The 71,706-nt window shown below is 39.7% G+C and overlaps 5 protein-coding genes across 7 annotated transcripts in view; 4 read left to right on the top strand and 1 right to left on the bottom strand.

Moving 5' to 3' along the window:
* The window catches only part of LOC115739749 (probable hexosyltransferase MUCI70), a 6,800-nt gene extending 1,664 nt beyond the window's left edge, over positions 1 to 5,136 (bottom strand). Inside the window, exons 1-6 of one of the 2 annotated variants that reach the window (XM_030672980.2) lie at positions 4,357 to 5,136; positions 3,155 to 3,436; positions 2,749 to 2,962; positions 2,461 to 2,570; positions 2,172 to 2,371; positions 1,403 to 1,506 (exon numbers count right to left, since the gene is read on the bottom strand). In XM_030672980.2, the coding sequence (XP_030528840.1) occupies positions 1,403 to 1,506; positions 2,172 to 2,371; positions 2,461 to 2,570; positions 2,749 to 2,962; positions 3,155 to 3,436; positions 4,357 to 4,624 (1,178 nt within the window). In that variant the 5' untranslated portion in view covers positions 4,625 to 5,136. The remainder of the gene's footprint in view (positions 1 to 1,402; positions 1,507 to 2,171; positions 2,372 to 2,460; positions 2,571 to 2,748; positions 2,963 to 3,154; positions 3,437 to 4,356) is intronic. The other variant, XM_030672981.2, reaches the window with a different exon arrangement.
* A 33,207-nt stretch (positions 5,137 to 38,343) lies between these two features.
* LOC115739748 lies at positions 38,344 to 39,558 on the top strand. Its single transcript, XM_030672979.2, has 2 exons — positions 38,344 to 38,722; positions 38,819 to 39,558. Exons 1-2 carry the CDS (start codon positions 38,453 to 38,455, stop codon positions 39,485 to 39,487), a joined length of 939 nt encoding a protein of 312 aa, XP_030528839.2. The 5' UTR covers positions 38,344 to 38,452; the 3' UTR covers positions 39,488 to 39,558.
* Positions 39,559 to 47,277: 7,719 nt separating this feature from the next.
* On the top strand, positions 47,278 to 49,175 carry LOC115739758 (transcription factor bHLH162-like). 2 transcript variants are annotated; one of them, XR_007199726.1, is made up of 4 exons: positions 47,278 to 47,509; positions 47,947 to 48,282; positions 48,371 to 48,524; positions 48,992 to 49,175. XR_007199726.1 is itself a non-coding variant. In XM_030672995.2 (3 exons), the coding sequence occupies exons 1-3, from the start codon at positions 47,336 to 47,338 to the stop codon at positions 48,452 to 48,454; spliced, it is 594 nt and encodes a 197-aa protein (XP_030528855.1). In that variant the 5' UTR covers positions 47,278 to 47,335; the 3' UTR covers positions 48,455 to 48,698. The 2 variants fall into 2 exon arrangements, 1 of the variants encoding a protein (XP_030528855.1); XM_030672995.2 differs by lacking the exon at positions 48,992 to 49,175 and having other exon boundaries at positions 48,371 to 48,698.
* An 8,616-nt stretch (positions 49,176 to 57,791) lies between these two features.
* Positions 57,792 to 60,488, top strand: LOC115739711. Its single transcript, XM_048284954.1, has 3 exons — positions 57,792 to 57,959; positions 59,241 to 59,574; positions 59,674 to 60,488. Exons 2-3 carry the CDS (start codon positions 59,530 to 59,532, stop codon positions 60,265 to 60,267), a joined length of 639 nt encoding a protein of 212 aa, XP_048140911.1. The 5' UTR covers positions 57,792 to 57,959; positions 59,241 to 59,529; the 3' UTR covers positions 60,268 to 60,488.
* Positions 60,489 to 66,911: 6,423 nt separating this feature from the next.
* LOC115739709 (eukaryotic translation initiation factor 3 subunit D-like) lies at positions 66,912 to 71,443 on the top strand. The gene is made up of 3 exons (XM_030672932.2): positions 66,912 to 67,707; positions 68,153 to 69,202; positions 71,333 to 71,443. The coding sequence occupies exons 1-2, from the start codon at positions 67,055 to 67,057 to the stop codon at positions 69,198 to 69,200; spliced, it is 1,701 nt and encodes a 566-aa protein (XP_030528792.1). The 5' UTR covers positions 66,912 to 67,054; the 3' UTR covers positions 69,201 to 69,202; positions 71,333 to 71,443.
* Positions 71,444 to 71,706: the final 263 nt, after the last annotated feature.

Raw genomic sequence — 71,706 nt, 5'->3', positions numbered from 1 at the left:
ACACGGGAGAAGGTCACAACTAGGCTTGTCACATGAACTTTTCAGGACACCTTTAACTTGAGAAAACAGTTGACCAACTTCAAAACTGTTCCTAACTGGTATGCAAAACTTGGTCTAGCAAAATAAGATCACTGACATGTTAACTGAAGATTATTCTACCAACATATTACAAATAAAACCCGGACAGCATCCTGCAGCTGTATTGGCAACAATATGACACAGCTCTGAATGCAGCTAATCACAAACTTAAGTTAAGCAGAAAGGAAAACTGATAGTGTCTTTTACATCCTAAGCCAGGAATGAATATCTAAAGTTATAAACTAAATAATTTGCAGAAACCAAATATGACTAGATTCCATACCCGACCTGAAGCACCCAAGCAAACCATTTTCTCAAGAGTATATACAGAACAAGGAAGTGCCAGGAGTGACGTAAACATAATGATTGAAGGCTCTACCAGGCATTCAGATAAAAAAATTGAAAATCAAGTAAAGTAAATTGTAATACTCGATTTTTAGTGCTGAACTTTCTAAAGCACTGAAATGCAAATGAAAGTTTCTTTGGTAACGGTTTTCTTTAAAGCTCTGAACATAGCTCATGTTTAGTGAAATTATAATATCATCATTTTGTTCCCTTATATACATTTATCACTAAAAATATGCATTACTTATTTATCACACAGATCATCAAAAGCACAGTGCATATAATTCCTTTGTTGCCATTTGTGGATTCCGTTCTTCCACATGACCATTAGCCTCAAGTCCGATTTGACTTATGATCCAAAAATACATCCCATGAGAAACCCATCAACTTTCTCAATGTCATCAAATTCCAACAGAGTAACCAAGGCAAATCCATCACAGCAATTAAGATCAATTTTCTCATCATTACCATGAAAAAAGGATGGGAGGTGAGCAAAGAGAGCAGGGGTATTGGCTTTATAGTTACTGTAAGTAGAAAAAATGAATCGCCATGAAAACACTTGTACTAAAATTTTGCAGAAGAAAAGAATGCTGTAAAGGTGATAGGGGCAGATATTTCAGTGGAATCCGATACTTTTATATTGACAATTGACTGGGTGCATTCTATCTTCAGCAATAAGAAGGGAGTCAGTTAATAATCAGTGGTTTTGTACTTATTTTTTTTAATGACACTATGTTCATTTTATCCAAGAAGCTGAATTCCATTTGGTGTTGAAAGTTCTCACATTCAGAACTTGTTAGTGTAAAACACACAAGACGCCATTTGTTAGTGCAGAGACTACTTTGTCTCTCGTTCCGGACATTATCTAATTCCCTACCCACAGGAGAAATATAAATAGAGCGTAACTGCCTACTACTCTTAGATGTCTCTAGGCATGAATTCCCCATATGAAGTGAAAGTAAAAGAAAATCATTCTTGCCTTTCAAGTATTTGATAAGGATCCACCACAAGTTCAAGTTTTCCATCAATCCAAACAGAATAGCGAGCATTTGGGAACATCCTGTGCACAAGAAGCTTTGGGATCTGCAATCAGAATAGCAGAAGGTGAGAACCAGCATACAGCTTTGAGGGCACAAAGATTCATACATAATGAATGATAGTCCCAAAGGTAAGAACCAAAACCTGTTTTCCATTTCTACAACATATTAACAGCTATTGCATAGTAAGAATGACAACGGCTGCAAAAGTAAATATCTCCCATTGATTGGTATCGATCAAACGAAAAGGTAAAGATTAATAAGCCTACAGGTAAGGTGTCAGACCATATCTTGCACTCTACTAGCAAAAGGTATATTTCAATAAGTCATACCATGTCGGAGAGTTGGTTGGGTGTGAATTGCAAGCATTGATAATGGCCAGTCAGACCACGTCAAGCGTGTAACAATATACAAAATATTTTCTCCTGAGAAATCCCATCTAAGCATTCTGATATTAGCATGATTTAACCCAGAAAAATTAGGCTGTTAGTTTGCACTATTGCAGTAATAATAATCACGCGATCACTATAAAATCCAAACCGCCTATCATGCAACAACTCCCTTTTCAGACCAACATAATCTCTACCCAGTATATTCACCAATCGATCCCTCCCACCCATAAGGAAAGCAACATATTATCAAACGGCTAGCTGCCAGGAATCAAAAGTCCATTTCAACCCCTCAAACTGTTGTTACTTAATCAAATATTACCTTGCCAGTGCGTCTTGGATCCGCATAAGGAAGATTACGGACAACGACAATTCTCCACAACCCACTCCTCTTGTTCTCATCAATAGCACTGACATTCTTCAAAAATGCCTCCGTTTCTTCATCAATAAACATATAGAAGCATACGTTCTTCTTGGCATATTCACTAATGTTTTTTGGTTGTTGTATCTCATCAAAATTTCCTGATGAAAATTTGTTCGTAAATAGGAAGTTCTCTGGTGTATGAGGGAAAAAGACAAAGCTCAGTGTAAAGCTAGACAAGGGACAATACCAAATATTGCTGATGCAACAACCACACCACGACACTGCTCCATCTCAAGAAGGTCAGATTCATCCATATCGTATCCAGTCTGTCTACCAGGTTTACTTCCTCTAACAAACCTGGCAGACAACCGAATGGTAAATCATAAGGCACAATGGACAAGCAATACAAGAGAAACTAAATTAATATTTCCAATCTATTGCAAGAATATATTGAGAGTGAAAGAAACAGCACTTGGCAAAGGAAGGATTTTATAAATACATGCACAAGTCTGACAGTAAATGTAAATGTACATACCCGCAATGCACGCTCATAGACTCCCTTATGTCATATGAATCATTCCTCTGTCTCAAAGTGGGATAACCACCAAAATCCGATCCTCCAAACTCCCCATCTCTACTTAAATTTTCCTCATATACATACGTCAAATCCTTAAGCACTGGTGATGGTGAGGGGTCTTTTGGCATTAAGGCAATGGCTTCTTCAACAGGAAGATAACAGACAGGACAAGCTGAAACCCGCACAAACAAAAGAGAGTAACATTACATCAAAGATTGTGCCAAAAATTTGCATTCACATCCTAGCACCTACACATCCACCGTATTCCAAGGTATGCAAGTTGATCTCATATAATCAGATCCATACTTTGCAAATTCAACCAATATTAATTGATCATTAAAAAACATGAAAGATCAACACTTACACCGAGGTCCAGTTCTTTTCCTGTCTGCTGGAGGGGGAGGTAAGGTGAAACTATTACACGGATGGCCTGGAGGGAGTGTGTAGCCCAGAAAAAATCTCAGGGGAGGCGGTGGCAGAGACATGATTTTATTTGCATCTCTTCCATCTGTGTCAACTAATGAAACATTATTACTACTTTGTCCCACATTTGTTGGAGAAGACACAGGATTGCTTGTAGTCAAGCTATTATTGGTGAAACTAACAAAGCTGACCGCATCCTGTGCATCTTCACCTGAAAACAAAGCTAATCTCATATTTAATTATCGACCATGAACCAGCGGGAAAACTGAGATTTACAACATGCACTTCTAAATCTACAATTTCTGCCAGTAGCATTTCCAGTAAAATAAGCAAGTGCAAAGCGGCTCAGACTCAACTAAATCATGGATCCCCAGTAACGCAGTCCACAGCATGTATCTTAATGTCTAGATCATCAATCTTAGAATACAAGTAAAGGGAGAATCACAATTTCTCAAATGCAGAACCAAAAAGAACTTTAGTGCGAGTGAAATTACCGAAAGACGAGGCCAGAAGAGCATCACATGCCTAACTAATCCAAACTGGGTATTATATATGAATCCGATACAACAATTCCCAGTCATTAATTTGGCTAGCTTCTTCCTCACACTACAGATGTGTTACCATTAACATCTTGAAATCCAGATCAAATTGTTCAAGTGAATGTAGCTTTTCCAGAAAAATAAGCAAGTGCAAAGCAGCTCAGACTCAATTAAATCCGATCCCCAGGAATGGAGTCCATAGCACGTATCTTTACGTCTAGATCGTCAATCTTAGAATATAAGAAAAGGCAGAATCACAATTTCTCGAATGCAGAACCAAAAAGGACTTTAGTGCAAGTGGAAATTACCCAAAAAACAAGAGGCGAGAAAAGCATCACGCCAAGCTAATCCAAACTGGGTATTATTATATATGAATACCATATCACGATTCCCAGTCATTAATTTGGCTAGCTTCTTCCTCACACTATAGATGTGTTAATATTAACATCTTGAAATCCAGACAAGGAGATAAAAAAAAAAAAATTCCAGATCAAACTGGTCAACTGAATGTGACAATCAGACATCATTTCTATCGTCACAAGCGATCGGGTACGATGCGAGCATCTGAAAACAGAGGACAACATGAACCCAGAAAAAATCTAACCTTTGCCATTGCCCACATACATAACCCAACCAAAAACTGCCGCGGATATCAAGCACAGGAAAAGCATGCCCACTTTCTTCCTGCCGGCGAATTTGACGATCCAGTGAAACAGCCTCTCCTTCTCCTTTGGCATCTTGCTCGGCTTCCGTGGCAGCGACGGAGGCGGCGGCGTAGTTTGGATTGGCAACGCACTGTTCTGGAGGAGCAGCTGCTGTTGTTGCAGAGAGCCATAACTACCGGAGCGGATCCCCAATGACCCTCCAGTCATTGTTCCTCCAAACCCACATGTGGTCTTATCATCTCTCTCCTCGCTCTCTCATTCAACAAATCAAACACAGAACTTCGCTAGATTCTCTGAAATCTGAGCAGTAAGAACCGATACCCACTTCGCCAAATCCAGCCAAAAACCCAATGGGCGCCTCCGAATTGCACAGAGTGCTTGTTGTTGCAATCCCAGTCACAAATCACCAATTACAAATCCAGTTAAATCAAACACTTGAGTTTATATGCTGAATTCGACAGAACAAACGCAAGTAGGAAAAGGGAATGGGCAAATCCGAACAAGACTCTTGCATTAGAAATAGAAACGAATAACGAAAGATGGAGTGAAACAGTGCAGAGACGCCGATCAAAGTGAGTGAATGTGATATGGACAACTACAACAGCGCGGAAATATTGGGAAATAAAAAAAAAATACAAATCTGTAGGAATCAGCAGGAGCAGATTAGGCCCCGTTTCGATTGGTCTCGTGGGTTTTTTTTTTCTATTTTGCAACGAATCAAAATGGCATTTTTATTTTCGAGGAAATCGAGGGCCTCTCAGAACAAATCTGGGGATTAACACACGTTCGCGTGTTATTTCATGTCCTGCTGTTTTGAGGCGGGAGGAGAGCAGGATTATTAAAAAAATGTAAAAACAAAAATAAAACATTTACATTTAAGAAAATCCAAGCAATTTTCAATGATATGGCCCATGTGGGGTGACGCACACCATTCAAGGACCGCTATACTTAACGCAAAATCAATTGTATTATTGCTGTACTTACCACTTATCAGCAGACATTTCTAAAATTTGGAGGTCTTTTTAAATCAAATTGAATTGGATCGCCCCCTAAGAAGCACGGACACTCTCCGAGAGTCTCCGTGTCCTATTGAATGCGTGTCGGACACTCTGATACTATTCGACATACAATCAACACGTAATCGGTATTCCGGACACGCCAACAACATATGAGTCCGGCATCCCGACATGCACGAGATCAATTTTAAGGATTTTCAATAAATAACGAGTCAAAATGTAAATCTAAGTCAAATACCCAGCCACCCCAAAATTAATATACCTAGACAAAAAAAAAAAAAAAAAAATCTAATCACAAATCCCTAATATAAGAAAAGGAAGAATAAACTCATCGCTGATATTTTCATATATAAATAATAATCTATTATGTATATTTTAAACGTACGGTTAACATACAACGTGTCAAAATTCTCTTTTTTTTAATAAATGATATATTGGCGTGTCGTGTTGTGTGTCAATGTCGGTGCTATTCGGATCGCTCCGGGTCGTAATTTCTGCTGATTTCATCTTTGCCAGGAGAATCTTCTCGAAAAGTCATGCGAAATAATAAAAAAATATCCTTTGGCGATGTAATATTCTCTTTCGAAGTTTTGCCGCCAAATTTTTAATGATTGCTTGATTAATTAAAATTTGAAAAGGTGAAAATCATATTTTATCTGAAAATGAGAATCTCACCTAAATACATTGCACGATGGTTTGCAAAAAGGCCATTCAATTGGCAGTCACATGATTTGGTAGCAAGGCCAATGGGATCTTAAAGAGAATTAAATTCACGCAGCTGAATAGACACATTCATTGTCGAAGTACAAAAGGGCGGAAAAAAAAGAAGAAGGCCAATTCAATGAATCGGGTAAAGCTAAAAATCGAAGGATGACTCTTTTCACAATCCAATTTGAAAACACAATCTTGGAATTTCAAATTCTTTTTGGATTTAATTGGACAAGGCCGTGCCCTTCGAAAATTCGTTTTGAAAAATGTTGAATGCAAGGCGGAAATCGAGACGTCGCGAGACGAATGGATGTGGTATTTCCTAGTGATGCAGGAAATTTTTTTTTTTTTTTTTTGCTTTTTTTACATATACGTTGTTTGGAGATGAGTTTCTAAACTATAAAAGTTAGGAAATCCATCTACGACTAAATCATTAGGCCACAAAGTGTTGACATTATACATATTCCTAAAATTGTAATTATATTATTTAAAATTAAGATCGGTTCTTGGATTGATCCCGGGATCGCCTAGTTTTGTTTCGGGCTAAATCCTAATGTAATCGGCAACCGATTCTGACAAGGTAGGTTCCAGATTCTTTGTTTAGAACCTACCCATCCCGAATCGATCTTTATTTATACACATATAAAACATTAGAACTTGATGAACCGCGTAAATGGCCAAAAGAAATTAGAGGGACACCCTAGAGATCCGCCAAATCTAAGAGCTCAAAGAGATTAAAATTATTTTTAATCGATTTTTTTTTAATTCTCTTTTGAGTGGTAACTTTAAAAGTTGTCGATGAGGATGAAAAGCCAGTGACAAATATTTAAAAAGTGAAGGGATTTATCTAAAAAATAATAATAACTTTGTAGAATGTTGAGGAAATAGTTTAACCTTCTAATAGTGAAGATTTAAATTAGATGAAAGTTAATTACTTAGAATATTTTGACCAAAAAAAATTACTTAGAATATGTGAAAAATTTTCTCACTTGTACTATGTTTAGGCAGCGATCTTTCACCTCGTAGAAGTGCCCCCACAACTCACAAATCAATAGCTGGCCAAAATAATCGTTTATATTGCTTACAAAAATGAATAAATAAAAATCATTTTCATTATTCTCGAAAATATTTAGACATAAATTATTATCATAATGAATTTTTTTTACTAACTAATTACTTTCAGTCAGTGACATAAGCAATTATTTATAGGAAAATATTTTTTTAATAATGCATTCTTTGCTAAACAAATGAAGCCTACATTTTAAAAAAAATTCCCGTTATCGATCATCAGATATACTTATACCATCCAACTCAACATTTTAACAGGATACTTAGAGGAACGAGAAATTGATAGAACGGTAGCAACAACGATCGTCGGAAGATTGACATGGATTGTCGATCTCGAAATGTTGACCCGACTCCGATACCCCGTTGGGTGAATAATTTTTTCATAAAAGTTTAAACCTTTAGGAAATATATATGAATTTATATGAACAATACTCGTTTCTTTTTCTAAACTCTTTCATTCCCATTCGGTTTAACCCCTATGTTGGTGAGAGAAATGTCCAATTATTCACTACCATCTAATAGCTTGTATGGTTATTTTGACATTTTCAAATATCTTACCAAATTTGTTGGCGTAAAACAAAACAATCTTTATAGCTTGCATGAATATAGAAAAAGGGGTTTTTCGGAAAAGTCTACTTCAAATAGATAAGTCTTACCACGAGGAGATTCGATTGAGACAGCCCCGGAAATCGAGTCGGTCACCTTACGAGTAAAGCATTATTCGATGTCCATAAATCCGATTATTCGCATACATTCATAGCATCAACCATGTTAAATTAATATACATACCTTGTTTCAAAATGAATATGAAAATGTTGTGAGCGTGACGTCACAACTTGAAGTGAAAGCTGAATTCTTTTTCTTTTTTTTGGTCGAAAGTGAAAGCTGAATTCAAATCCGTGTTGCTTGACAAAATGGCAGCCGGCGGCCAATTATCTGCGCGTACGGTGTGGACAAATTCAACGGGAACCAGACAGGTCTATTGAAGCGGTCGTTGACTTGGTGGGTTGAATTCCCTGTCTAAATTATTTTTATTTATGAAGAGGAAACTGTAATTTGCATCCTTTAATTTCTAAATTGTGCTTCACACTTCATATTAATTTTGAATTCACGCACTTACAATTGTATAATCTGCAAGATGAGAATGTGTAAAAGTCTATTTATGTTATTTTCCCTTACTCTTTAAATTTGGCTTACCCTTTTTTTCTTACAACTTTCGATAGTATCAAATACTTGAATGTTACTATTCACATGTGTCATTTTGAACTTTTCAAAAAGAAAATTAAAATACACACGCAAGTTCATGCGACCTTGCACGCTTAAGTATGATGGTGACTGTCCAATCCCACTCCTTCTTAGAATTCACCACACAACCACAACGAAATAGAGTTTAAAAGCAAGAAAGAGAAATTGAAACACAAGATTTATCCTAATTCATCCTTAAACTAGGATACATCCAGCAAATGATTCCACTGTAATTAGCATATCACACATCTCTATTACAACACTCAATTACTAGCTAAAAATAATACATATAGCAGTAGATATTCATAGACCCAAGCTCAAGCTCGGAATTATTTCCTATCGATATGGAGCATGAACCACACCTTAATACTCTTACCATGTGAGAGATGGCTAGCAGCCATCGAACATCATCGAGGACATGTCCACCTAGCACTATATCAACATTATCATGTTTAGCAATTCGACAGAGTTAATAATTACGATGATTGGGTAAAAAGACTTGATTGCACGAATCCAAAGTGTTGGAATAATTGACGATACAAATAGAAAAATGAGCGAAACACACCACATAATTTGAAACTTTTTGCATTTTGAAGTCTGTCCAAACTTTGGACCAAAAAAAAAAAAAAGAAGTCGGTCCAAACAAACATTCTTGATTAGGACAAAATAATTCAACCAAAAACGTGTAGCATTTTTCTGATAGCTGTGGTTAAAAAAAAAAAAGATTCTTATGCAGAAGAAAGAGGGAAGTGCCTTTCAAGAAAGAACAATAAGAATTACGAACTAAATAATTGTGGCATCCTTTGATTTTAGCTAAATCACAACAACTCCGCTTTGACGAAGTTACTATAACAAACTCGTCTTCATGTTCCAATTTCTTGTCCCATTTCCCCTGTTCACACTCTCTCCACAAGTTTCATCTACTGAGTTTTTCTTCAATGGCCTCAACTCTTCTGCTGATCTGCTGACCAACGACACCATCGAATCTCGATTCCTCACAATTAACCAACGACACGCCTTTCCCGATCGGCGGCGCTTTGTGCTGGCAAAACAAGATACCTGCGTGAGCTCTGAATTCTTTGAATGTGTTGCCATTCTATACTTCCTTCATTTTCGCCATGACTACTTACCGGAACTTTCAAACGGGCCACGGACTGGTGTTCATCTAGGTGTCGTGCTGTGCGGCAGCATCAATGGCACGACACGACCGAGTCTCAGAATCTCGAGCTACAGAATTGGACGCTCGATGGGAATCCCGGCACTCTTGTTGGGAATTGAGTTTGATGTGTGGATTGACAAATTTGAAATCAGTATTGAATGTCACGATGGCGCCGGTGCTGTGAAGCGGCCGAAGCGACCTTCTTGAACATCACAGCGAATCTTTCTCAAGTTTTTTGAAGATGAAATGAAACGTACATTGATTTAACCCCGCGACAGGGCAAAATGTTCAGTCTCACAAGATTCTAGCATGGAGCTTCAGTTACACTTGACTTTTCATTGAGTGATAGGTTGATCAAAACTAATTTTCCAGTCTTTCATTCTTCCGGAGCAACCGATTCTTCGGTCGCAATGGTTTACAGCCGCGATCACGATCGCGGTTTTCGCTTTTCTAAGCTCGGAAGTCCTGATTTTTGTGCTTGCCGGGAGGCAGAGAAAAGACGGGGATAAAGCCGGGATGGAGTTGGACAATGGGAATTCGAGTACTGGCCATATAGGCAGAGAAAAGACGGGGATAAAGCCCGCATGATCAGCACCGTTAGTAGTGAGCATCGTTCCATGATAGAATTGGGAATCGAAGAATCGAATTAGTGGAAACCGATCGGGTTTCAAGTTTTAAAAATTGGGGAATTGGTTCCGACTGGCGGGTTCTAGGAACCTGGAACAAGTTTTTGTGTTTTTTTCTCTTGTTTTATGTCTTTGTGCGATCCTACGGCATTCCATGGTGTCCGATGATAAATGTGTAATTCGGAACCTCTAGTTTGAGCGTCCATTTCCGACGATATCCATGATCGAGACTGCTATTTTATTTACGTTTCATATTCTTCGTCTATCTAATTTGGCCAAATTTACTTTGTACATACAACCGCTCATCCCTAGAACTTGAAACCGACCTCGGAACCTGTGACAAAATAGGTTTCATATTTCAGGGTTCCAGGTTATGGGTTTCAAAACTTGAAGAATCGGTTGCAACGGGTGGGTCTCAAATTTCAAGTGGAACCCGAATCGATCTTGAAACTGCTCACTCTTAAGCGCCGAAGGATCCCTTGCACCATAACTGGTCAGGGCGGGGGCGGGCCTCGGTTCAGACCGACATGTTCGGACACGGTGTTTTGGTCCTGGAGGTCATGTGCAGTGTTCACGGAGGCGGCCTGTGAAGGATGGCAAGCACATGCACATGTGCCTGCCCAAAAAGGACAGCAACGAAGGAGACGTTGCCGAGGTTCCCTGACAACGTTGGGCACGGTTCACATGGAGGTCTTCACTCTTGAGGAGATAAGGCAATCAATGTCCTCTTTTACATGTCGTTGCCTTAGCCCAATAATCATAGTGGAAGGCTGCTAAATATAGAAAATGATAAATATACTTGTAATTGTACACGGAAAATGATAAATATATAGACGAGCAAGATGGAAATTGAGTTGGGAAAGGGAGATAATGCACGTGGTTGGATCAAGTAGCCACCTTTTCTTTCACACCCTTTATTTATGCAATTTTTTCCATGTTTTTCATATGTTGCTTTATGCAGAGAAAAGTACACAAAAAAGTTCTAAACTTATTATATTGATACTGATTTAGTCCTAAACTTTTTTAAATTGGTATCAATTGAGTCCATCCGGCCAATTTTGACTTGAAATCGCGAACATGGACGCTAACCATCCTACATGGCACGATCGGCATTGACATAAATATTTTTAACAATTTCTCTTTTTTAGTGTTTTTTCCTTTCTTTTAATGTTACTTTTCTTTTTACTTAAGATTGAGGGTTGTTAAGGCCCGGACGCCCTCACCCGATCCGAGGGAGGGTATTACGATTTGAGCGTCGCGGCCCTCGCTAGGTTTGGGCGAGGGACGGCGTGAGCCCTCACCCTAGTGGCCGGCAAGGGTCGCCTAGAGGCTATTGCCTATCCATAGCCATAAGGGATAAAAAAAGGAAAAAAAGGAAAAAATTAAAATATTATTAAAATATGTTCATGTCAAGACTGGCCGCCGTCTAATTGAGTGTTTTTTTTTATATCAAAATTGGCCGGGATGGACTCAATTGGTACTAATACAAAAATGTTTAGGACTAAATTGGTTCAATTAAAAGATTTAGAACTGAATTTGTACAAATACAATAGGTTTAGGACTTTTTTTGGTACTTTTCCCACTTTAGGGTTTTCATAGTGGTTTATTCTATTAAATTGCACAAAGATGGCTTTAAATAAGAGAGAGAGAGAGAGAGAGAGAGCGAGAGAGAGACTTGGCCAATGCAATAATATTAGCTTGAACCCGTCATTGCTTTAGAAAACAAGGAGATGGTTCGGGAATGGTAGTTGGGTATAGAAGATGACAGAAGCTGCAAGCTGAAAGCAAGCAGAGAAATCAAAGCAAACTGTTTAAGAGATGAACGGTAGGAAAGAATTGCCTTCATCTCATGTTAGAGTATTAATCCGCCATTGACTACTACTCGACAACGATCGATTTCCTCGTCGAAGTTGGTCATATGTCGACGTTGAAATCGACAGATTGAGATGTTCGCTACTTCTTCAACTCAGAATAGGACTTCTAGATCATCGCATGTCACCGACAAAAGAAGTTAATCTCTGGTTGAGATGTGTTCACAGATGATCTACTATCCCATATCCATAGGCGAAATGTGCCAGAGATCCGCAACGCAGCCGATCGCAACTCAAAAGAAAATCCAACTCTGCAATCTAAACAAAACCAGCAACAGGTCAAATCTTTTTCATGCCAATCGGTAATCCTTCAGCATGTTCCACGCCAGACATGGAAACCAAACAGAACTAAGCGGTTTAGCTTCACCTTTTTACTCAAATTTTCTATAGTTTTGGTTGCAATGGCAACTTGCATTGGTTTGTCGAGTAATCCTCTTAGCTTACGTGACCTCACATATTTTGTTGCTATACATCGCACCCGATGTGTCAAGTTTATGTTCTTGTTAGTGATTTTTCGTCCCGTGTTGCGTCACGTTGAATTTCATCGTCCGGAACAGCATGTCCTATGTAAGCAAACATGTTGGTTCTGCTTCTGAATTTTTTGGGACAAGACCCAACTGATTTTCTAATTATGGCTTAAGAATGTCTTAAGATGGTAGATTTTTCATTTTTTTGGCAAGAAATTGAGGTGGGACTCGCCTACCATATGCAAGGATGAGGTTCTTGAAGATCATAAGTGAGCCACTCTGATGGACATGGATTGGGCTAAAGAAGCCCAGTTCCTAGACCACATTACCTGTCATTGCCTCTCCTGTTCACTATCAACTATGTACCTAATTCAAGTTTTTGCAGATTTGTAGTTCTTACAATTTTTTTTGTCAAATAGTTCTTGCAGTTTACCTGGCAAGAATAGCGTTATTTCCACCCCTATTTTGGCTAGAGAAAACCACCAAAAATAATTAAATAAGCCTAACTTGACGCATTTATCCCAAACTAGGCTCGAGCTATTTTCACTACTTTATTGGGTCCTGACACCCTCTATCGCATTAATTTGACTATATTATCCCTTGTGAGTCCCACTCTTAATTTAAGATTATTTCTTCCCTTTTTTTCTTCACTTTCTTTTGTTTCAAATTTGATAAAAGCGAAACTACCCATGCTCCTCTACATTTGCTAAGGTTAAATGTGGGGTTCTCTCTTGATTTTAGATTATTTATTGCCTTTTTTCTTCTTTTTTTGATTTTATCCTTTTCTTCTTCACTTGGAACAAAATCGGTGTTCCCATCTTCGAAAATAAATAGTTTATTTAGTAGATAGCTAACGGATTATTTTGCTAATGAGTTGATATTACTCTCTTTTTTTTGTACTAGCAAACTATTATTCAAAAAATAACTAAGCAAAAGTAATAGTGAAAAGAACTATTTACCAGTTTTTTTACGCATTTCGTTCAATTATGACATTAATATGTGTCATTACGTTGTAATCCACGTATTTTAACAGCTCAAGCTTCCTTTTATTTGGTGAATGCAGTAGTATAACCATTATTTTTCATGCCATCATTGCATGATGTTTTAAAAGATACTTTCAAAAAAATAAAAAATATGACAAAGTTAAGCACACAAAAAATTTTAAACATCCATTATTATCATACGAATGCATAGAAGAGTGCTCCCTGAACCATTATTACATAGAATACTATCTTGGCATTGATTATAGGTATAATTAGCTATTGACAAGAAATTATGGCAATTTTAATCGCATTATAAGACAGCTCATTCAAACCATTTACAAACACAGAAGTTTTTTCAATTCTAAATGCAGCAGAATTTTATAGAATCATCTGTGAAAAGAAAATTATCCTCAAAGTACAAATGTACTGCAATAATGACTTGCATAAGCAACTTAATAAAAGATATTTTCTATTCAGCTGCTTAGCTCTCCTCGAAAATGCTGCTCTCTTGAAAATAAAATATTGTACCTGAATCAGACAAAAAAGTTTTCAATTACTTTAATGAGAGAGTAATTATTTGATTAAAACAAATATATATCAAAGAATAATTTGAATGTTATAGTGTGAGAAACTCCAACCTTAGAATACGTCTTTCAAGTTGAATTGTTGCATACTTGAGTCATTTGGGCCTAGTGCATATCACCACCATGAATTCCAATGGTCTTTGAATGTGAGTTTGATCTGAGATCTTTGCCTTTCGACTTACATGCCCGGCTAAAATGACCACAAACCTTACAAGTACCGCATCTCTTCCCCTTTTCAACAATCTCAAATGCAGAAGGATTGCGTTGTGTAGAAGTTGCTACCACTTTAGTTTTAAAAAAGAAAGGGCGACCTTTATAAGATGTAGCTGAGGGCTCATATAAGAAAGCATCACTTGCTCGTACAAATTGTTCAATTTGCTTTCTAACAACTTCCTTTTTGGAAAGTGGCCATTCTTGATACCTCCTTTCCAACTCATGAAGCTGTTGTGGAAATGAATCTTCTTGATTATTTTTCAATCCAAAAAAGACCTTATATCAAGCCTCCATTGGTGATTAATTCTATCAACAGGTAAACCATTGGAAAACCTAAATCTTATTTCATGCGCACATGGAAGTCCCATGGATTTTATAAAATGCCTGGTATAAGCACGTAGCTCATCTCTACTTTTAGCAATCTCATATTGGTTGTAGAGCTTATCTAAAGCAAATACTAACACCTGAGTTAAGTTCCTGAAAAGAAGAATATGAAGATGATAAGGAACTCTTACATTTTCATTTGACAATTTGGTTTTGATTTCTTGAATCTGATTCTCAATTGCAAGGCATATTTTCTTTTCACCTCAACTAAGTTGCCTGTTGAAACTTATAGTGATTTCAAAGTCGAATGTGCCCCTTCAGCTCGTGAAGTAACACGATTCCCAAAATGCATGTTTATGTTTGTCCAAGCAGGCACAAAAACCTCTTTGAAAGGGAGCCATGTACTTTTAATGTAATTAAGAACGAATGACTTCTCCTTATAACGATCTTCAAATTGCCGATTCCACTTCACTCTTGGAGTTTAGAGCCTTGGAACAGACATAAAAAAAGAATCCCAATATATTCCTTGTTCAAACTGAGATTTACATTTTACGATAATATTCTTCTCAATGTGCCAAACGTACAACAAGTTCATATTTTTAGGAAAAATGTGTTGAATTGCATTCATCAATGCTAACTCTCTATCGGTGACGATAGCTGAAGGTTGACAATGAACACCCAATTTGTTACTGAAAATTGTCAATGCCCAAACATAATCTTTCTCTTCTTCCTTTCTCAAAAATGCAAAACATGAGTAGAAACAAGTATTGAAGCTGGAAATTCCAATAATATCCAACAAAGGCATATTGTATCTATTAGTCTTATAAGTACAAACCATTACAAAGACACTTGAGAAGCTCTTCGTTAGTGCCTTGGAGAAAAATAAATGCGTCAAGTGACCCTCTGCATCATGTTTAAAATTGTAGATGAATCCTCCTACACTAAGCTCCTCCAATAAAGCTTGGCCAATAGTGCGAACATTCAAATATTCCTGCAAGAATTTCTCTTTCATGTTGTAAACGGTTTTAGCAATAGCTTGAACTTTGGGATTACTTTGTCTCAAGGGGGAACGAATTTGGCCAGGACATATACCGACTTTAGTCATCTCTTTCACAAGCAAGCTTTATGTAGGATGTACATATTACTCGAAAGATCATGATTGTGTGATGCATTCAATATTTTGAGAGACCATGATCTGTTCTTCTTTTCATAGCAATGAACTTCAAAAGGGCAATCAATCAAGCGAGTTCTTCTCTAATGTGCAATAGAAATATTATATCAATCACGATAATTACCTCTCCTATTGCAACCAAGAAGAACATATTTATCTCTCTTTGACCTTTTTATAAAGACAACAAAACTTGAGCAAGAAGATGCTTCTGCACACTACTCAAAAGATCCTCTCTCGTTAGAAACTTACCTAGTAAAGTTTCAAACAAACTTCTTGACACGATTAATTGATGTTCTCCTTTCGTTGTTTCATCATCAATGGATACATTTAAGCAATTTAGCTCCTCTTCAACATTGTCTTCCATAGTGACTAAATTACGAAAAAGAATACAATCAAAGATGGAATAATTGCATATAACGCATACATCAACCACAATATTCAATTTTTGAGTAAATTCTCATAAATTAGTATTGAAAATCAAAATAAAAAAATTCATGATCATGAGGATAGCCTATGGAAATAAAGTAAACAATTTACAAATAAAACTAACATTTCTTTACTCTGATATATGACTGGTGCTCGCTCAAATCACAACAATGGAGAATAAGTTCATAAGAAAACAAACATGGAGGAAACATTGAAATGTTATGAGTGTGGGATAAGCGGCTAGGGTGAAAAAAGGTTATTTGAAAGAGATGTGGGTAGTTTTGTCTTTTAGTAAATTGAAGCAGAAGAAAACGAAGAGAAAAAAAGGAAAAAAATAATATTAAATTAAAAGTGAGACCCACACACAAGGGATAATTTAGTCAAATCAGTACGATAAGTGGTGTCAGGAGCCAATGAAGGGGTGGAAATAGCGAGAGCCTTTTTTTATGACACCAAAAACATCAAACTTGTATGACATATTTACCCCCATTTTTTTATGCAACACCAAAAATTCCAAACTTGTACCCATGTGACACTTTTTTTTTCTTGCAACACGAAAAGCCCTAAACTTATACATGTGTGACATATTTACTCCAAATTATTTTTTGTGACGCAAAAAACGACAAACCCGTAGGCATGTGACAGGTTTACTTCTATATGTCGACAAAAATAAAAACACATTTACAATGTGTTACATGGATACAAGTTTAGGATTTTGGTATCACAAAAAAAAAAAATTAAGGTAAATGTGTCGCACTAGTATAAGTTTTGGGTAGATGTGTCACATGGTTATAAATTTAGAGTTTTTTGTGTTGCAAAACAAGAATTATGATAAATATGTCACGATGGGCATAGTTTAAATTTTTGGTGACTTTTCCTCTTTTCCTTAAGAGATGTATATATTCCGTAGAGAGGCTTCGTGGATAATTTCTTCTTTCATGTGGGCGCAAAGCTTCGTGATATGATTTGGCCGATCGAGAAACTTAATGCTTAATGCGGTTGTTAAATCCATTTGTCATAACTGCAAATTAACTACAGAAAATTTAAGTGCTGACCATTTTAAGGTTGAAATTAAACTGATGGTTCATAATAAATAAGTAATCACATCCTTGCTTAGCGAATCAAGTGATTTTTTTTTTTTTTACTTAACCGAATCATTTAATCCAAGGCTGGTTATGGCTATCGAAACGTCCTTAATTCTATTAAGTGCTACTATGTTAAACATTCCCTCGGGAGGATTTCGGTTAGGTGTTGTTGACGCCTAAATTTTGATTAATCTATTTTTTGCATAAAAATTATAAAAAATCATCTCACATATTTATTTTTAGCGTACATTGCATTGGCATATAATCGGGCAAGCAGAACACTTAATTTAGCATGCGTCTAGACTAGGCACGGGATGGAAAAATACACCGAGAAGATTTGAAACTTCAAGGACTGTATTGCAAATACTTAAAATTTCAGGGACCGTATTGCAAATACCAAAAGAAGATGAAGAAGGGAAGATGATGAAGGGAAGATAATGAAAAGAAGATGAAGAAGGGAAGATGATGAAGGGAAGATAATGAAGGGAAGATGAAAATGGAAGGTGAAGAAATGAAGATGAAGAAGGGAAGATGAAAATGGAAGGTGAAGAAATGAAGATGAAGAAGAGAAGATGAAAATGGAAGGTGAAGAAATGAAGGTGAAGAATGAAGGATGAAGAACTTTGCCTATAAAAGAGAGAGCTCTTGAGAAGAGTTTTAGAAGGGGAAGTGGAAGAGAAGAGAGAGAGAGAGTAGAAGAGAATTGAGAGAGTTTTTTAGGGAGGAGAATTTTGGTGATAGAGAATTGAGAGAGTTTTGAGGGGGGGAGTGGATAGAGAATTTAGAGAGCTCTTGAGGGGAATGGAAGAGAATTGAGAGAGTTTTGAGAGAGTTTTTGAGAGGAATTTTTAGAGAGGAAAAAGAGAGTTCTTGAGAAAAATTAGAAGAGAAAATTCGAGAGTGAAGAAAAGAGTTTTAGTCGAGCATCATCTTCGACGAGTCCCGACACATATTTCGCCTCTCGCCACCCAACAACGCCATTGCTTGCCATTTTCGACGACAGCCGCGTTCTTCTAGCTCCCGAGATCTTGAAGGGAACTATAACGTGTATGTGAGTAAGATTTTGTGTAATAGAAGGTAATCATTTCCATCTCGATCTACAAAAATGTAATCGTTTGGTTTGAATATTTGTTTGTCTATTTTAGACATGTCACGTGTTCCAAAGTTTAACATTAGTACATGTTAATTTATTTTTGTAAATACTCGTGATTGGCTGCGTTTTCTTTCTTTCTAAATCATCCATGGTGTATATCGCACAAAGTTCCATGTTTTACATTCTCATAAAAAAGAAAAAAAGACCAAAAAAATTGCATCTTTGAATTTCAAGTAAAATCCATCAAAATTGCCAAATCAAATATTTTTCATGAAAATGGTACCGAAAGGGCGTTAGAGAAATCCGACGTAACCAAATCCCCGAATTCAAAATCTCTGGTTCGCGGAAATAAGATAGTTTTCTCCCGCTATTTTATTTAGGTTTCTAATCAACCTACCGAAAATGATTAGTGGCGACTCCAAATTCAAAACACGTTGCATGTTAATTATTTGAACCTTAAGTTGCGATTTGGTATGGACTTGGGAGAGTCCGAGTTAGGTTAGTTAATTAATTAACCTGATAATCCATTAGCCCGAAAATTAACCCGTTTATTTTTTTTAGGTCGCGACAGCTTGGCGACTCATCTGGGGATTTAAAGAGGACTTAGGCCAGATAATTTCATGAAAAAGAAAATCACTTGTTTTGGCAATATTGATTGAATTTTAATCCCTAGGTGTTAAATGTTTTTACGGATTGGGAGTTATAAGGGGAGGAGTGATTGGCTAACCCTTTGTTTTGCAGGCTTGGTGAATTGGAATTGTGATTTGACTTTTGAATCATTGAAGCGGTGTTTGCTTTTAATTGTTGTGCATGATTTATCGCCTTTGCACTACACTGCACACAACCCGTGACCGGACTCGAGTCACACTAATAGTTTTAAGATGGTATTTAGATGGTCCTTTAACCTTGGCGGTAAGGCTTCGCTAAAGGTTATCCCACCTGGATCCCGAAAATTTTTTCAAAAAAATGGCTCAAGGGTCGTTCTTATGCACGTGAGGCTACGATGCATGAGAATTACCCTTGTCGACCGAACCAAGCCGAAGTGATTGGACCTGACTAGTCATGACTATTGTACGCGAGGTTGCGACTAGTCATGATGATTGCGCGTGAGGCTGCGACATGTCATTTCGTTCATCATTTCACTTTGCAAAAGCCTTTTGGATAGATAGAATAAGATTTAAATTCACAATTCATGCGCATGTCTTTGTGATTGGCATTTTCTTCGTATGAGAGGTAATTTCTTGTCTCTTGTACCCTGTTATCTCATTTTTATTTTGGGCCGGTCCATGGTTTAGGTTGATTGTTTAGAAGTTTCATTGTCTTATTTTCAATTTCGCACTTTGCTTCCGTAGCTTTTACAATTTCATCGGTTGTCCTCAATTTTGATTTGGCTTATTCCTGTTGTGCGATTTTTACTAAATTCTACGATCGAGCTTTGAGTAAGTGCCAAACACGAAAGTTGTAGACCTATGTTTCAACTAATATCTTGCAAAATTTCAGAATTAAATTCATAATTTAAGATGGCCCTTCGTTTTTTCAACAACATGCGGTTATAACAGTTTTCTGAACGTGATTTTTTTGGAAAGACACATTAAACTGATTTGATCTGGGCATTTCTAGTCTGATTGGCCAACATAAAAGTTGTTCATCATCTTCTCAACTACAAGCTCGTAAAATTTGGACATGTTTTGATCAACGTACGAATTAATACGAATTTTTTCGTAAAAGCGGACAAACTGAAAATTACATGTTTCAATCCTTTGGTCATAATCACTTTGTTCATTTGAGTCTAGAGGGATGCCATGGGCCGGCTCGCTATTCTTGCTCCCTGTACTAATTTTGGGTTTGTTACGTGTACAGGTAATTTATCACGGATCCTCCACATATTACTCGATCGAGTCGCAAAGAGGATGGCCGACATTAACGATGCCGTTAGTGCTGCCCTAGACGAGAAACTTGGCTCCTTGACCGAGCGCTTTGAAGGGATGATGTCCCGAAAGATGAAAGAAATGATGGCCGCCTTCACCGCCAAATTTCAATCATCCGCCGCCAGCCCGCCGCTTCCTGCTCTAGTTCCCCCTACGGACAACTTCGGTCACAAGTCTTGGGAGAAGTTCAAGATGCCCGACTTCGAGAAGTATGATGGGACTTCCAACCCGGTTCAACATGTCCGGTGTCACAAATGTCGATTCATGGTAACAAGATTAATGTCCCTCCAAACGAGTTGCATCGATTATCCGAACCATGGCCGTTTTCTATGTGGGGCATTGATGTTATCGGCCCTATCAACCCTAAAGCATCCAATGGCCATCGATTCATCTTGGTGGCGATTGACTATTTCTCCAAATGGATCGAAGCCGCATCCTATTTAGCGGTCACGGCACGAAATATCGTGAATTTTATCCGTCGAGATATCATCGCTCGATATGGTTCACCTGAAGCCATAATCACCGACAATGGCTCAAACTTGAACAACAAGCTAATGGACGAATTGTTCAAAGAATTCAAGATCAAGCATCCGAACTCTTCCCCATATCGTCCTCAGATGAATGGAGCAAGAGAAGCCGCCAATAAGAACATCAAGAAAATCTTAGCGAATACGGCTGAAAATTATCGCGATTGGCATGAGAGGTTGCCATTTGCACTTATGGCGTATCGGACCTCGATCCGGACATCTACGGGGGCAACCCCGTATTCTCTTGTATATGGAATGGAGGCTGTTCTACCGGTTGAAGTGGAAATTCCTTCCTTACGTATATCTTGTCTCAAGCTAAGGCGACGGAAACCGAATGAATCCAGAGAGGGCAAGCCAATTGAATCGATCGACGAAAAGAGACTTAAGGCTGTATGTCATGGCCGGTGTTATCAGCAGAGAGTTGCTAAATCATTCAACAAAAAGTTCGGCCTCGATATTTTCGGATCAATGACCTGGTCTTGAGAAAATTATTGCCAATAGTCCCACTCCCGGAAGGGAAATTCGCTCCAAACTATGGTGGTCCATATATAGTAAAGAAGGTGCTCCCTGGTGGTGCTTTGATTATGGCCGAGATGGACGGTCATGTATTTACCAACCCGATTAGTTCGACTCAGTAAAGAAATATTATACTTGATTCACTCGATGTTTTCATAATCGAGTTATAATATTAATACTGATTCACGAGTTGTTCACATTTGGGCATTCGTTTGTTTCCTCGCTACTAATCTTTCTTTGAGAGATTGTTTCAAATGGGGGAGTCTCTCCGGCCCAATTGAAATGACCATCGCAGCGTGAGATTTACATATTCACGAGTAAAAGGCTTATCTTGCAAAAAAGATATGACGACCAAGATGAAATGAGTAAAATGAAGAGCCCCTTCAATCTGTCGAGCATATGGAAGATCGAATAATGCGAAAGCGAAATGTAAATGAGTAAAAACTTGCATTTATTTCATCCATCGGAGAGCCTTACAAACGGATCATCGGGGTGGGAACGTAAAGCCAAACCGAGCCCTAATGAGCATCACAAAGGAGTTTAACCGACTCTCCATACGGTTGATGCTCCGCCTACACCGATCGCTTCGAGAATCGAGATCCGCCAGCTTAAAGAGGAGGAGCTCACATTTCTCTTTAAGCTTGGCCACCCTGTCCTCGTGATACTCGGCAGCAGATTCCAAGTCATGGATCAGCATTCTCCCGCGGGCTATATCCAGGGTCGAGTCGTCCAGCCTTTCTTCCAGCCATGAGCATTGAAATTTCAAAACAATATCGAGCGGATCGCGCTCGAAGATGGTCTGGGACATGGCCAAGCGTTCTACCAAGTTCCCCCTCTCACGAATCAGCGGTGAGACTTGATCATTACCGTAGTCAAGGGCCTTCTTATAATTGTCGGCTACAAGATCGGCCAACATCAAGTTATCCGACCGATCCCGATAGCGAGCTCTCACAAGATGAGCCAAAGTAACATCTTGATGAGTAAGATGGTAAGCCTCCGGGAAGTTAGTGAAGAGGGTAGGGAAGATCCTATATTCCTTTTCTAACTCGGTACCTTGAATAGAAACGGTGTCCATATCCGTAAACATGAGACGGATTTCGGTTTCGACCTCCGGATGGTTGGCTATATAAGAGTAGCCCTGGCCTAAGAGATTATAAAGTTTCTCCCATTTGGCCAAAACTTCAGCCGAGAAGACGCGTGCGGGGAGGGAGGTCATTGTTCTTGAAGCCGCTAAAAAAGAGTGGATGCGAAAGAGTGCTTAGAAGGTTGGAGATGAGGATATGGAAGCGATAATCGTCTCGGCGTTAAATCCTAATTTAAAGGGCAGAAAAAGTCATAGCAATAATTATTGTGGGGGCCGAGTTAATTATCCGGGTAAAACTACGGACGTTTCGTCCGTGAATCACGGATCTACCATCTCGAGGCTCACGAAATTCGAAAAGTTGCGAAATGACTTAAAGGTTCCGCCATATTAAAAGAGGGACAAGCATACTGCGAAAAAGATTTGAGGGTCCCACCATGTTAGAAGGAAATGAAGAAGACAGAGCGGGAAACACGAAATCTTGGGAGAAGTACCGGCTTAGTGGTTTTCATCCACGTTAAAAGGGAGGCTACGGAACATGCATGTTTACTCGGAAGAATTTGGAGAGAGTAAGCATACGGCGGAGAGTAGAGTGAACAAAAGGCGAGTAAGAAGTATTTCAATCCAACATGTTTGGAGGCTACCAAGACTTACTTGGAGGCAACCAACCTAGACATCCCCGAGAATGAACTTGGCTGAATTTCGAGGCCGGATCCAGCCAGAAGCCGTAAAACCCAACTCCCTTGGCGGTGAAGTTCAAGATCTCGATAACAAGCAACAACAATAGCAGCGCGGCAGCCGTAGTCAACCCCGAAAAAGAAAACATCAAATCAAAGAGCTCGAAGCTGCCTTTAAGGAGTGCCCTTACGTGAACGGGAAACGAAAAAATGAGTTGAGCCGGAAGCTAGGAATGGAGCCCTTGAAGGTCGGGTTTTGGTTTCAAAACAAGCGGGCCCGAGTGAAGGTTCGAAGTGAAAGTCATGAACTTGCGTCTCTAAAGGAAGAAAATGAAGAGCTTCGAGCAGAGATCAAGAGGTATAGGGATGCTCTTAACATCGCTATTTGCCATGTCTGCAGCAACCCCATCACCTTTGGTGGCATGTTCCTTGATGAGCCACATCCGAGCATTGAAAATGCTCATTTATCGATTCATCCTCCCGAGCAAGTTCTCGCACAATCGGATTTCGTTGGGGATACATCCCGGAAAGTCGGCCTTGCGGAGGCGGAACCGATGCCCTTCGAGGGAAGTGACATGCATCACTACAATTGGAGTTTCCCTGATGTCACAATCGGCCAATTCAACACCGATGAAACTCCGAATCTGTAGCCTACATGAAGCTTGAGTTTTTATTATGGGCTCTCAAAATGTCGCTCTTTTGAGCATTACTAGCCAGCCCTTACGAATCCTCAAGAAGAGTAGAGACATGCGTGAATGAATGTACTGTTTGTTACAAAGTCCCCATGCGAGACATTCTTCCTTTTACGCCTAGAGATAATCAAGGGGCAAAGAACAGTACTATCCGCAAATATCGTCATGCTTAAATGCGTGAATTCTTTGTCAGATTTGACTGAACGCCGAAAGAAAAAGCATTAAAAGCCTTCACATAGGTAGATGCAAAAAGATTTGAGGAGGGAAATAAGCGCCTCGTTCGTAGGAGAAAGCGGAAAGATTTGAAGAGGGAAATAACTGCCTCGCTCGTAGGAGGGAGCGAAAAGATTTGAGGAGGGAAGTAAGCGCCTCGTTTGTAGAGAAAGTGAAAAGATTTGAGGGCTCCTCCATATCGGAAAAGGAAGAAGATGATAGATGGAGTGAGAGATGAGAGTTATTACGAAACGGATCCAAGGCACTAAGACCGAAAAGGAGAGAAAAAGCTGTCCTCTTTCGTAGAGAAAGCGAAAACCTGTCTGCAAGATTAATAAAAAAAAGAGAGAGGAAGTTTATAAAGAACTTGAAGTCTCCATACACCTAGCGACCTTGAGAATCCGTCACGAAAGGCCATCATCGCTTTTGTGATTTTCGGGCAATTTGTTTTTGCAAGTCCAAGAACATCTAAAGCTCATTCTCTAGTCGAAACAGCCATTTTCGGTCTACATATGGAAGGTTTTAAAAGAAAAACACGTTCATTCCAAGCGGAAGTATGGGAACCTTCCTATCCCGAGGATCTGCAGAGTCATGGCCATTGATGGCAACCCCGTTTCCCTCTCAATCCTCGTTGCTATCTTTGAGAAGTTGCATGTACGGGGTTTTTGCTTATGCGAAGGCAACGGATGCCTTAGAAGTGCTGAGGCGAGTACAAAGAAGAGTTTGACATCGTCGTCACGGCCGTGGTAGGGATCAATATGGACGGTTTCGGTCTCTTAAAGATCATTGATTCCGAGTTAGACATACGGGTCATCGTAGTATCGGCAAGTAATGATCGGCAGTTCATAACGAGGGCCACATTGCATGGTGCTCGAGACGTCCTACGTGAAGCCGATCTGCGTTCGAATGCTCCAAAACATTTGGCAGCATGCTGTAAGGAAGCAATTACTCGAACAAAAAAACTACGACCAAGCCGATGACGACGATTTTGTCCAAAAGAAAAGGCCCCTTTGGTCCGCCAAGCTTCATTCTATATTCATTGAGGCGGTTCGACGGCTAGGAATCAATTCAAGACGACCAATGGCTGTACACGAGAATAATGAATATAGACGGACTCACCATGCAAAGTGTCACGAATCACCTTCAAAGGGTTAGAGATAAGGCGAGGAAGCACGATGCGAGGTTGGGACCAACACGATAGGACCAAAGTTGATTGGAAGATCAATACCGGGAAAATCTACCGAGCAAAAGGTACTCGGCCACTTCCCAATCAAGAATACATGTCATACCAACCTTCCGCTGGTGGTTCTAGCAGCGAGACCGAGTTGATCATCCCTACAAGTTTCCGAGCAACGGCGGAAGTTCAAGCTCAAAGGGTCGGATCGCTCACGGTGAAAACAAAGTGGGAAATCCGTCGCTAGTGTTAGCAAGTAACACTACCCAATTCGAGTATCAATCGAAGATTACTTTGATGATGAGCTCACCACATTGATCGCCCGGTTCGGAGGCGAAGGACCTCCCGAGTTGTGATCCGAAGCAAGTGATTATGGATCCTTGAACAACGATCGTTGGTGTATAATCCAAGACAAAATCAGTCGATCATTGGAATGGCCAGCAAGAGAGGTGGAACCAATCTCGCATGAATACTTCTTTGATTCCATGTATAGTTCCCCTGCGTGGGATATTTTTTTTTACTTTCTAGCTGTCTAGAATTTGCCTAGAGTTAAAGGGCGAATTTTCTCCTCCCTTATCAAATGCGTGAGTTCCTTGTTAAGCTAGGCACGTAGAAAATCAATTTGTGGACGACGCCCCGAACGCCCGTAAAAGAGATTCCGAATAGCCTTACTTGGGAGAATACGAGTAAAAGGCCAAGCGGACTCAAAGATGGGTAACTCCGTATCGTCCCAATTGGCTCTCAATCATTTCAAACTCTGATTTAAGCTTATTTCATTCTCGACAGGAGATTGCCAACTGTTTTGAGAACAATATAGCAAAAAGCGAACCAACCGTGGACGCCAACATCACCACGACCTAGTGGTTGGGGGAATGACATGTGGTCCGAGGTGTTCCGGGTTCGATCCCGGGATTTGGCATCAATGTACAAAGATTAATAAAAACCTTTTTGCTTCGCGAGTTCAATGACCGATTGAAGCTCAGATTTCGGATGGTTACAAAACCGGAGAGATAACATCCCGGCCATACAATCCGATCCAGATGAGTTGATCTTTTCAATTCAAAGTTCACAAGAAATTCGTACAAGGGTAAAGCGGTATCGTTTCAACTCGTTTAGGACATGAGAACGTACATTGATGCTTTCCCTTTTGATTTTTACGGGGTCACTTGCCTTTCCGGATAGGGAAGTATCCATTCTCCCGAAAAATTAATGAAATAAGAAATTCCCGAAGCCTTTGACAATCTCATGTCTCGAACCGGATAATGAAGTTTTTGCAACTCATTTGCATGAGCGGGGGCAACTCGCGATCCACGCCCCTAAGAAGTTTCTTATGTGCTTACGAATTCTGTCCACCAAGATAAAAAGTTGTTGCATTTTATATGCTCAAAAACACTCATACATTGCAAAGTTTGCGCATGACTGTTCCTCATGTTTAATTTACCAACTCGAATAAGGAATATGAACTACATAAGATACATCGAATGTATGGAATGGGGCGAGGCGGAGGATGATGAAAGGCAATCCTTTCCCAAACACGTCCAATTTTTTCAGGCGAGATGAACGGTGGCAAAATTCCGTATTCCCCGAGGTAAAGAGTTTTCTCGCGAAAGGTACGATAGCCGAAATGACAGAGGCATTCAGTTCTCTATCCCAAACACTACAGGTGATCCATTGATTACCCCTTTTGAGCGGTGGTTTCATTTCTTTACCCCTGTCAAGAACCACCCCACATCGGGGTCCGGACGATTTAATTCTAGCAAAGAACACGAGGTAAATGGTTAGAAATTTTCTTGCTCGGACTAACATTAATCTTCGGGTGTTTCTTTGCATTTATACTCGAATTTTAATTCAAGTGCCTTAGGATGATGAAGAGCATTCACTTCTCTATCCTATACACTTCATTCTTTGCATAGCCCACTTGAGCCCGCAAATTCATTTCTTAAACCCCTGTTGGTGATCATTTGCTCATTCCAAAGGCGAAGATAGCATTTTCCCAAGGATTAGAATTGGAGATGGTCGAGTCAACAGAGAATTCCCGAATGATCATTATGCTTGTTGTAATTCCTGGTTCAAAGTCATGGGATTGTAAAAAAAAGGAGAGGCAAACTCGGCTTAAAGGAGAAGGGCCCGCTCTCAAAAAAAAAAAAAAAAAAAAAAACAAAAAAAGCAAAATAAAGAGATGTCGAAGGGCTCTCAAAGAAAAAGGAAAAGAAATCTTTTCTCGAAAAAAAGAAGAAAAAAAGAAAAATGAGAGTCGGGAGTAAGAAAAGCAAAGGCCGATCTCATAAGAAAATTTCAAGCATAGGAAAAGCAAAGTGCCTACCAAAAGTAAGGCCAATGCACATTCATTTGTAAAGTACTTCTGAATTTTGAATGTACATTTTTGCATGTTAAGTTGTAAATTCCATGTACATGTTTGCATTGTGTCTCTTGCAAATCCTTGACGGACACTTGTTATGAAGAAAACTCCCCAAGAAATCGGTTTGTAAAGTGCAATTTTCAGTAGAAAACTACCATCCCTCATTCAATGATGGTATTCTTTACGAAGACATTTCAGAAGACCAAGATCGGTGACTAGTCGGCGATGATCACCAACGTCAAGCCCCTTCTCATTTAATTTCGAGCCAAAACGAGCCTTTTCGTTCCTCGGTCCCCAATCCTAGCCTACGTTATAACCCTCCAAAGTCTCTTCCGATTAGGGCACTTGAGTTAACGTAGAGTTAAATGATTTTAAGCATCACTCGAAAAAGTTCGAGCAAGATTATTTCTCTCTCATTTTTGCAGGATTCTTGACTTGTAAATCCGGAGCAAATGATGAAGAAATTCATTTCAAGACCTTGACTCAACCGGAGTCCCCTTTGTAAACCTTTGACCTAGCTCTCATTACGGTCCTAATCAAGACCTCCAGATCGACTCGGTCGTATCAATTGCGAGATTACTTGGATCCTTATCGAATGCGATGATGGAAAGATTGAGTGATTTCTCTTGAATCCCGCGAGACAGGATAAATAGCTTTTCTCGAGAGTGAGAGAAAGCCCTTTCGGATCAAAGTCCCCCATTCAGCTCACATTCGAGGTATTCGTAATGTGAGAACCTCCCTGGACAAAATTGGTAATGCAAACTTGACGGAATGGTTATGCATGAACCATAGTATGAGTGATTGCATTATACTCATTGTTGAATATGTTTGTGTGTGTTACCTCGACATTCTATGATAGGTAATACATTCCCGATGTTCGAGTTCCCTCCCAAGGTCTCGAAATTCATCCAAGGATTATTGAATGAGCAAGTTTTGCTGGCAAATGCCTACCGGGTGCGATACAAGCAATCGCTTCGTTCCTTGATTAATCGTTTGGAGAACCCGGGTAAGTTTTCTGAACCCCTTTTCAAATTAATAACTCTTCTCATGATAGTTGTTATGATTCAATTCGAGCAATATGCCCCTTTTGTACTTATCGATTCCATTCGATGGTGCTCCTATCAAATATTGTTCAATTCGGGCAATATGCCTCTTCCGTCAAGTCGTGTAGACATATGCACCGGCGATCTTGACATCTTATCAAATCATAACGACGTAGCTCTTATGGTTTCAATCTCGGGACGTGAAGACATATGCACCGGCGATCTTGACATCTTATCAAATCATAACGACGTAGCTCTTATGGTTTCAATCTCGGGACGTGAAGACATATGCACTGGCGATCTTGACATCTTATCAAATCATAACGACGTAGCTCTTATGGTTTTAATCTCGGGACGTGTAGACATATGCACCGGCGATCTTGACATCTTATCAAATCATAACGACGTAGCTCTTATGGTTTCAATCTCGGGGACGTGAAGACATATGCACTGGCGATCTTGACATCTTATCAAATCATAACGACGTAACTCTTATGGTTTCAATCTCGGGACGTGAAGACATATGCACTGGCGATCTTGACATCTTATCAAATCATAACGACGTAGCTCTTATGGTTTCAATCTCGGGACGTGAAGACATATGCACTGGCGATCTTGACATCTCTTCAAATCATAACGACGTAGCTCTTATGATTTCGATGTCGAATCACGAAGACGTATGCACTGGTGATCTTGACCTTTAGTCGGCTCATAATGACATAGCTCTTATGATTTTCGGCTCCTTTATCAAATCATGAAGACATAAGCACCCATATTTTTTATCCAAACCAAATCATAACGACGTAGCTCTTATGATTTTGGTTCCCCTTTATCGAATCGTGAAGACATATGCACTGGCGATTTCGACATTTAATCAACTCACAACGACGTAGCTCTTGTGAACTTGATCCCACTTCTTTCGACTCACAACGACGTAGCTCTTGTGATCTCAAACGACACACATATCTTGCGCTGTCTTGCATTAGGGAGAAGTCTCGATAACGAGATAGGCCAAATACCTTAAAATCCTTGCATCCGCAAAAAGAAGCTTGGAAATTAAGAGAACCATTAGCTTACGAGAAATTTGGTAAAACAGGTATTCTTGTATGCGATCCATGTGCGAGTTTCTCTAACATGAAAAAGGGAAATTATGACACGTGTTATTTACAGTCTTGCATATCATGCATCACTTCATTACATAAAAAATGGGATTAAAACTCCCGCCAAAAAGTTCATCCATAATTTGCACTGTCAAAATTTAGGATTCAATTTTGTCTTTGAGCGGAACCTCTACGAGCCTCCACTCAAAGAGGGGCAAACTGTTGACGCCTAAATTTTGATTAATCTATTTTTTGCATAAAAATTATAAAAAATCATCTCACATATTTATTTTTAGCGTACATTGCATTGGCATATAATCGGGCAAGCGGAACACTTAATTTAGCATGCGTCTAGACTAGGCACGGGATGGAAAAATACACCGAGAAGATTTGAAACTTCAAGGACTGTATTGCAAATACTTAAAATTTCGGGGACTGTATTGCAAATACCAAAAGAAGATGAAGAAGGGAAGATGATGAAGGGAAGATAATGAAAAGAAGATGAAGAAGGGAAGATGATGAAGGGAAGATAATGAAGGGAAGATGAAAATGGAAGGTGAAGAAATGAAGATGAAGAAGGGAAGATGAAAATGGAAGGTGAAGAAATGAAGATGAAGAAGAGAAGATGAAAATGGAAGGTGAAGAAATGAAGGTGAAGAATGAAGGATGAAGAACTTTGCCTATAAAAGAGAGAGCTCTTGAGAAGAGTTTTAGAAGGGGGAAGTGGAAGAGAAGAGAGAGAGAGAGTAGAAGAGAATTGAGAGAGTTTTTTAGGGAGGAGAATTTTGGTGATAGAGAATTGAGAGAGTTTTGAGGGGGGGAGTGGATAGAGAATTTAGAGAGCTCTTGAGGGGAATGGAAGAGAATTGAGAGAGTTTTGAGAGAGTTTTTGAGAGGAATTTTTAGAGAGGAAAAAGAGAGTTCTTGAGAAAAATTAGAAGAGAAAATTCGAGAGTGAAGAAAAGAGTTTTAGTCGAGCATCATCTTCGACGAGTCCCGACACATATTTCGCCTCTCGCCACCCAACAACGCCATTGCTTGCCATTTTCGACGACAGCCGCGTTCTTCTAGCTCCGAGATCTTGAAGGGAACTATAACGTGTATGTGAGTAAGATTTTGTGTAATAGAAGGTAATCATTTCCATCTCGATCTACAAAAATGTAATCGTTTGGTTTGAATATTTGTTTGTCTATTTTAGACATGTCACGTGTTCCAAAGTTTAACATTAGTACATGTTAATTTATTTTTGTAAATACTCGTGATTGGCTGCGTTTTCTTTCTTTCTAAATCATCCATGGTGTATATCGCACAAAGTTCCATGTTTTACATTCTCATAAAAAAGAAAAAAAGACCAAAAAAATTGCATCTTTGAATTTCAAGTAAAATCCATCAAAATTGCCAAATCAAATATTTTTCATGAAAATGGTACCGAAAGGGCGTTAGAGAAATCTGACGTAACCAAATCCCCGAATTCAAAATCTCCGGTTCGCGGAAATAAGATAGTTTTCTCCCGCTATTTTATTTAGGTTTCTAATCAACCTACCGAAAATGATTAGTGGCGACTCCAAATTCAAAACACGTTGCATGTTAATTATTTGAACCTTAAGTTGCGATTTGGTATGGACTTGGGAGAGTCCGAGTTAGGTTAGTTAATTAATTAACCCGATAATCCATTAGCCCGAAAATTAACTCGTTTATTTTTTTTAGGTCGCGACAGGTGTAAGGCAAATTTATTTTCTGTCTTTTCGGATTATTCGAGGTTTTTATGGAGACACGTCGGTGAATTTAAAACCTCGCCACACTGATTTTGTTAAAAGCTCGTGGAGATTACCAGATTAATGATAGAGACTGCGGATTCGTTTCTTGGTCATGTTTTAGCATATTGCAAGACCATTGAATTTAGAAAATTTATTTGCTATTCGGTCACCACGTATAGAATGCTAATTGCTTTTTGTGATTGATTATGTGCACATTAGGGGAATTTCTGCACTTGCTAGCATTAATGAAAGTAATCTATTTTCAGCTAGCATGTTTCAGGCGTATAACATGATTTTGTGGGTGGTTTTATGATATAGGGGTGATTGCAAACAAGGAATATTGTCCATGAAGTCCTATTTCTACTATAAAATATAACCAATTCAATCCTAAATTTTTCAATTTTGTCAATTTAGTACTAAATCCTATGACGATTTATCCGATGTAGTATTTAAATTGATAAATTGTCAAAAGGTTTAAAACCAAAATTGACAAAATTGAGATGTTCATGATTGAATTAACTGTCATACAATAACTTATGACATTTTGGACAATTGTCCCATTGCAAATGTCATAGGACAGATTTGATACGTTTCTTATTTGATGTTTAGTGGTGATTGGAGTTGTTGTGATAATTTTTACTCTATGATTAGATTAATTAACGGCGAACATAAAAGTCTTTACCAGTAATTGTTGCAATCATCACTATAATTTTTAGCAACACTTGAGGTAGCGGGAAGTTGCGTGGTTGAAGGAAAATTACCAAAAAAAGTATTAAACTATTGCATTTGAGCTAATTCAGTTCTAAATCTTTTAATTTGATCAATTTAGTCCTAAACTTTTTGAAAATAAACCAATATAGTATGTCCGGTCAATTACAACCAAAATTTTTTTACGTGGATGCCATCCATCCTATGCGGCACGGCTGGCCCCGGCATAGATAATTTTTGTATTTTTATTTTTATTTTGAACTTTTTATATTTTTTTCATTCTTTCTCCATCAATTGTTGGGCCTCTAGGATGGACAGCAATCGGTGAGAGGCAAACTTGCCAGCCTCTTCAGCTTTAGGCGCCGACGAGCCTTGCCCGAGTTCGGCGAGGTTGTCCCATGCCGGATCTCGGCGATGGTGACCTTGCTTGAGGTCAGCATTGCTTGTGGCCGGCCGCCGGCCATCTCCAAGGCATGGTGATTGGCGAAGGAAGAAGGAGAAAAGAAAAATAAATGAAAAAAGAAAAAGAAAAAGAAAAATATGATAAAAATTCAAAAAATTTGTCTATGTCATTGTCGAGTGTGCCACATAGAATGGTTGGCGTCCATATCAGTCACTTCCTACCAAAATTGATCGGATGAATTATATTGGCAAATTATCAAAAGATTCATGACTCAATTGATCAAGTTGAAAAGTTTAACCTTTTACTTTGGTTAAATTAAAAGGTTTATGATTGAATTGACGTAAGTGCAATATACTTATGACTTTTTCGATAATTTTCCCTTGGGGTTGCTGCCAACACTCTTTTCCACGAAATTATTGTGCATTATTTTTTTTTTTTTAGTGGATTGGTTGATCGCCTATTTTTGCCTAACTTACCAACCAATCCACTCAAACAAGAACAGATTCATATCTCCAAAGGATAAATTTGGGTTAATCAAAGTCAAGATATATCGGAAGGAAGCAGTGAATAAATGTCCTTTTGAAACTTGGAAGAGACAAGGACACCTGATCTTATCGTCTTACACACATTATTTGTCGATAGTCCACCCACCATCATTGCTCATTTAATAATTCAATGCCAAATCTCATATGCATGGAAGAAACAATTCAATCATGAACAACTGATCTTGCAATGTGGTTGTGCTTCATTGGCAGGTTCATGTTGATAATTATGTACGGATTTGGACAAAGGTAACACTTGTAATCCTCTCGGGCATACATATCCATTCAAAGTTGCATTGGAGTGCTTGTCGAATCAAGAAGGGAGGAATCCTAATCCAGAAACATATTCATTTTCTTTTCTTTTTTTGCCCTTTCTGTCATGTGAAAAACGATTTTCCAAGAGGAAAGGCTTGTGCTAGAAAAAAAGTTAGGTCAGCGAATAATATCATTATCAATAATAATATATGCCTAAACATTTCCTTCGATGATGAAAATTTTTTTCGTTCTTTCGTTTTTGCAAGTAATGCGAGTAATCATTTTTGAGAAAATGTTTTTGAATCGTTATTTTTTCATGGAAAAGAATGCAACCGTAGATCTGAGTAAATAGTCATCTTGAATGAATTTGTAATCTTCATTAGCAGATTTATTTTCTACGGTTTTCATGATCAAACTAAAGGTTACCTCTCCACTATTCATACAACTCCATGTTTTAAAAAACATTTATTGAAGCGCGATGACCGCGCCAAGCCAAGTACTATTTTCACTCAAGGTATTGCTACTCCGATCCTGTAGATTAAATTCAAGAGAGATTTTTCTCTATTAAGCTGGTGATCGATGCTCGATACTAGTGTTCTTGCGTGATAAAACCACTGCACAATTAACAATTGATGGGTCCAAATTCACGATACTTAATTGCTGCTTTCACATCATTCGGGTAAATCAAGCTTACTGAAATTAGTAGGAAAAAATAAGTTGAAAACGCGGCAAATAATCATGGGTAATGACGGTCCATGATTAGTAATTTAATACACAACTAGCTTAACCAAGGCAAGACGTAAATCATTGTATATCAAGGCAAGGTCTGCACGTATGACGATGGTGCATGGCAATGATCGAGGGAAATTTTAGGGGTGAGCATGGTTCCAGGGTAGAACCGAGAACCTGGAACCGGAACCCGTAGGATCCGGTCTGGTTCCAGGTTCAAAGATATGCAGGGTAAGTTCCAGGTTCCAAAAATTGAGGAACCTGTTCCAACGGGTAGGTTCCAGGTTCCACTATCTGGAACTTGGAACCTAGAACCCGGACCCTAGATTCTGAAATAAATTTTTATATTTTTCTTGGTATATGTTTTTGCACGACCATATAATATTATATGGCATCCGATGATGAGTGTATAATTTGGAGCCAAACAAATTTTTAGGTTTCGAGTTCCAAAAAATTATAAACGTGTTCCAATGAATTGGTTTCAGGTTCTAAATGTAACCTGTACAGAGTCTAAAATCACTCACCTCTACTTTCTCTTAAATGTTGTAGCGTTCACTATCATTTTGCTTAACTAAAAATGAAAAAATAAAAGAAAATAACAGAAATTGATAGGTTCTCGGGTACCACAGGACCGACCCTAGAACCTGTGATAGGGTAGGTTCTAGGTTCCAAGGTATGACGGGTAGGTTCCAGGTTCTAAAAAATGAGGAACCTGTTCCGATGGGTAGGTTCCGGGTTCCAGGTGGAACCCGTAAGGAACCCGAAACCGCTCACCCCTAGGAAATTTAACCTAATGCGGGAAGATCAGCCGCTCGTTCCTCCTCCATAGGCCGCCGTCCGTCCATTGGCATTCAAATCTATATTCTCAGCATAAATTATTTGAGGTATTACCATCTTACTAAATCCAATAATTAATTACATTTATTCTTCATGCCCGATTAGTATTTTCTTCTTTGTGCTAGATGTATGCGAATCCGCATATCTTCGTCACTTGCACAATTACGAAACCGAATATCTGTCTCCCATCGAAGTCTCGAAATAATTAGTTAAACTCGGTCCTTCTATACATATACATATGTGTAAAATAAAAATTACAAAAAAAGCTCTAAATCTATTATACTTGTGCCAATACAATCATAAACCTTTTAATGTGGCCAATTTAGTTTTAAACATTTTGACGATTTGTCAATTCAGTAATAAACCTTTCAATTGTGCCAATATTAGGGAAAAATGTCAAAAAAGTCCTAAACCTATTACATTAGTGTCAATTCAGTCATAAACCTTTTGTATTGGTGTCAATTAAGTCCTAAACCTTTTATTAGTGTCAATTCAATCCTAAACCTTGTATAATAGTGTCACTAGTTCTAAAAATTTTGCATTTATGTCAATTGAGTCAATTCGGCTATTATTGATTGGAAATCACTGGCATGGACGTCAATTATCCTACATGACATGGTTAACGCTAACATAGATATTTTTTAAATATTTTTTTGATATTTTTTTTTTGATACTTTAAATAATTTTTAAAAATAAAATTTTAAAAAAAACCAAAAAAATGCTTAAAAATTATTTAAAATATTAAAATAATATTTAAAAAATGTCTAAGTTAGAGCTAGCCGTGCCGTGTAGGACAATCGATGTCCACGTCAGTAATTTTCCATCAAAATTGGCCGGATTAACTCAATTAGTATAAATATAAAAGATTTAAGACCGACTTGGCAACAATACGGAAGGTTTGGACTATATTAGCACCAATAAAAGGTTTAGGACTAAATTGGCACAAAAAAAAAAGTTTAGGACTGAATTGACACTAATGCAATAGATTTATGACTTTTTTTACACTTCTCCCGCCAATCTTGTCCTAAAACTTTTCACTGTTTGCCAATTTAGTGCTAGATCTTTTGATGATTTGCCAATTGTGGCCCAAAATTACTGAAGTACCGGTCTAGTCAACGCCAACCTCTCATGTGGCATACCGATATTATCATGGACAATTTTTAATTTTTTTCAAAAGAATTATTTCTTTCTTTTTACTTTTTAATTTTTTTCTAACCCTAGGCCGGCGAGGACCGGAGAGGATTGGCGGGTGACCTTATCTGTCTAGAGTTAGGAAAAAAAGAAAAGATGACAAAATAAAAAATTTAGAGAAAATAAAAAAAATCGACCATGTTGACTTCGACCCCGCCACATAAGGTGACCGACACCGACTAAGCCACCACATCGGTGACCTCTGACCAAAATTGGCAAATCGTCAAATTTTTTACAACAAAATTGACACAATTGAATAGTTTATAACTGAATTGAAAAATCATCAAAAAGTTTAGGACTCTAATAGCCCAATCAAAATGTTTATAACTAAATTGGCACAAGTTCAATAAGTTTAGGATTTTTTTGGTTATTTTTTTTTATTGTTGTGTGAATCTTGAATCCTCGAGATAAAAGAGCTTGTCCAACCTTCTATCCACTTCTTTAGTCTTCATCCAACATTTTAACCGATATGTGTTTTTCTTTTTTCGGGTGAAAATTCAATATGTCTTTCTTTTTTCGGGTGAAAATTCAATATGTGTTGAGTGTAGAAAATTCCCTCATTAATCACATAATTTCCATAGCCACAAAAATATCCCTCCCTCTCATCATTTTAGGTGTTGGGGTTGGTAAATATTTCGGGACCCTTGTTTATCACACCTAGCACGCTCACGTGAGTTTAAAGAAATTGAAGTATGATCCGACGACATGTGACCCATGTGCATAGAATGCGGGGGTTCGGGAGCAGTGCCCCCGACATGGGTGTCCCGTTGCCCGGTCGGTGAGTGGGGATTCCGCTCCCCGGTGAGCGTACGGCTATCTCCCTCGTTGGTGAGAGGGCGGGGGTTCAAGAGTAGCTCTCCCGAACAATAACTGTTTTGGGCTTTTGTTTAAGTTGACCCATTTATTAAGGGATTAAAGGGGCTTGAGATAAGTTTGGATTTTGGGTTCGTTTATGGCATATATATTTACTCATTTTTGGCTAATTATTATAACAAGTTGTGCGGTTGTACCTAAATCATAGTGAAATTTATTTGCGGGATGGAATCCTATAAACCCGAATAAATCGTGCGTCGTCTAATTTTCTTTTATTGTCTATGTAATCATTCCGAATCGGTTTGCTATATATCCCTTCATTATGTACCATATTTGAATAAATTAAAACTTCAAAGACAACATTACATATTATACGAAAGTTCCGAAATCATTCGTATCATTATTTCAGAAAATGAAACATTAGAGCGCATAAAATATTTCTAGCAATTAGGTTTTTGAATATAGAGCAAGTCAAAAATGTTACAAGCGTGGTAAAAAACTTTTCTCATCACTAATATGTTGCTCGCGGTAAGTCAACTTTGTCAACTTAACGATAATTCTAGCATAAACTAGAGTCAACTTCACGATAATTCTAGTATAAACTAGACAAAAAAAAATTCAGTCAGATCGGCACATGTACCTCGCGAGAATCTCCAACCCTATGTCGCGTAGCTCTTGCCCTTAGAAAATTACAAAGCAGCGTCAACTCGCCGCGTAATTCTGATCGACAGACAAAACGCACCTCATATATACGACAAAGACGGGCCCCACTTATCGGATAAAATCCCACGTGTCAGCTCGTCGGGTGGACCCCACCCACATGATTGTCATCGATAAGGACCAAAAGAAAAAAAAAAAAAACTCTCCCCGACCCGGCCTCATCATTTTATCCACCGGCGCCTCCATGAGTGGACAGTGCACCTGCACTGTCCCACGTGGTCCCCACCCACGCGCATTATTAGCATGGGGACAAGTACAACATCCCATCCAAAATAATCATCACGATTTCCCAAAATATATTTTTCAAATTTTTTCTGGTTTACATATCAAAGAATATTTTGACAATATATATGTATATATATATATATATATAATACGACCAAGAAAATAAAAGCGAAATATTCGAGTATATATATCCACATGAGCCAAACCTGATGAGCATCGGTTGACGTGGATCATCGCTGTCCCGAAGACCGAGATGAGTGTTGGCCAATGCCCTCCAGCCACAGCGTGACAAAAAAATTCATTCCGCCATGTGCGATGTCGCTGGTTATTCCACGTAAGATTATATGATTGGTTCTTTTCCATGCATCCCAGGTATAAAAAGGGCCCGAAAAAACTAACGCTGATGTCGTGTCGAGCTTACACCTCTATCTCTCTCTCTTGTTTTTTGGCGACGTGAACTTCAGCATCCCGCGCACTCAAGAGGCTCGTCCAAAGAAGCACCGCCCATGACGGCTGAGGAGCAACATGTTCCGGCGAGGGGGGCCCGGAGGATGACGTGGGAGGACCGGGACTTCGAGTTCCCGGAGCTGCCTGTGGCGAGCCTCTCGGACATCGACGAGTTCCTCAAAGACGGCGGCGAGAGGCCGAGGGGGAGCCTCAGCTCCGAGGAGGGTCGGGAGATGGAGGTTTTAGAAGATGATGGAGAGAGAGAGGACTCTGGCAACAATGTGGAAGATAGCAAGAAGTTCTGGGAGACCCAGCACCAGCTTTTACAGGTTTTTTTTTTTCTTTTAAATTTCCTGTTGCGATCAAAGCAATATCCTGGTCGAGATTTCTCGGGTTCAATCTATTTCTGAACCCGTGTTTTTCAGGGTGTGTTATGTAGGAGCACCTCGACGGAGACGAGGATAAGGAATGCGACGAAGGAGGCTTTGAAGGAGGTGCGGACGGCGGGGATCCCTTGTGGCTGCCGTCCGTCGACGGCCGCCGCCGATTGCCGTAGATGCTTGGTGAGAGAAGTCTGTGTTCGCCTCCAGAGAGCAGGCTTCAACGCCGCCATCTGCAAGTCCAAGTGGAGGAGCTCCTCTTACATGCCGTCGGGAGAGCACACGTTCATGGACGTGGTGGACGACTCAGCAAAGCCCAAGAAAGGAGAAGTCCGGGTCGTAATAGAGTTGAACTTCAGGGCCGAGTTCGTGATCGCGAGGGCGTGCAGCGACTACGACCGCCTAGTGCAGCGGCTGCCGGAGGTCTTCGTCGGGAAAGTCGAGCGGCTCCAAGGGGTGATCAAGATCTTGTGCGCGGCGGCCAAGAAGTGCATGAAAGAGAAGAAGATGCACATGGGGCCGTGGCGGAAGCACAGCTACATGCAAGCCAAGTGGCTCGGCGCGTGCGAGAGGGTGGCGCCACTCGTGCCGGCCGGGCTTTCGGCGATCGGGTTCTTGTCCGAAGGGCGGCGGAAGCCGAGAGCGTCGATGTTGACGCTGGATTTGCACGAGAAGTTGTCCGACGTCCATCGCACGGCCGTGGAAGTTGTGTGACATATGTAGCTAATCGAGACGTCTTTGCTTTTGTTTTGTTTTCTAAATGGAGTGACAGTAACCTTTTGACATTTGTGTACAGATTTCGGCTCGCAGCACAAATAAAAGAAATACTTCTGAAAAATTGGTAATTTGTACTGCTTAAAATAATTAAATTAAAAAAATATTTTCATTGTCAATAATGCTTTATAATTAGATATTTTTTGGATAATAAAAATATTTTTCATTCATTCAATTTTTGTGAACCATGTCAAAGCAGTTGGGTTCGGGTTAGCCATATTCGTATCATATCCCTATTTTTGACGTGAATGTGGCATGGACCGCCAGCCCTAAGCTTTGGCCATAAATCGTTTTTTCAATGTGCCTAAAATTTGTGGACTTCCTGCTCGAGCTGGTGAAGGGCTTTTTCAAGTTTCGAACTATGAATATCAGAGCAAATGGCTTGGGCCAATCCTCCCAAAGAGTTTCTTGGACTCTCTTGCCGTTTATTGACTTTACAATTTGAATTTATTGGGCCAATCCTCGAGGGCACTTGTTAAGCTAATTAAAGATAGACTATCGAGGTCGTTCGGTGGTAAAGAAGTCACATTATTTTTCGGAAGATCACAAGTTCGAGCTATGTCATGAGGGAACCTCCATCAAGCTTGTGTCTTGAGCATTCGCTACCTCATGTGGAGAGATTTCCAATCTTTCCGTATGTTGGAGGGACTGCGGTGAGGGGCTTGTTCATCTACGAGTGGACTAAGTAATTGTGGCTCAAACCGAACCATTCGGAATAAGACTCTTATAATAAAGCCTTAAGGAGGAATAGCTACGACGGTCACCTCTCCCTGTTTTCTTTCACTTATAAAATAAAGCTAGATTTAAATAGAAATAGCACTTCTCAAAATGTTCATCCCGGTGGATCTTTGCTCTTGTGGAAACGGAAGAAGTACGCACTTCAAGGAAGTCGCTTGCTTGAGATGAAAATTTAGTATTTTTGAAACATAGTTATGCTTCGCTTGTCGATGATTTGGAAAATATTTTTGAAAAATAATCGCTTGTATCGCTTGCAATAATTAGTCAATGAAAAAATTCTCGTTATCGAACATTTTCGTAGGCGATGAATTATTCATTTTTGTAAATGATACAAACGATCATTTTTAGAACAATATTTTTCACATCATTTATTTTTCGCAAAATAAACGAACCCTTAATAAGATTTAGAAAGTGACATTGGGCCGTATTTCGACATTTTCCATACAAGCGATATCGCAATGTAATTTCTTCTCTATACAAAAGCTACTAAGATCAAATTATGTGCATATAATCACCTTGAATAACCACTAATGAGATGATCACAAGAGTTTGTGTACAGAAAATATTGTGTTGTACCGCATAAAAATCTTTATTGTTCTAATCTTTTGTATATGGCAAACACAATGCAAACTAATTGATAAAGTAAATCTAGGCAAAAGCATGTACAATATCACCTTACTAGAGTTTATTGCTTGACATTTGGAAGTCAAGATTCTATTCCCACCGGAAATTCCGTTCATGTCGAAGAATTATGAGCTAAATGCGATGCGTCAATGATGGTCGAGGACCAAATTGCTCAAAACCTAAATTACCAGGGGAGGGAAACCTTAATTCTCAAAGTCAAGGACTAAAGGGTATTAATAGTGGACAAAGTTTAAGAATCAATCATGACCAAAAGGTTTTATTGACATTTCTTATGCCATCAAGAGAATGAGCCATCCACACATTGAATCTCAATGATAGGTATGTTCTTACTTTTCTTTCCTTTTCTCCCTTTTTCGGTCATTTACTATATCAGTTTGCTAATTATTGAGCTGTGTGTCCAAGGGTGTTAGGTAAAAGAAGTCGCCATCGGAAATGTGGTATAAAGTTTATCAGTTTGCTAATTATTGGGTTGGTCGGTAACTTGTCGGCGCAAAATTTTAAGTAAATGGCGGTCCAATTGACTGTGTGAATGGACTCGTACATGAATTCTTTCTTTGTAATCTACCTAGTGAAGACACGGAGCTCCTAGTACATCTTTCAACAAATAGTATTTGATCCAACAATTGGTTGGTGGCTCAAATCCTAATGAGCATCAGCTTGGCTGAAATATCTCTAAAAAATAATCGCAGATGTGACTCCCTAATCAAGGTATTGGATGTTGTCCCCTCGTTTCCCATCAAGCTTGGCCTTAAAGCCAAGGGTATTGAGGTGGAGTCGCCCACTTCAATAAAAGTGGACTCTGCTACATGTATTGACGGGCTCAAATTTAAATTTTTTTTTTATAATCTCCCCAGATAAATGTATTAGGTTTCTGCAGAACTTTCGATGCTAATAGTATGTTCGAATTTGTCCCTGCCTACATTGCCACTAGCAATCGTAGTTCTCACCACCAGCCTTTTTACTTATAGCCAGCATTCTCGCCATCGACGCCCTCCCCTCATCTCATTTTGGCCGTTGTATGAGGTGACGAGGTTGCCTGTGAGCACTACAAATGCGCTCTCAGCACATCCTGTATGTTAAAGTAACCTGAGCACTTTTTCAAAAAGACCTCCAAACGCTCCAAGAAACACCACCCACACAACAACCCCCCACACCCCCACCCCTCCCGCTCCCCCCCAAAACAAAAAAAAAAAAAAACAGCAAAGTACTCATCTCCTCCATCTCCTCACTGAATGCACGAGCTCCGCCTCGAATCTTTGCCGTCCCGTTATCGACACATCTCTCTCTCAAGCCTTGCCAACCTTCTCATTAGGGTTTTCTGGAGGTTGGAGAAGAGAGTAACGGAGGAGAGAGAAGGTGGGGGTGTTTTCGGAAGAAAGGAAGTGAGGGATAAAGGGGTTTGTGCAAAATCTGAAATGCGGTCCCTGTCGAACATGTGTCGCTCAGTGAATGGAGTGTTATTTTATTGACTTGACAAATCTGATGTACCGAATATTTTCTCGTATGAAATTAAATTATCTTAGGGCACGTATGATCTATTTGATAATGTATCTTATAGAGCAGAAATTCGTTTGGTTACGGAGCTTCATTTTTCTATTTCTGGAATATTTTTTTGCTCTAGAAGTAGTTTTGAAACCACTCGAAAAAGCAAAATGAATTTACTTCTCTCCAGAAGCAGAAAAATTAACTTCTGCTCAAAGGCAGAAGTTGAAAAATTAACTTCTAGCCAAAAGTTATTTTTTAGAGTAAAAGTGTTGCCATGCATGCCCTTTGTTGACCAAGATTGTTCAATAACTGCCCTAACGATGCTGCTGCCCGACTTCAGCTAAACCTCACACATTCCCTATGCCAATGAAGCAAATTCATGGAGAACATTCCCTCTAGAAAACCTTGCGGCGTGCCTGTTCTCAGATGGTGGAGAAGCCAGCTTCTCAAAGGTCCTCTTCTCAGTATTGAACTATCTTATGCGTGGACGATTTCTTTCTAGGTTTTTGTTTCCTGCATGATCCGAGAACCACACAGCCGTTTTGTTTTGCAGGAAAGAAGGTGATGGGTGGTCCTAATCTGCTATGACTTCAAACATTAATACATCTCCACAAAAAAAATCAACACCAGATGTAATCACGATGATTCCAAAGGAAGAAAACCCTATGGATCGCAAAAGATCAAGATTCTGATGTCGATGGCTATCCCTAGAGTACAGAGAAAGTTCATCTTCGAGAGCACCGAAACTCTATCAAGGGAACATGGCGCAACACGACATGCTATACTTCCAATAGTCTTCTATGTTATGGAATTAATTTTTTCTTGGAGCCATAAATCCGAGGTCGTAACCTCATGCTCAAGGTCCCCGGTGGCTCAGGCAGCCTCCTACTAGGGTCACTTGAGATAGTCGTTGCAGCCACTGCTCAAGTCTCTCCATCATCCGACGTAGGACACTCGGCTTCCACGTCAGCGATTTTCGTCCTAAATTTGTAACAATACAAAAAAGTTTAGGATCATATTGGTTTAATTAAAAAATTTGTGATTGAATCGGCATCAATGTAATAAGTTTATGATTTTTTTTTTCTTTTTTTTCCTTTTTTGGGTCATGTGTAGTTTCCCTCAATTTCAGGGGCATTTATATCAGTTTAAATTAAGTGGACAAAACCAGAGAATGCTTTTATTCTTATATCTGTGCTTTTTCTACGATAATTCCAAATACATCATGTACAGCTGGCTGTGAGAGCATTTTTCAACAAAATTTATTACATATAATTGTCTTTAGTGATAGTTTTGAAACATACATTAAATACGACAGCACTTGCTGGATAAGAACGAGATGATGCTGTCAGGTTACACGACAGAAGCTTTAAACGACGTACCTTTGTCGCGCTCCCCAGACCCCCACGATACAAAGAAAAGAAAGGAAGGGCATCACCCATTGGAATTGCTTCAAAAGAAGGCACACTTTGCAGACAAAGATTGGAGAGGAGAAAGAGGGCATGACTGTGCTGATTTGATTTCCCACCGTCCCCTTAAATGCTTTCGTCTCTTCCCACGGTAAAGAAAGTGACGAGGCCCGGCCGGTCGTGGCGTTCGAATCAAGAGTTCAAAGCAAAGATTATTCGCGAGTCGTGTCTAGTTCTCCTCCTCAAGTTACAAACCCACAAGAGTCTCCAATGGCCCCCATCTTGAGTACTCCATAAGCTAAGTCCAGTCACCTCATCTCTCTCTCTCTCTCTCTCTCTCTCTCAAAGTCACTTTATTTGTGGAGGGTATCTTTTTCTAACTCCTTTTCTTGTGATGGTCCTGACGTTTCCGGATCTCAGCCGTGCATAAAGATACAAAGAGAAGCCGTTTTCGGATATGGGACGAGGAGCTAGGGTTTCGCCTCCTCGGGTGGTGTTATCATCTTGGGGAGAGGTGAAACGTGTCCCAAAAGGGTAGGTAGAGCACTGCGCAGGGGGATAACATGCCGATGAGCCGGCCGGCCCTCGTCGGCCACATGTCCGACGGGATCGAGGGTTGTCCAATCGGAATGCTGCACGTCAACTTGTGTTGTGGATAAGATCAGGCCAGTGATAGGAAGGCGTCCTTGATAGGTCCATCGCCTTGTTCTTACCTGACGTTAACAAGCCGAGTCAAAATTTCATAATTTGTTTGTTTTCTGAAAAATAAATATTTTAAAAAATATTTTATTAAAAATAATTATTTATATTAATTGAAATAATTAGTTAATAAAAAATATTTGTATTATCGTTAATAATTTATTTCTAAATATTTTTGTGATTGATGAAAATATTTTTTAAACAGTATTCTCTAAATAGTTCATTTTCTGTTAGGTTATTCACACTTGACAACTTCAAACCTAACTATGTACTTTGCCTCGTCCGCGAGCGCATACACGTCTCTTCTTTACTGAGGAATGATATGTCTGCAGATTTTTGTTGTCCTCGCTTTGTTCATCTGATTTTTTCACTTTGATAAATACCTTATACCATCAAGATAGAAGAGACAGTTCTGACTAAATCATAGGACAAAACTATCTACTGTATCTATTCGGTTGGATCGATCCAATATCCTTTTTTTATTTATTTATAGATAACGAAAGAGAGAACTTATGATTTTTTTTTTTTGTAATTGATTAGCTAGATAAAAATTCTAGAGTATCAGTTAGACAAAACTAATAGCTAAGGATAGAGGGTGAATAAGTATGCAAAGACCAGCACGTTAAGTTCCGCAAAAAAGGGCGAGATAAATTTTAGTTAAGAGAACCATCGCAACTGCACTAAAATTACAGTACAAGAAACATGCCATGTTACCCGACACACCTCTCTCCACATATCATTCTTCATCTCCTTCTTATAGTTGCCTATAAATGTTCGTATATATAGAATAATGTTGATGGATAAACCTGAAACCAAACGCAATGAGTAGTATGAATGTAAAGGAATGATCCGAGCCCAACGAAATAACATTATGTCTTTAAGGCAAATTTGTCCCCTCAATCGGTACCCAAGGATCTTGGACAATTGCCTCACGGGATAGAACGGATCACCTTTCCTCCGAAGCGGTACTTTTTCGGAAAAAACCTTCGAACGCACTTTGCGTAATAATCGCACAAATGATGAATAGTAAAACAAAAATGACGAAAAATGGCAGTTATCTTTTAATGCGGTGGTCAATACTTTATTTATAGACAATGATGTGAAGAGTCACGAACTAAAGGTCAAGAATGTTGACAAAGAGTCACAAATGCATACGGTTGATAAAGGGTTACGAACTTTCATGAATGAACACGAACCGAACAACTCTCTTTATTTGAACAAACATGTTCGTTCAATCAAATAAAAAATTTCTAAACAAACATACCTATTCGGACATGTCCATTTGAATTGTGTTTGTTTGATTTAAAAAGAATGGAATAAATAAAACCGATAGGTATAAAAAAAAAAAATAGGAACGCGGGGGCTCGGGGCAGGCCCGAACCGAGCCGGTCACCGAGCAGGGGCGGTGGCGAGCGCGTGTGGGCCGACCTAGTTTTGCGTAGGTCCTCTCCCTTCCACAAAAGTGGGATGCCCCTTGGGGCCCAAACCCATTTGTGAGGTTCCAATATTTAAATCCATCTTCCATCTACTCTTTTTTCCATGTGGAACTCTCCATCCTTCATTTCTCATTCAACTTCTTATGGGACTTTGAAACCAAAGTCTCAACACTTCTCATGTTTCATGAATAGCCGGGAATATCCAAGAAAGCATTTAGAAATCGGTCTAATTCTAGCTCTGTTCGTTCCGTTGTGAATGACTAATTTTTTCAATCTTTTACGCTTTTATTTCGTTGGCTAAATACTATGATCTTATCTGTGATCGTAAAATGGGGTAGCTAGAAATGACATTTCATCACCCCAAGAGTCAATAAATGATTTATATCCTATCTCATAAGGGAAATGCTTCCCTGACAGTATTGTTAGAGGCGGTACAATCTCAATCGTAAATTCACACATTATCACCAAGTGTTTTATATAAAATACTCATTGAGTGAAATATCGTGTGGTAAGAAAAATTTGACATAATTGTCAAGCTAGCAGCTTTCATCGTATAAACATGAAAAACTTTGTCAATATCTCTTCATTGGTCTGGTTCCGTGCGTTTCCAAGGAGATGAATTAAACTCGAGACCTTCGAATCTCGGTACCCAATCCTGTGCCACTCTTGCCGTTTGAACAAACCCTAACTGGTTTCAACACCACGAGTCCTTTCCATTCTATACCGGAAGGTGACATGTTGGACTGTTTCTGAATAGATACTGTGCAGTCCAACCACGTGCATGGCGAAAATGGTTCAGGATTTGAACGTGAAGACGTCCAACAATGAATCTCGAACGCTATCTGGTCCAATGGGGAAATCTGATTTGCCGAGGTCCTCTGTTTTCAGGTCTGAAATCTCTCTTGAAGCCGAAACATGTACAGTGCATGGAAGTTTTTTTTTTTTTTTGGTAACCGAGGTGTCCGCGCGGCCGGCGAGCTATGGCTCAAACCAGCGGTGAAGCACGACTAGTCCTCGGGGGTGGCTAGCGCAGCATCCCACCGCCACGACCCCCCGCTTAAATCACCGACGCCTACGAGTTTCGAACCCGGGACCTCTCGTGAAAGGAACTGGGCTCAAACCAACAGTGCATGGAAGTTGATACTTAGAAAAGTTAACAAAAATGGACAAACCAAGGTGTGGTCCATTCCTCCCATAAAACAGCAAGTGACCCACCATTTCCCTCGAATCAGAAATCCCTTTTTCCTCAGTAGCATCTAATGATTTATTTGTGCCATGCTTTTGTGCTTTATTCATGTGTGTTGTGGAAAAAAGGCTAATGCCACATGTAATGTCCATGATATGTGTCTGAAAAAGAATTGAGTGTGTTTCTGTTGTTTATGTTGTTGCTGTCGTCCTTGTTGAGCAGTTGGGGGCATATTTTTCCTTTTTTTATGGAGAACAGCCCTAGCTCCTCGAGAAATGACCGGAAACTGATCGAGAGAAACCGGCGACATCAAATGAAGGCCCTCTATTCCCAGCTCAATTCTGTTGTTCCCCATCAGAGCTCAACGGTCTCTCTCTCTCTCTCTCTCTCTCTCTCTCTCTCTCTCTCTCTCTCTCGGCTGAGCTCTCGCCACTACTGAACGGTTTACCTTTTAGGAAATTTTTCTTTGCTCTTTGTTAGTCAATGTTCAAATTTTTCCGAATCACCCTGCTGTTTTCTTATGTATTGGATATTCTTGATTACAAATTTGTTAGTGCATTTTCACTTTTTGTGATCTTTATACTATCAGTCTGAAGTAAGATTTGACGTGGATAATGCACAATTGATTTTCATGAAAACGACTCAGATTTAGATCACTTCTGAAGTTTCATGAATCAATATAGCATCTCTCAGATGAACAATCAGGCAGTGAAGGTTAAAAATAGTCTACGAAACACATCGAAAATTGAAAAATTCGCACCAACTAAGCTCTTCCAACCCACATCCTTTTGTTCTGTATTGAAGGAGGCAACATCTCTTCCGGATCAACTTCATGAAGCGACTAATTACATCAAGAAGCTACAGATTAACTTGGAGAAGATGAAGGAAAAGAAAGAGAGATTGTTAGGGATCGAAGAGCTGAATACAAGCATGAATTATGGGATGAATGTAGCCTTAAGTTCGGCAGAAATTGAGATTCACCAAAATGGTTCAGCTCTACAAGTCATTCTCATTACTGGGTTGGATCATCAGTTCATGTTCAATCGCGTCATCACACTGCTTCACGAAGACGGGGCCGAGATCTTAAACGTGAGCTTTTCCATCCTGGGTGACAGAACATTGCACTCGATTCATTGCGAGGTAGGTCTATAAGTTTGTTCTCAAAAACATGATTATATCCAAGGCTTTTTGAGAAGGTTGTTGTAAATTTCTAATGTTGTAATTGTAGGTTGGGGACTGTGCACTGAGTCTTGATTCCGCAAGAATATCCGAGAGATTAAGGCAATGTGTCCAAGATAATGCACGGAGATGATTTTTTCACACACTTGATTTCTGAAGAGACTATTGGCCCTTGGTAACAATTCCTATGATGCCTGTTAGGGGTTAGAACCTCAACTCTCAGCACCATTTTCTAATGTCCTATGATCAATAAATATGAAAATTTTGGGCCGAGACGTTAGACTCATATTTTTTTTTTCAGACACTTGTTTTTTGAAGAGACTATTGGCCTTTGGGAATAATTGTTTACTTTGTTGCGACAAAATGAAAATATGTGATGATGAACAACTGAAAGAAATAAAAAGACAAATTATGTAATACATATCGTAATATACATGGTAAAAACTTGTATCCAAATTTGAGGCGTTAATTTTATTTGTTTTCTCTTATGAGATGTACCAGGAGAAAGTATATATATACACGCTCAAAGAACCAGGATTCAGGAAGGTAGCTAGATGTATGTACAAAAATTTACATTATTTGAACTTGGAGACATATGATTTCGAATCATTGTACCGGTCCGATATGTTTGATGCTTACTTGTGGGTCATTCGCTTTTGCTCCAAAAAAGAAAATGCGAACAGACTTGTAGGGAAAGCTCGATTTCTCATGGGGACGACAAAGTAATCCACCCTGATAGGACAATAATACAGTGAAAGCTGACTGATATCCATCAAGGAAAATAAAGCGGCACATCTCTGTAACAAAGGGAAACGAGGTAAAGAAGCAAACCGATGGTGAGAACTACGCTAGTTTAGTCTGAGAGAGTCTTGCCTCCACTTGCTTGTGTATCAACTGTAAGTTAAAGAACAACCTAAGGCAAGAAAACAAGACGAAAGATTCAGGATCTCGTCCCGCTATGTGGGGTCCCTTAAGTTAAATGGGAATATTTCGCGATATAGTTTTATGTTTCATTTCACTTGCTGTCCAAAGTTATAAGCAGGAAAATTTTTGCCAGAACAGTTGGCGATTAATTTCACCTCAGAGTTAATTTTCTTGGAAAGGGAGAAATATGAATGCATAACTGTAACAATGGAGACAGGATGTATTGGACAAGGGCATGCATTGTACCACCAATGTATTTTGTTGACTTTCGGACAAACTTTTTGAAAATGAATAGAGAATTGTAGAACACCCTTTCTTGAAACTAAGCAACTTCGGGATTGTTGAGGTTAGTGTAATATTTTGATGCGGAACATGAACCAAGACATAAGCTTTGCTTTGGAAGAGAAGGTGTTCTGTCATCCGCTTCTTTTGTAATAGTTCTGCTGCAAAATTTTATCATAGGATCAGGGACCACAGACCTGAAACCTCCTCTTGTTGTGTGTAACCCTAAAATTTGTTAAGATATAGATTTCTCCTCGTTGCAGCAGTGCTCTGTGTAAGTGTTGATCTTCAGCTTTGATTGTTGTTTGGATAACATCAGCTTTTCTAATGGACAAATTTTCAATATTTAAAGTTCATGGAGTTTGAATCATAAAGTGAGTCTTGACCTTTTCATCTACGAGAACTGAGTTAACATTAACTAAGTGATTGTTCATATGTGAGTTAGTAGAATCCCCCATTCTACGGATTCGAACCCCGGTCTTCCATCGCTTTGGTGCTAATATGAGATCTGAAACCAGTTGGTAGTCCAAGAAGATGATCTTCCACCATTGGATGCAGTCTTACCGTGAATCGTCTTCTTTCTACTATGAGTAGCCATTTGGTTTGAGTAACTTGAAAAATGATTCGATTGCGAAGACAACAGCATTATTGGCGTGCCTATTTTTAGGTTTATCTCGTGGTTTGGAACATTGAGTTTCTGAGGATTTAAAAGCTCAGAAGGATGAACATTACCAAAACAAAAAACTCAGAAGGATTTTGGGTGGGTTTGATTCAACTTTTCCAAAGCTCATTGGGGTCCCAAAGCCCCTTGAAGAAAAGGTGAGGCGTTTGGAAATCCTACACAGGAGGCTTTAGGATGAAAGTTGGCCTTGAAAAAGCTGAAAACCTAATGTTCATAGGGATTAGCTTTGAGCCTTCAATACTTGACCAAATGCTAAGCTAAGATTTTTTCTTCCAAAACTACCCTCATTTTTAAATTCCGATTTTGCCCCCTTCTATTTTTTTTACATTTTTTAAATAAATTATTTTTATTAAAATAAAATCAAACCCTAGGCCAAGACCACCGGGGTCGCCTAGGGTCGCACAACCCCCGCGCGGTCGTCCCTTAAGCCGCTGGCCGGGGTTGCCCGGGGTCGCACAACCCCCAACGGTCATCCCCCGGGCCGCGCGAGCCCGTGTGATGATCATCGAGTCGCGCAACCTCAAGCTTCCTCACCGGGATCACGCGACCCCAGCAACGGCCGCCGGGGGTCGTGTAGCCCAAGCGACCCTAACCAAGGGTCGAGGGACCTCGGGCCTCGTCGCCAAGGTCGTAAGACTCTAGCAACAGCCACCTAGGGTGTTGGGGTTGGGCGATGCCCGGCAAGGGCCGCCCGGGTTGAGCGACCTCGAGCGGCCTTCGCCTGGACTCACACAAACCAAGCGAAGGCCGCCGGATGTCATGCAGCCCCAGGTGACCCATGCCGGTGGTCGTTCGAGGCCACCGGCGGCGTTAGTCCTAGGTTTGATTTTCCTGTTTTCTATTTTTAAATTATTTTTATTTGCAAAAGAAATAGTGTAAGAAAGCCCGTTTGCAAATTTTTTTTTGCCAAACACTAATAAGCCCATTAGCATAGTTCATATTTGCATTTAATGTAAGTGCATCACGCGCCGATCATCTTAACACGATGTTAGTGTTGGTAGTTTGTTTGTAAAACAAAGGAAGAGGTGCCTTGTCCCACTTGATGGCTATAATTTTTATTCAATTAACTAAAGGACACGAGTGTGTATCTGTTCAATTGGCGGTTATTTTATGCCTAACGGTATTAGGTGCTCTTACAACCTTTGAAAGGTTGTGTCTGTTAAAAAAATTTCTATATAAATTACTCTAAAAAAAAACTGTTTTTGTTCAATTCACAAGAACAACTTCCATTTTCGTTTCTTTAAAAGATATACAGCCATTGTTTCCGATTATTTCCTTAGATAGTTCTTGGAGACATATTAGAATTGCTATATAATATTCTTATTTCAATGCTCTATTGTATCTAGAGGATTTTTGCAGGTAAGTATTAATAACGTTATACGGTAAATAATTACTTAAAGAGAATATTACCACGCTTCAGAATTTGATTTTATTTGTTCCCATTCGAGCACTAAATTTCCCACCAGTTACTGTGGACCATAGTGTGTACAATCAAGAGCTATGGCCGATCATATCCATAGAAGAGGTTTAAACTCCACACTCAACTCCTTGTTGATGAAATTTAATATTTGGTGGTTGCTCGATTCAACAGCTATCCAATAAATTTTGTTATTACTCGCACCATTTTAAACATGATTCAATCCGTTTAATCGGCGGAAGAAATAATGACCAAAACCGATCGATCTTTTGAGATAATTTTCGATTCCGATCAAACTCTTATCGATACCCTTGATCTTGATTCAAATTGACCTAATGGAGCTTATAAATAACCCTCTTGACAGAGCAAAAACCGGAGGGTTGTGCAGAAAATTTTCAAGAAAACTACGAAACTCTCTTCTTAGAAAGTAGAAAAATTTCAGCATGCAGTTTCACAAAATCGATGAGTGCGCATTTGTTAATGGTTGGATCATGCTCAAAAGTTGTGGAGAGTGCGGTAAGACATTGTTCTTGAGTTTGTTTCGCGCGGTTGGTAAGAAAATATTTGGAAGTATGTCTTTGACATAGAAAACTGAACCGGTCGGATTGTTGAATCAAGGCAAGAGGGGTGAAAGCACTCTTGTACGCCATAAAGAATGGAACCATGATAATATATAAGACAAAGCTTTTCTAATACTTGTATGTAATATCTTGCTCTGTTGAACTTTTTACGTTCGATAAACTCGAGAGTATTCTACGAGTTACTGCTAAAATTACTGCTGAGTATTCTACCTCCACAATATACTGCTCATAAAGTACCCCTTGACTAGTTGATGTTTGTTTAGAAGTATACCATCGTGTTATCATCACTATCAGCAGGGCCAAGTTGCTAAGAAGCATAACATCCTTGATTACCTCACCTCTATGTAGGACGGACGATGGAATTTGTCTCTTTTATCATAAGTTCTGACAGTTTCTTTTATGGTTAAAATGGGTTGGTAGAGGCTCAACACTGAGAAATGTTTTATTAAGAATATGTTCAAGTTAATTTGCATTTTAATCACATCAGCTGAGATTTGTTCATTTAAACTTCATACGTTTATGGCCCTGCATGATTCTTACGGCATCTCATTCACTGTCTAGTTTGAAGTCCAAACGACAATTACTGTCGAGGTCTAATAAGCACGCAAGACAATTTCTCTTCCAACCAGCAACATCACGTGCGAAGAAACCGAGTCAAATTGATTATATAACATATGACCATGGATGATCGGCTTCAAAGTGGGCGATTCCCACCCTAGAACTTGGAATCACCCACTAAGGGCCGGTTGCACAAAATAAGAATCGAGAACCGCCCACCGATTGATGGACCCACCCGAAAACCGAATCACCAGCACATACTGGGAGGTTGGGAATAGAAAATGTGTCTTGTATTTTTTTTTTTTTTTGGTCGAAAGAAGCCATTCATATATCAGAATAAGGAAGAGGTATATAGAAGGCTTTCGATTTTAGCAAATCCCAAATAACTGCAGAAGAAAGCAAAAACTTAAAAACACACGATAAAGCACAGTCTACGGTCGGAAACACACATTCAACCCTCGAGAATGGATCTACCAACGTAAACGTTCGATGGCCGATCAACAGATATAATGATAAGCACACGTCGAGCTTACTCACTCTATTTGCAAAAACTTGCGGTGTGCATATAGGATCAATGCCCCCATCATCATCACCTTGCATAAACACCAACATCAATATATTAAAAGAACATAGATAAAATATCTATAAGGAACTCTCAAATCTATATTTGGATCTAGCTTGGGATAGCAAAAATCCAAAAACTTGACCCAAATCTAAATCGGAAGAAAAGAGCGGCCTAATCTTGAAGATATTGTGAAGCCACATCACGGACATCTTTCTCGTTGGTTGTCGATCAAACAAATGGCCAAACTTGTCTTCACGTCCATCCAAGACCGACTGTAGAAATTTATTCATGAATACAAATTCCCAGAGCAGATCAGGAGAGAAAAAAGGCACGAACACAAGAAACATGAAAGACAAATCAATCTACGAAAGAGGTACGGGGGAAGGGGAGGAAGGGAGAGAAAGAGGTAGAGGGGGGATGGGAGGAAGGGAGAAGCTCCCTCCAGGGGCAGCTCAGAGAAATGTTTTAGCTAGGCAGCGGCTGCTTCTTAGAGAGAAAACCCTAGTTGGGGAGGATAGGAGATATTGTATTTCGATTTCCCATACATAAAAAGTGTATTGAATCAAATCCATGCCATAATCTCTTGCTAATTGGGGTAGCAGTAACAAGACCATTTCCAGCTGAAACAAGCTCGATCTGTTCCTTTTTTAATGCTTTGGAACCGGATGGAAACTCACGAGTGACATTGCTATGAACTTCACAAACAAAAGAACTACCGCATTTATTGCTATTCCTGGAAGTGGATGTTTTAGCAGATTACCACTGGTAAAGACAAGGAGGGTTCCTCTGGAGCTTCTAGTGTCTGACTACTCTAAATACCTCCAAATTGGCCACCTTCGCAGCGTGATTGCGCTGGAGATCGAATCTCGACGACTTCGCAGGAGCCGATTTGAGCGTCCTAATCTCAGCACAAGTTCTATTAGGACCATTCTTAGTCGAAAAAGAGTGAGAAAGAACAACTTCAAATAGCCTCTCGGAGCTCCGATGGAGGTGGAAGAAGAAGAGCAAGACGAGGAGGCATTGCAGCTTCGACTGTGACAACTGACGCAGTTGAGGCGACGGGAGGCTAGGGTTTCTTTTTTAGAGATAGCATGCATGAAGACTAAGGAGTGAGGAAGGAAGAAGGCTAGGGTTTCTTTTTTAGAGATAGCGTGCAAGAGGACTATGGAGTGAGGAAAGAGGCAAGTGTGACTCATGCTTGTGAGTGAGAGAGAGCTAAAGCTAATTAGGGTTTGCAAAACATAAAAATTGAAGATATATATGTGTATACCAGTTCGATTCGAAGGGTCCGATAGGGTAATTCACATCTAGAACCGAGAATCATACTAGTAATTATCAGTTTTATTAGAAGTGGAAGCTAGACCGGTTTCCATGGAAACTGTCTAGAACCAATCGGTTCGATCTGATTCAGTCCAATTTCATGCAGTTCTCAGTTCTTTTGCATATCTCATGTATGACAGGACAAGACACTCAGTTCAAGATCACAACAACATACCTTTTGATTGTTCCGTGCCTTTGTCATGTTCGTTGACTACCAACACAACAGGCAAATCAGGACCACCACATAGATTTGGCTATGTTCACTCAACACTGCGAACAACACAAACAAATGGGGACTACAAATTGCTGACAACACAAACAAATCAGGAGCACAGCACTTCGTCGTGTGCACTGCATAATCTCAAGGTTAAATTGGGCCTCGATTAGGCTATGGACGAATCGGGTCTTCACGGTTTAGATGGAGAATCTGGGATTGCAACGAACAAAGGTGTCGGGCTAAATGAAGGAGTAGTCAATTTGAAGAAAGAAGGACTTGACTTGAGGGAAATGGCAAGAAGAGATCGAATTTGGATAAAATTTTGAGAAGGAGTTGGGCAAGATCGCATTTAGAGTTTCTTTGCGATTTTGTGCGAGATAGATTGAGGCCGCGAAATGGTGAACGGCACAAGAAAGGAAGTGACGTTGTTTAGAGTTCTCAATGTGTTGTTTTTATTTCTAAATGAAACCACGTTGTCTCAATGGCAGATGATTCATATTAGCAAGGTGATCGGCATTGACCGAATCTCCATGTTAGAATTTCTCGATCTAAATTGGCCGGATAGATTACATTGAAAATTTTTCAAAAATTTAGGACAATATTGGCCAAATTATAAAGTTTACGATTAAATTGGTGATCATACACTAAGTTTAGGGCTTTATTGGATAATGTCCCCTCATAAATATCGCGACCGTCTCAAGATGAACCCTGCGAGAGCTAACAAATTGCTAAGTGGATGCAAGTAATGATGTCGCAAGGTGGCGTTTACACTTTGCGCAAACTTTCTAAGCCCTACCAATTGCAACTTATTTTCTTTCATTAGCTCATTGTTATGGTAGGGCGCCACTAACCTATGTACTAGGCTGGTTAGGAACCCACCAAAACACGGAATATCGTTTAACTTTTGCAAATAAGAGAATACAGAGTGATGATTTTTTTCTCTTTTAAGCATTTACATGTAGTTTTTGTCGATTTTTATTTTCTAACATGCATCTACAAGTTTGAGTGTTTACGGTAATAAATCAAACACTAAAAATGTTACCAAATATAAGCAATTAATGTAAAGCAAATAGTTAAAAGAAAAGGACGAAAATAATAACCCGAGCCGTCTTGGGTAATAAATTAAACATGAAATGAACTACCAACCATTTGAATAGAATACATGTTGGAGATATATATGTGTGTGTAATGTGATATTGTTTGTTGTAACTAGAAAATATAAACAGAGATAAGAACTCTGAAAAAGCGATAACAAATATAATAACGGCCAAGTCAATGTTTATATATGTTGAATTACAATTCAAATACAAAATTGCTTGATGTTATAAACTCGAAAAGGATTGAATAAAAAGTGAGGCACAGCTAACCAAATCTCCTTAAGGCGATTAGTTCGTACCAATAATGCGAAGCAGCTTCACGAACCTTCCAAGATAAAATACCACGAACCCATTTGAATTAGCACTATGCAAACATGACTCTATGGAACACTTCTAAAAGACGGCACACTTAGAAGATGACTACAAAGAAAATTGGAGGAATTTTTGTAGTACTTCTCTTGAAGTTTTACCTTTTGAATTTAAGGAGACAGGTCTATTTATAGATGGGGAAAACAGTTGAGAAACCGAAAAGACATGAACTCAAGAGTCATATCAGCTCACATTAGTTAAGCAATAATCATTTATATTTACAATACTTAAGTCGAAAAGTGTGGCGCAATGAAAAGTTACGTGAATTGAATGGGCACGTGAATGGAAGAGACATCACTAATGTGGAGCCCTTAAACCTACAACTACAACAACATGATGCGCATGGTAATGCATCTTAAAACACTCGACTTTCCTAAATTCAAATTCCAAGAATGGCAAGTAAATGTCATCGACCAAAAAAAAAAGGCTTATATGTTTCCTATTTTATATGATGCATCTTTTAAATATGCCTACAGTAGCATTCAAGTGATGCGTTTGATTCCATCTATTTCAGCCTGTGCTTTAAAAATTAGACGTGTCTATTTCACCAAGCTTTTCTCTGAGACAGTGCCCAAGGTGCTACTTCACTATGGGTCACCCGGAAGTATTAAGTCTTTTATGAAGTGCTTTTTTAGGAGTTAAACTTTCAGATCAGATTTGAAACCAAACCAAACTAGATTCGAAAAATCATTTTCAGGAAAATATCTTTGTTTGGTGATATCCGATAAAAAAAAATTTCTGATTTTTTTATCTCATTTGAAAAATGATTTCAATCTCATGACTTTATCTAAACAAAAAAAAAAATTAAATTTGTCAATTTTTATTTTATTTTATTTTTTTCGTTCTTTCTCTGCTAGTTGTCGGGCGTCGGCAATCAATGGAGGGAGAAGGAAAAAAATGTAAAAATATAAATTATAAAATATTAAAAAAAATAGAGATGAGCTATTCCGAAAAGTGTTCTTACCCCTTTAGATTTAGGAATTAACTTTCCTAATTTTCTATATGAATATTTTCTTTGACCGAAAAATGTTTTCTGTTGACCGGTCATTTTGGGCTATCCAAATGGGCAAAAGTCCAGAAAACACTTGCACTAAAACAAACACACCCTTTGCATTCAAATTTTCATTTGAGCAAAAGCCCCCCACAACTCTACCCTATACTCACTATGGCACATTCACTCTAAATTATTTTTTTCTGTAATATCAAAAATCTCAAACTTGTACTTATGTGGCATATTAAAGGCATGTTATTGTTTGGTAATATTTCCGATTCTCTATTTTTCTTTTCTTTTCTTTTATTTCTCGGAACAGAAAAAGAATAGAATTCCATATATAGTTGATATTTTATTGTTTTCGAGAATAAATTAGTGATAAGGGAATAAATTTGAAACAGAAATAAGAATTTAAAGAAAAAGATAGCTTTTTTTTGTTTAGGAAACAGAGACAAACAACTTCTCCCTCTCCACGCCCGGCTCTCGCGGCTGAAAAAACTCCCTCTGATCTCGCTCTCTCCCTTCAACTCGGCCGCGCCTTCGACCGTCGCTCGCAGGGACAGCCTTGCCTCTCGCCTCCCTCTCTCGTTCTCGGGCTCGGTCGCCTTCGGCCTCGTCGTTTGTCGCTCCTCTCTGTAAGTGAAAACCTTAATTTGTCGCGCTCCTTCTTCTTTTCTTTGATTGTGGGTCGATTTTTTCTCGTTGCTGGGATTCGATGGATGGCTTGGTTTTCTTGTTGTTGGGAGTGTGGGCTAAGCAGTTGAATTTCTACGTGAGGTTTCTGTTGGTTTCCTTGATTTTGAGTCGGACCGATATGATGAAGTTGCAAGTGGTCCCCCCCCCCAACAAAAAAAATAAAAAACCCATTTGATGCGAGTTGGAATGCTGTGTTTGGTGCTGAAAAGGGGGAAAATTGAGGTCGCATTGCAACCTAGATAGATAATTAAAGATATAATACGTGGAGAACAATGAATTCGTGCTGATTCTGCTCTCTTTCTATTGACATGGGGTTAGACAATGATGATTCAGGAAGGCCAGACTTCTATAGGCTAGGTTCGCGCTTGAAAGTGAGTGAATAATTAATGGCGAGTTGGTTGACGCTGTTTTTGGACTATAAAGTTAGGACCTTGTACCTTTTCTTGATTCGACAATTTGCTCTCTCTACTGTGGCATTTGAAACTGGAAGCAGGGTAATAGAAACATAGCAGTCATTTAACTTGGGGATCCAATTTCTTTTACGAGCAATGTGTAGCTTGGGCATTGATTTTCAAGACTCATTTTCGTATTTGCATTGAACTGTTGAAGTTTGCACTGCAAGCGTGCTTTGAGGAGGTATTCAATGGACTGACAATTCTGGTCATGTGATCTTTAAAGTCTCATTTTTGCTCTCGCATATTGCATCAGAACAGGATGATTGATTCATGTCTCTCATTATATTGCCTTGTGCATCTTTCTACTTGGCCAAAATACATTGGCCCTTATGAAGGGAGAGAGAGAGAGAGTACAATGTGGGGGAGTAAAGATTAGTAGAGGGGGTTCAATATAAATTGGTGTGCTGTGTTCTTCCTGTCTCATTTTTGCTCTCGCATATTGCATCAGAACATGATGATTGGTTAATGTCTCTCATTCTCTTGCCTTGTGTGCTCTGTTTTATTCCTGTCTTTCTACTTAGCCAAGAGGTCATGAACAAATTTTAAATTGGTGCGTGATGTCCCTTTTGACTCATACCAGTCGATGTTCCCTATTTTGATCGAAGTTAATCTTTCTTTTTTTCCCCTTTTGAATTGGTGAATTTGCTTTTATTTTTGTCGGCGTCAGTCAAGAGCTCTCATGTTTTTTCACGATACTGTTTTTGTGTGTAATTCCTACATGACTATGTTATGATTTAATGCATGGCTCATATGATGCTCAACCAGCCAGGGTTAAATGGCGTCCCAGGAAAAGGCATTCACCGCAAAGTGGACTAACTCGTTAACTAACCTCTATGTAAGCTTGACGGTAGAAGAGGTCAAAAAGGGAAATCGCACGTATTCTAGTTTCAACAAAGCTGGGTGGAATAATATACGGGCTGAATTCAATAAACGGACAGGACTCCAATATAGCCGATCGTAGCTGAAGAATAAGGTGAACAAACTAAAAAAACAGCATGGTAGTTTTAAGAAGCTTCTTTCACAAACCGGATTTGGCTGGGATAATGTGAATAAAATGATTGTTGTCGATGATCCGAGTATATGGGAATCTCACATCAAGGTATCATTTAACTTTTAGTCATTGTGAGATCATTATAGATGTAAGTTTCAAGAAGTTTGATTATGTTGCTGACGTGTGTCATCATTGTGAAAATTGCAGGATAATAGTGAGTGGGCAAAATTTAAGAAGGATGGGTTTCCTCGGTATCCCGAGCTGTGTTTTGTATTTGATGATATATATGCTACTAAGGAGCATACAATAGGAAATACCGAAGTTTTGATGGCGTCGAAGGAACATGACAATGGTGGTGGTGATGCGGACGATGATTCAGAGGACTTCAGTGAACACCACATTGATGAGGGATTTTTTGCATCCGACAATACCGCTACTCCAGTTCATGACGAGCACAAGTTGGATAGGACTCCAACTATCAAGAGGAGAAGGAGTAACTCATTTAATATTTCTAACCCTTGCAAAGCCATACGAGAGATGTTTAAATATGGGCCAAGTCAATTTGTGAGTGGCTCAACAAGTCAATTTATGAGTGGCTCAACCGCCTCACGGGTTACATCACCACATGTAGACACCTTCTCCGTATCTGCTGTGATTGATGTCCTAGTTAGCATGCCTAAGTTGGAGCAAGATCTTTACAACAAAGCAATGGAACAAACATGCATTAGTGCCACATGGAGAGAGGCTTTCATCGCATCCCCAATTGAAAGGAGAAATGGACTTCTCCAATATCTTAAGTAGATGCTGGGAAATATATCGTGGATTGCGTGGAATTTTTATATTTGGTTTCATTTTACTCTATGACTTATGTTATTGATTGTTATTTAGTTTTTAAACATATTCATGTGGAGACTTTTGTATTTATGTTGTGGCATGGGTACAATGGATTGCATTGGATTTTTATATTTGGTTTGCTTTCACTCTACGACTTATGTTATTGGTTGTTGTTGGTTTTTTTTTTTTTAGGATATTTATATTGATGTTCTTGTATTTGTCTAATGGCATAGGTAATATGGAAGAGGAACTAAATAGTGTGTCTAACGGATAGATAGTATCGGTTGAATAGTACTTGAATGAGTTTGATATTGATATTTAGATATAATATATGAAGCCTTCGGGTTAGAAGGATATGTTTCTCTGAACCTATGTGATTTAATGAGGGCAAGAGGTTGGTTGAAAGATAGCAAGGGTAAGTTTGATTCAGCATTCCCAAGGGGCTTTCAGCTCCCAAAGCCCATTGGAAGAATATTGAAACATTTGGTTCAGTTTTAAGCCAACATTTGATCAAATACTAGCCCTGGGAAAGCTTAAAGCTCAATGCTGATAGAGATCAACATTGGGCTTTCAGCATTTGGCCAAATGCTAAGAGATTTTTTTCTTTTCAAAACTAACCTCATTAATTCTCTATATTTTCGACGTTTTTCTTCTTCGTCGGTCCCGCAATGGGTAATTTTTTTAATCAAAAATTAAAAAATTGTAATTCATAGCCCTTTTGAAATGTTGTTTTTACCAAATATCATTCAACCCAAAGCCAATTTTCAAATGAGATTTTACTAAATGCAATTAGCATTTTCCTAAACCCCTTTAGGTTGGAGGCATTTATATTTCCCCAAAGCTCATTTCAAATGCTAAACCAAACCTACCCTAAGTATGTTAAGGTAGATGAACAAGTTAGGATTTTCTTATCTTTGATTGATCATGTAACACCTTAAATTTTGGACAATGAAAATAGTGAAATCTAGTCTATGGAACGACTAGAAAATTTTAATTTGATGCTCAAAGTTTGGATGTTAAGAAATTAGAAATCGGAAATCGGAAATTTCCAAGACCGTTACTCGAATTGGAATAAATTCCGATTAAATGAGTAATTGCGTCTTAGAATTAGAAAATTCCATATTAATCCTCGTTCGGGATAATTTGACTCAAGTTCGGATTAAATAACCCACCGTCGGGTTTCCGGGCGCCCGAAATTCCTAGGGTGCGAAATTACGAAAATACCCTCGGGCAAAATGTGAAATTACGAAAATGCCCCTAGGGTTTTATGAACTAATGGACAAAGACATTAATTCAGTGGACCCCACATGACCAGCTCAGCCCTTAGTCAGCTCTCTAGAATTCTCTCTCGTTTTCTCTCTTCTTCTCACACGTGCACCCCCCATTTCCACCGACTTGCTCCAGCTCTTCTTCCTCCGTTCATTTCTTCATTTTCAGCAACAAACCTCACAGAAACCGACTACCCCACCATACTACAACATCCATAGAACCCCCTCGAAGTGATAGGACCGCCGCCGCACCGCCGGAGTCGCCGGAAAACCCCGTCGCAAAAGGGCTTCGCGAATTGCCCTGTTTTCGCCGGACCTATGCTACTGTTGCTTCTTCGCTTCTATTTTGCACAAGCCCGACCACCGCCATCGCCTCCGACCACCCTCAGCCGTCCCTAGACGTCACTCAGCCACCCCAGCTCGCCCGACCACCGCCGGACAGCCCGGAAAAGCCCCGGAACCGCCGGACTCCTCTGGTCGCCCGTTTTAACTTCGTTACACCCGGGTTCCGTTTGCAGGCCCCTATCCGCCGTCACGCCGCCCTTCTCCGCCCACCTCCGGCCACCATAAACTCCCCGACACACCCTCGAACCATCCCCACCAGCCCCACGACCTCCCGCCGCCGCTAGAGCCCCGGAACGCCCCCGACCTCCTCTCCCGTTTCACTTTCCCCGCTCTGTTTTTTTTGCTGCCGCAGTGCTTTGCTTGCCGCGGCGCCACCTCCGGCCACCGTGAGCCACCACCGGCAACCAACATCTCCCTCCGACCACCGTGCACCTCCACCACCAATCCCGAAGCCGATCGCCGCCCGTAGCCCACCGTAGAAGCCAACTTAGCCCCGGCCACCCGCCGCCTCCCCTGTTTGAGACCGGGCTAGTTTCTGTTGGGCCTGTTTATTGGGCCTGCGAGTTGGGCCTCGGCCCAATCTGCTGTGGGTTTTTCAATTGGGCTTTATATTAGGCCCGCGGACTCATTAAATCAAAAGTTGGGCCGTAGTTCGAGGATTTTGGTTCGCGATCCGTTCGAGCCCAAAGTTCGCGCTAAGGATTTTTCGGAGGATCATCATCGGCTTAACCTCGCGCAATTAACAGTGAGTCAACCTCTAATCCTTGGCTAAGTCGTTAATTACGTTTGGATTAGTTTAATTAGATTGTTATGGTATTTTAGTAGATTAATTAGGGCCGGTTTAGGCTAAAAACTTGGTTTAGGTTGAATGGCCCTAATTAATTAGGTAATTTGACTATGGCTAGTTTGGACCGAATAATTGATTGATTGATTAGCTTTGTTTGATCGTGAGCGAATAATAGATCAAGGATGAGCGTATGACTGATTGATGATCCGAATTTAATTACGTATGATTGGATTGATTGTTTGCCATTGAATTACTTTTCTGCGCTCGATTATAATATATGTGGATTAATTGATGAAATGCCTTGACGGATGGCTAATTAAATTGATTGGTTGGTTGGAGTTCGATCACTTGATTTATGGATGCGAGGTCGCATGGACAACATATGCATTTGCGTGATTACTCAAGAGTTTTGCTGTGTGAGCATATCGTATGAGCATTTGACTAAATGCGGATTATAAACCGGCTATTTGCCGAGTATGCTTGAGTGGTCGCACGATGGATTATTCCTGTCAAGTTCGTACCGTGCCGGTCGTACGGAACCATACAACTTGTCGGATGCACGTCAATTCGTGCCATGCCGGGCGTACGGATCACACGGATTGACGGATGCCGGTCGCAGCTTGTGACGGACCGAAGCCCCTACGGGGATTCCCGATAGTGCCGTGTCGTGCCGGTTATACGAGTCACACGGGCTATTAGATGCCGTCGCCGGAAGTAAGGGACGAAGCCTGGTCCCGCCAGCAAACACCACCAGCCGTAGTGTAAAGTCACACCGGTCGTGTGCAATTGAGCCAGATGGCCATTAATAATCGGACCACGTGTGGTGTCTACGTATGTGATTGACATGACAATCATGGTTGATATGTGTGGCATATTATGTTAAATATTGCATGATGCGTGATTTCCAGCAGGTGAGCCGCAAGTGATTGGAATAAATATATATTATATGTGATTAACTGTTAGGACTCACGGAGATTTTTATCTCACCCCGTTAACCATTTCAGGTCCACAGTGATCCAACGACCCTTTACCGTGACTTCAAGGATTCGTAGGTTTTTAGATAGGCGCTAATGTGGATTTTGGGAGTAGATGAGAATTTAACCCTACCTGACCCTTATATCTTTTTGTTGGTCTTAGAGAGCCGCCCCGAAAAATGGGGTTGTATGTGACTATAGCTCAGTAGGGTTAATGATCATCTGCTTTTAGTACTGTATTGACAGTTGTTCTGATATATGACTGATGTTGTTGACTTTATTTCTATCCCCGCTGTTATTCTTGATTTGGGAGAATTCGCGTTTCCGCATGTGCGCTATAGTATGGACGGTCAATAACGTACTCGGGGCGTTATCTTTTATGACCGGAGGCGTTTTGGTAGGGATGCCACGTACTCGAGAGAGTCGGGTCGTGACAGATCATATCGAATTTATACCTTTAAATAGATGTAGTTGTAATCTTGTATAACACTAGACTTTCACAAAATCATAGGGATGCGAAGGTGTTATTGATGGCACCCACATTAGTGCTTTCGTCCATGTCAAAGCAAATCTCATTTAGAGGCGGGAAAGTGAGTACTACCCGTAATGTGATGTATGTTTGTTCGTTTGATATGAAATTTACTTTTGTATATGCTAGGTGGAAAGGATTTGCCAATAATTTTCAAGTGCTCTTGGCAGCACTCGAGACTCATCAACTGGAATTTCCTCAACCACCATCGATATTCACTTTGGCTAGAAGGAGTAATTTTCTTTATGATTGTATTACAGTTTCATATCATAGCAAATTTATTTATACCTTCTTATAGATAGATACCTCGTGGTAGATTCTGATTATGTAGCATTTTTTAGATTTTTAACTCCGTTTAAAAGTGAATGGTGTCATCCGAGCGATTATAGAAGTACAGGGAGACGGCCTAGAATAGTAAGAGAATTGTTCTACCATAGGCACTCTATAATAAGGAATGTCATCGAGAGGTCATTTGGGACATTAAAGAATCGCTTCTCTATCTTGAGACACCTGCCTACATTTACTATTCGAAAGCAAGTACTTATTGTAATTGCATATTGTGTTGTTCATGCTCACATTTGTGACCAAGACAGGATGGACAAAAAAATCTCTCTGTATGGAGATCCAGAGTACCCCGTTTGGACCTAGACAAGTGGAGATCGCAGATGATACATTGCATGAAGAGGCAAGTGAAATAAATGTATTTAGGAAAAATATTACAAATGAAATAGCAATGGATCACAATATGTCCGAGATTCCATGAATTTGTGTTTCAGACTTTTGTAACATTGTTTTCAAATACTTAGATGGTGACTATAGTGGATGGTGACTTTGCTGGATTTCTACCGATGATTTGGACATTTGCGTCTTTCCCACATAAAGGAGAATGGTATTGTTGACATTTATATTTACTAATTGCGCTAAATTCATATTGAGCATTTAAAGATGGCTCATTTTTTCTAATATTCATTTGAAGATGGCACACGTTTCATAATTAAATGAAAAAAAAATGGGAATAGAAATTTTTAGGGTGGTAGCGAAAGCATTTCTGTTGTTTTATTGTTCTAAGAATAGAAATTTGTACAATTATCAAAACTCGTTCTTTGCTCAGAAACTCGCCGAGGGAATAGAGATAGAAAAAATTATTTCCGAACAGAAATGTTACCATACACACCCTTAGAACTGTTAAAATATGCCCATATGGATGTTGAAAAGCAAACAATATAGACATAACGCACATGTGGCTTAAGTGATATAAAAACGACATTGTTTTGGCTGAAAAGTCATTTGACGAGACCCAATGAAGAGTAAATGTGTCACATAAGTATAAGTTTGGGATTTTTTTTTATGTCAACAATAAGTTCAGAATAAATTGAAGGGGTTTATTGAAACCGAATCAGACGATCACACGTAGAATCAAGAAAAATTGAAATGACGCATGAGATTACCCGGGTTCACCCCAAGATTAAGGCTACGTCCCGCAAAGAGATTTCACTAAATTTGTCGGTTTACGACCAATTCGACACTTACAATGATAAAACCGAGCAAAATATATTTGCCCCAAAAACGGGCTAAAAACCTAAAATCTCTTAATTCCAACCATACGGGCCGACTTAAATAAAAGCCCAAACCCGTAGAGGTTTCGAAGACCCCGCCCCTGAACCCCCGCCCACTCACCGGCAAGCGAGGTAGCCATCCGCTAACCGGGCAGCAGAACTCCTGTCGGGAGGCGCCGCCCTCGAACCCCCGCCCACCGATCGGGCGGTGGGACACCCGTGTCGAGGGCGCTACCCCCGAACCCCCGCATCCCGCACGCAGGGGTCACATCTCGTTAGGTAACACTTCGGTTTCCCTAAGTTCACGTGGGCGTACCCGGAGTAAGAAACAAGGGTTTCCGAAGCATTCGCCAACTCCAACATAAATTATCCATAGTTGGTATAGATTTGGGATTCCGATGTCACCAAAAAAGGTTCACGACAAGTGTATTGCAATAGTGTGTAGCTGTTTCCCTTTTTATTTTAAAGTTTTGTGATTGTTATAGTTTTATGTACAAAGACATTAATAAAAATAATTAAACTTCTGTCCTAAGTATGTTGCGAATTAAAAATGGAACTGTCGGAATAAAGGTAATGGGAACCAGCGCCCAACCCCTCCCAACGAACCCGGAATGGTTCGAAAGTAACTCATGAAATATAGATTGAATGCACAAAAAGTGTTATGATGGTTAGAAATTAGAGCATAAATAGCAAGCAATCCATGATTATGATGCTAGGAAAAGTTAAATCTAACGCATGAATCATACCAAATTATATGGATTTGATGAGTCTTCGAGGTACGATCGACCCGATCAAATAGAAAGAAAAAGGTTAGTAAAACTCCACAGGCTCAACACAAAACGTATACCTGACTTTGGAGCTTTCGTACCGGTCATGAATCGGGCATGAAAGGCATAGCTCTAGATCTTCAATATTTTAATTTTCCCACAATTTTTCTATTCTTAGACGAAAATGGCCCCGGATATTAGAACAAAATGTAGACGTGAGATGCACATGTTCGACGGTCAGGCCCAAATTAATCATGGACCCATAGTCTCAGGGGGCTATTTGATACACACTTGCCAAGTATGGGGCTAATTTGAGAAAAACTGAAGTTCTGAGGCCACTTTTAGAAAAAGGCCTCATTGTAAGGACTAATTAGAATTTCCCCCTCCATCTATCCCGAACCAGACTAGGGTTTCTCTTCCCCTCCATCCACTTCTTCTGCACCGCCTCTTCATCAAAACCCCAACTTCCCCACCACTCCCAGATCCCCAATTGAATCTCTCTCTGCAGTGAACTTCAAATCGCAAGCAATGGTTGGAGGATTCGAGGTCGGAGCTGTCCCCTTCAACCCCGATGGCTGGGGCCCGCCGGAATCCGCTGCCGCCGGCACAACCGCCGGCGCCCTCCCCCTCAACGTCCCCTTCGCCCCGTTCTCCCGATCGGAGAAGCTCGGCCGCATCGCCGACTGGACTCGATCCCTCAACAACCCGTCCAAAAGCCATAAGCAGTCGGACTCGATCTTCGACTTCTCGGCGGACGACTCTTTTGCGCCGCTCGACGAGGACTCCTCGTTCCGGCTCGTCGACTCGAAGCCCGCCCCGCGTCCCAAGTTCGGCCCGAAGTGGCGGTTCAACCAGCACCACCGGAGCCAGTTGCCGCAGCGCCGCGATGAGGAGGTCGAGGCCAAAAAGCGCGAGGCGGAGAAGGAGCGGGCGCGCCGCGACAGGCTCTACAACCTCAACAGGCCCGGGGCTAACGCTCCACGCCGCGAGGCTGCGGCGTTCAAGTCCTCGGTGGACATACAGCCCGAGTGGAACATGCTCGACCAGATTCCCTTCTCGACCTTCTCGAAGCTGTCGTTCGCCGTGCCAGAGCCCGAGGACCTTCTGCTCTGCGGCGCCCTTGAGTACTATGATAGGTCCTACGACCGCGTCACCCCGAAGAACGAGCGACGCCTTGAGAGGTATGGTTTGTTGGTTAATGGCAACCTGGTGATTTTTGCATTCCTTTCTGTCGACCTTGTGTTTGCTATAGTCCGGTTCGCTTGATTGCGTTTGTCTTATCTTTTTCTTAGCAATTCGTAGATCTGTGAGCTCCAAGAGAATTCGAAATTTGATAAAAATTTTAGTTAGACGCAATTACAATTCATGCTGGGGTCCCATGGATGTTGGAAGCGTCTTATAACACTCCTGTAGGCTTGTTCTAAATGCAAAAGTTGCATCCTTTGTCCTTTGTATTTGGGGACAAATCTGTTCGATAAGGATGAGTAGGACATTTGGGACTCATATTTTGACATATATGGGAGTAGTTGCAATAATACGTTGTTGAGTCCGTATCATTAGAAGATTGATTTTCTCTTCGGTACAAGGCTACTCTGAATTGGATTTATTCTTTCAATCTAAATGTAGGTTCAAGAATAGGAATTTCTTCAAGGTTACTACAACTGATGATCCAGTCATCCGCCGGTTGGCAAACGAGGACAAGGCAACAGTTTTTGCGACAGATGCTATTCTTTCTACACTCATGTGTGCACCTAGGTCCGTTTACTCCTGGGATATCGTGATTCAGAGAGTTGGGAACAAGTTGTTCTTTGACAAGAGAGATGGATCCCAACTTGATCTGCTATCTGTGCATGAAACCTCCCAAGAACCATTGCCAGAGGCCAAGGATGATATTAATTCAGCATATTCTTTGAGTGTTGAGGCAGCATATGTTAATCAAAACTTCTCACAGCAAGTTCTGATCAGGGATGGAAATAAGGTTTCTTTTGATGAACCAAACCCTTTTGCAAATGAGGGAGAGGAGGTTGCTTCAGTGGCTTACAGGTACAGGCGGTGGAAGCTTGATGATGACATGCATCTCATTGCTCGATGCGAGGTTCAAAGTGTCAATGAGATTAACAAGCAAAGATCATTTTTGACCCTTAATGCACTGAATGAATTTGATTCTAAATACTCTGGTGTTGACTGGAGGCAGAAGCTGGAAACACAGAGAGGTGCTGTGTTGGCTACAGAGCTCAAGAACAATGCCAATAAGTTGGCTAAGTGGACAGCACAAGCACTACTAGCAAGTGCAGATTACATGAAACTGGGTTTTGTCTCGCGAGTTCATCCTCGCGATCATTTTAACCATGTAATTCTGGCTGTACAGCAGTATAAACCAAGGGACTTTGCCTCACAGATTAATCTGAATACATCTAATATGTGGGGGATTGTCAAGTCTATTGTGGACTTGTGCATGAAATTGAATGAAGGGAAGTATGTTCTTGTGAAAGATCCATCTAAGCCGCAGGTAAGAATTTATGAGGTGCCAGCTGATGCATTCGAGAATGATTATGTGGAGGAACCGTTGCCCGAAGACGAGCAAGCACAACCCCCTGTGGACGATGCTGATGCTGCTGAAATAAACGTTGCTGCAAATGATGTGGAAGACAAAGAAATTGATGCTCAAGCATAGAGGTGAACATCATACATTATCCACTTCTCAAGTTTTTCAACGTTGATTATTATCTGCTACTCATCCGTATTTCGAGTGATTCATTCATCTCATAGTGCTTTTTGGTCTTATTTGGTAACTATAGGATGAGCGTCTCTTAAATGTACTGGTTCCATAAACAAGTTCATAATTATATATTTGCATATGCTATATTAAATATATGCCGTTGATAGCTAAGAGACCCGCTCTTCGATTTTACAAGCGAATATACCACTTCCCCATCTTTCTTGAGATTGAAACATAGGTTGGTATGATGCATTATCTTGATAATGGTGAACTTCTTCTGTTCATGTTTGTCATCTGTTTGTGTCTGATGTTTTCTCACTATTGTCAATAGTCTACTCACATCTTGTAGGATTTTACATCTATGATAAACAGCAGTCCTTTTAGCTCTTTGAATCCTTGGAAGATGAACTTACTTTTCTTTTCTTTTTGTTCCCCCTGCTTGGGGAGGGGGGAGGAGTAGGAGGATAGATCCATGAGTTAATTGATGCTGTTAATGTAGCAGGCATTTTTGGGGTCAGATGGAATTGTGTTTTTTATTTTTAGTTTCCTAGTATGCGAAAGACATTTTTAATGTACTCTAAAGGTTATGCTGGAAATCAAGAATTCAAGACGCATTTTTAACCTGCATAATTAGTCATGCTGAAATTTTTTGCAAGAGATTCACGTTCTCATATTTTGGCATTGATCTATCTGTTTTAGTGTGAGGAAGCAGGATTATGCTTGGAAAGCGTAATCTAATTATTTATTATTCCTTGGGGTTCAGTTTATTGACCTTTATATTGCTGATGTGTGGGCTGTTGTTGAATTTAGGAGCTTTTGTTTGGTGAGGTCGCGTTGCATTACTTCTCTTTTGCTCGATTATCATTACTTTCTGTGCGAAAGACTATGGTAGTCAACTCTTGTGTATTTTCCTTGAGTTTGGTAGCTTGTGGAACATGCCTAATCAACCGCAACAATTGTATTCGGTTATAGTAATGGCTAATACACTCCTGTGTATGCCCACATAGACAGTAGAAATAGGGGTTGGTTTTTTGCGCCAAAAAGGGTGTTATCTCGTAGGATTTTCAAACTATGAGATTGAGAGGAAACATCATACTACTTAATGCCATAAAATGATATAGAGCAAAGTTGCTTGTTATCACATACATTTTAATCATATTTCTGTCTATTATTTATTTGCATATCTATGTAGCTTGCATTGCCTTTTATCTAAGCCTGGAACTCTTTGGGATGAACTGTAGAATTAGATTAACCAAGAGAGTTGAAGTTGTCAAATTTGGTTTTGGTAATTCATGACTGCTCTGTCTGGAGTTTGCGAATCCTTGGATGATTTCACAAGAATTTACTACTTGAGTGAGTTGTTCAAATTTCCGTCTGAGAGTGCAGTCATATGATCATTAGCTGAGTGGGGTTGGTTTTTAAAATTGTGAGAAGTTTACAACCCTGCATGGTAGTTATCACTGATAAGTCCTGGATTCCTGTGCAACTAGCATGATTTCCTTGTCAGCTCCTCTCTCTTCTTTCTTGCTTAAGATATATGCTGTTTGTAGCGTTGTGTCAATCGCCGTTTCTCTGCCATTAGATCCGCTTATGTACGTCAGAAACTTCACTGGATTAAAATTCAGGCCATTGTATAATAGGTGACAATTTTAGTTGTATGTGGCCACAAGTAACATCAAAAGACAACCAAGAAAACCAATCTTGATTATTGAAGGACCTCAATTTTCAGGCGCAAATTGTTTCAAGTGCGGGATTAACCATCCCTTTCAATCGGTACAGAGCGTTATGGACTTAACATACCACACTAGCTTGGTTATAACTTCTAAGGCAAATAATCATCTGCTTGCAAGTTAGCTAATGTGGGAGAATGGCCAGTTTCCAAACTTATAGGTTTGAAGTGTGTTCTATGACCAGATTATATTAAGATGAGACAATCACAGATTATTCTCCATTACTACTCAATACACTCTGCTTTCTCCAATATCCTTATCCATTTCGGATTTATACAAATTCATTTGCTGTGCTCTTCTTATGTCTTTGGATATTTATGTTGATACTGCTTCACTGATGTTCTCTCACGCCTTCAGGTTATAGTTGCAGACGAACCAAACTGGAGAGAGTGGCTTATGGAGCTTCTGATCAAAAGTCACTTTTCGTGGGTAGTGCAATTTTTTCCTTATTTTTCTAGTTAGCTGGGGCATTTTTTTTTTTTGTTTTTGGGTCCAAAGCTCGGGCATTTAAGAGTCGAAGTTTTGTTCGGATCCCTTCTCGAGGGAAAGTTTTGGATGAAACTTGGGCAGTACTTAAATATCGTATTGTATTTAAACTGTGAGTACTATTTCTTCTCATGCATCTTTGCCCTGCCTTGCATTGCTACTGTGTGCTTGATGCTATCTGAAGTGAAGAAGCTTCCCTTACTTCCCTACAATTCGACGATGCTCCTGAGAATCAAATGAAGAAT

The sequence above is a fragment of the Rhodamnia argentea genome, chromosome 9 (genome assembly GCF_020921035.1).
Source record: "Rhodamnia argentea isolate NSW1041297 chromosome 9, ASM2092103v1, whole genome shotgun sequence".
NCBI lineage: Eukaryota > Viridiplantae > Streptophyta > Magnoliopsida > Myrtales > Myrtaceae > Rhodamnia > Rhodamnia argentea.
Note: the sequence above shows the minus strand (reverse complement) of the source record. Positions and strands in the feature narration are given on the sequence as shown.

Coding starts and splice junctions, on each gene's coding strand:
- LOC115739748 (XM_030672979.2), top strand. CDS start 38,453: ATGACGGCTGAGGAGCAACATGTTCCGGCGAGGGGGGCCCGGAGGATG. Junction 38,723..38,818: donor CCCAGCACCAGCTTTTACAG/GTTTTTTTTTTT, acceptor CGTGTTTTTCAG/GGTGTGTTATGTAGGAGCAC.
- LOC115739758 (XM_030672995.2), top strand. CDS start 47,336: ATGTTGTTGCTGTCGTCCTTGTTGAGCAGTTGGGGGCATATTTTTCCT. Junction 47,510..47,946: donor TTCCCCATCAGAGCTCAACG/GTCTCTCTCTCT, acceptor TCTGTATTGAAG/GAGGCAACATCTCTTCCGGA. Junction 48,283..48,370: donor TGCACTCGATTCATTGCGAG/GTAGGTCTATAA, acceptor TTGTAATTGTAG/GTTGGGGACTGTGCACTGAG.
- LOC115739711 (XM_048284954.1), top strand. CDS start 59,530: ATGATTGTTGTCGATGATCCGAGTATATGGGAATCTCACATCAAG. Junction 59,575..59,673: donor TATGGGAATCTCACATCAAG/GTATCATTTAAC, acceptor TGAAAATTGCAG/GATAATAGTGAGTGGGCAAA.
- LOC115739709 (XM_030672932.2), top strand. CDS start 67,055: ATGGTTGGAGGATTCGAGGTCGGAGCTGTCCCCTTCAACCCCGATGGC. Junction 67,708..68,152: donor AACGAGCGACGCCTTGAGAG/GTATGGTTTGTT, acceptor ATCTAAATGTAG/GTTCAAGAATAGGAATTTCT.